The sequence below is a fragment of the Hordeum vulgare genome, chromosome 6H (genome assembly GCF_904849725.1).
Source record: "Hordeum vulgare subsp. vulgare chromosome 6H, MorexV3_pseudomolecules_assembly, whole genome shotgun sequence".
NCBI classification, from domain to species: Eukaryota; Viridiplantae; Streptophyta; class Magnoliopsida; order Poales; family Poaceae; genus Hordeum; species Hordeum vulgare.
Genome location: NC_058523.1, coordinates 559,944,354 through 560,015,978, shown reverse-complemented (window position 1 = coordinate 560,015,978; position 71,625 = coordinate 559,944,354). Strand labels below are relative to the sequence as shown.

Below are 71,625 nucleotides of genomic sequence, written 5' to 3'. Positions count from 1 at the left end.
CTGTGATGGAAGGGGTACGATCATAAGGTCCGATAGGAAGATTAGCATGACGTACCTTTGGGAGGGGCGACCGTTTGCGCTTTGGGGTGCTCTGTGGCTTAGGAATCGTCGGTGGAGTGTTCTTGGTGGCACGCTCCCGCTTTGTATCCGTGGCAGGCTCAGGCTTTGTATCCGGAGCGGGCGGCGGTGGAGCGTTCTTGGTGGCACGCTCCCGCTTTGTATCCGTGGCAGGCTCAGGCTTTGTATCCGGAGCGGGCGACGGCGGAGCGTTCTTGGTGGCACGCTCCCGCTTTGTATCCGTGGCAGGCTCAGGCTTTGTATCCGGAGTGGGCGGCGGCGGAGCGTTCTTGGTGGCACGCTCCCGCTTGGTATCTGTGGCAGGCTCAGGCTTTGTATCCGGAGCGGGCGGCCGCGGAGCGTTCTTGGTGGCACGCTCCCGCTTTGTATCCGTGGCAGGCTCAGGCTTTGTATCCGGAGCGGGCGGCGGCGGAGCGTTCTTGGTGGCACGCTCCCGCTTTGTATCCGTGGCAGGCTCAGGCTTTGTATCCGGAGCGGGCGGCGGCGGAGACGGACGACCCAAGTCCGGCGGCGGTGATCGAGTTGGACTCGTGTTGTGCTGGCCGACGTCATGTGGAGGGCTTGGAGGTAATGGAGGTGTAGGTGACCTGCGACGACTCGGAGGCGGTGTTGTCCTTGGGGCCGAGCCTGGAAGCTTGATGTAGTTCTTGTCCCATATGATGACTCCACCCAATACTTTTCCGAGTGTCCTCTCATCTTCGGGTCAAGCTATGTCGAGCTCCATATCACTAAACCCCGTCATGATTTCATCCACCCCGACTTTAGCAAAGCCAGCTGGAATCTCACGGCCATGCCAGCGTGCATCAGGGCCAGAAGGTAAAGCTTGTCCGACGGCCACCTTCATGGATATGTTCTTGAATTTCTGATGGAGTTCACATGATGTTGACTCCTTGATTCCATCCACGGGGTAGCCGGGACCGCCCTCTATCATTCTTCGTTCATCGTCGGGCGGGGCCTCAGATTCAGCCACGCTGCTTTTCCGCTTAGATGGGGCGCCGGTAATATCAAGTGCAGGATCTTCCTGGCGCGGTACTCCTCTAAGCTCATCAATCTGCTTCTGTTGCTCATTAATCCTGGCAAGCAACTGGTTGAACTTGTCATTCTCCTCATCCTGCTGCCGCTTCTTTGCTCTCTCTCGGCTTCTGTAAGTGTCTTGGTCTCTGGCAAACCCAAGCCACCACAGGTAAGATGGACCGAAGCCTCGCGTTCGTCCTCCATGTTCGTCATTGCCGAGGACCAGTGTGAGCAAATCTTTATCTCTATCTGCAGTGAACTTTCTTTGTCCCTCCTTAATTTCTTTCACTATCCTTTTCCAATTCTCCCTGGGTATCCTAAGTTTGTCATTGCAGATGAGGTCCCCTGTTGTTTCGTCGTACGACCCACCATGCGCAAGGAACCAATTTCTTGCTCTCAATTCCCACTCATCACAGAGTGGTTCAGGTACGATGCCTTTATCTATCAGATCTTGCTCTTTCTTTTCCCACTTTGGGATGGCAGTCTCATAGCCCCCTGGCCCCAGCTTGTGGTGATATTTCTTCTTGTCGGCATTGATCTTGTTCTTTTTTGATAATGCCTGGGCATCTTCTGACTCCTTGTACTCTTGAAATTCCTTCCAGTGATTCGCCTGCTTGGCTAGATACCCCTCGAATACTGGCACTTTCTTTGTCTCCAGATAGTTTTTCCATAGCTTCTTCTTCCAGCTACGGAACAGTTTGGCCATCTTCTTTAGAGTCCACTGCTTGACTTTGGTCCTCAGTATGTCTGCGGCGTCTTCATTCTCACATTCTGGCAGGTTGAAATGTGACATGAGATCATTCCAAAGATTATCTTTGTACCTTTCGGCGACATAGTCACTATCGGTTGCCCCTTTGCGCTTGTTCCACTCCCGAACGCTGATAGGGAAGTGATCCCTAACGAGAACTCCGCATTGCTTCTTGAATGTGTCAGCAGCATTCTTAGGAAGCTTGGGTTCGCCCGTAGGCATTATCACCTCAAAGGTGTAATGTGTCCATGCATCCAACTTTCTAGTCGGGCCTTGTTTCGTAGATTTGCTCGATGTGGAGGCCTAAGAGGGAGAAACATTCGTCAAATGAATGTATATGTATACAATATAGAGCTATCTCCAATATTTTTCACATATTACAAGTGATTGTCGAACTTCATATGTATACCTCGCCGGACTTTATTATTTCTTCACCGGCTTCTCCACCGGCTTCTCCATCCGTGGAGCTATCACCTTCTCCGTCATTGGACCTATCTCCTGCCCCATCGGCTTCATCTTCGTGTCGCTCGACCTCCATTCCATATCCGGAGTCGTTTAGATATGACGTCGGAGATTCGGCTGGTTTAACGTCGGGGCCGTCTTTGATTATATCTTCGAGAAGTTCTTCCTCTTCGAGGTTCCTGATATGTGGATCCATAGTTCTGCAAAAAACGGACATTTGATTAACAAACTAGCCGGACGGAAACTTCGAAGGCTCGTTTTATATAGGAGGACATTTAGTCCCGGGTCTTGGCTAGAACCTAAACTCTAAAATACCAGCCGGGCGGAGCCCAGTCCCGGACACTTAAGCATATACAATAGCAAAATTAAACTAGTTCTATTAATTTTCTTGCTCAAAATAAACTATTAACACTTAAGCATATACAATAGAAAAATTAAACTATTAACACTTAAGCATATACAATAGCAATAATCTAAGAAACACTATTAATACTTAAGCATATACACTATACAATAGCAAAATTAAATGACAAAAAAAATATTTCTTCTTCTTGTAACCCTAAACTAATTTTTTGTCTTCTTCTATTTCTCCTCTTCTTCTACTTCTTCTTCTACTTCTACTTCTCCTCTTCTTCTACTACTTCTCCTCTCCTCTTCTTCTATTTTTCCTCTTCTTCTCCTCTCCTCCTCTTCTTATTCTCCTTTTTCTTCTTTTCTTCTCCTCCTCTTCTTATTCTCCTTTTTCTTCCTTTCTTCTCCTTTTTCTTCCTTTCTTCTCCTTTTTTCTTCCTTTATTCTCCTTTTTATTCCTTTCTTCTCCTTTTTCTTCTTTGCTTGTGCTGGCCGGAGTGTTGGGGAGGAGGGGGCGTGGGGCTTACCGACCGGAGGTGTCGACGGCGCGCGGCGAGGAGGACGGCGGCGCGCGGCGAGGAGGACGGCGACGCACGGCGAGGAGGGCGGCGCCCGGCGAGGAGGGCGGCGCATGGCGAGGAGGACGGCGGCGGCGAGCAGGACAACGGCGACGGCGAGGAGGATGGCAGCGGCGGTGAGCAGGACGGTGGGCAACCTGACGGCGTCGTCGAGTTCGTCGCTTGCCGCGCCGGGCAGGAGAACGAGAGGAAGAAGAAGAGAAAAATGGACGATTTGGGTTCGAAATTTTCTAACTCCCGCTTATACTGGTGGATCTTTAGTCCCGGTTCGGGGCTCGATCCGGGACTAAAGGGGTCTTTAGTCCCGAGTGGAGCCACGAACCGGGACTAAAGGCCCTTTTTCGGGCAGACCAGAAGGCGGGAAACACGGGCCTTTAGTCCCGGGGCGTGGCTCCAACCGGGACTAAAGGGGCTCTTTAGTCCCGGGTGGCGCCATGACCCGGGACTAAAGGCCCTTTTTTGGCAGACAAGAAGGCGGGAAGCAGGGGCCTTTAGTCTATATAAACCCTCGCCCCTGCCCGCCATATCCCCTATTTTTTGATTGTTGAAGTGTGACCATGCCATGCTCTTGCCACTCTAGTTCATGCACATGACGTGTTCGATGAAATGCCCGAGCCACTCTACTTAAGCTTTCTCCTCTCCAAGCTCGACCTCCAAGCTCCATTTTCCTTAATATTTGTCTAGGTTTGGCCGTGCACCAACTGCGAGCACCACCATGGTGAGCCTCTTGTTCTTATCTTATTTTTAAAATCAAAAAAATCTTACTTGTATGATTTTGATACATACTTGTATAAATTACTCACTTTCATTATTTTTTGTTATTATATAGTGCGATGGTTTTGGTATCCGCCTCCGTCGGCCCTCGTCCTGTCTATGATTCAGATGTGGTATATATTATCTTTTATAACTATTTGTTTTATTTAGTGTTTATGACAATTATGACGACCAATGTGACATATATTTTTTTAATCTAGGAGGTATGTGAACCGGAAATTCCAACCCACATAAAAATTCTTGTCGAGAAGTTAAATTTGGTTGAAAAAGAAAACAAATACTTGAAGAAAAAATTGAAAATAATTGAGGATAAGAATATGGAACTGGAGTTGCATGTCGCCGATGTCATCGATGACCGCAAGATGAAGATCGATACGATGCGGTTGAAGATGGATGCAATGCGCTTGAAGATGGATGAAATGCGTTTGAAGATTAGGAATATTAGAAAATATGCCATTGATAAAGAGGCTTGGTATCATTATGCTGTTGGGTCAATTGTTACCTTAGTTGCGATTTTGATCGCGTTTGTTGTTGCATTTAAATGTTTTACATAGTTGTATGTTGTTTTATGAGAGAACTTTATGTATTTATTTTTTGCAATAATAACATTTGATCACTACTGTACTTTGACTTTAATGTGATGATGAACTTGTATTAATTTGGTCATATGTTCTACAATGGTTTTTTGAACTTATTTGAACTCCATACTTTTTGTGTGTTCAAAATGCACCATTCAAAGGCACATCACAAAATTTCAACAATTTCTGACTTCATTTGGTATATTTCGTGCATTTACTTTTTTTTTTTGAGCTAGTTGACCCTGAAATTGAAAAGCACTACAAATGAACTCTGAAAATGTTGAAAGTTGGCATGCTATCATCATTTCACCCACATAGCATGTGTTCAAAATGCACCATTCAAAGGCACATCTCTTTTTCCTTTTTTTCTATAGATAGACGGATGGATGTGAGATGGATGGATGCACTTCGTGTACAAAACAGACAATCTCTCTTGAAGTATCAGGGTTTCGAACGAGAACTCATCTCTTACAAAGGGATTTCATTTTTTTGAACTTATTTGAACTCCATACTTTTTGTGTGTTCAAAATGCACCATTCAAAGGAACATCACAAAATTTCAACAATTTCTGACTTCATTTGGTATATTTCGTGCATTTACTTATTATTTTTGAGCTAGTTGACCCTGAAATTGAAAAGCAATACAAATGAACTCTGAAAATGTTGAAAGTTGGCATGCTATCATCATTTCACCCACATAGCATGTGTTAAAAAGTTGAGAGGGCTACGACAAAAACTGGATGCACTTCGTGTACAAAACGGACAATCTCTCTCGAAGTATCAGGGTTTCGAACGAGAACTCATCTCTTACAAAGGGATTTCATTTTTTTGAACTTATTTGAACTCCATACTTTTTGTGTGTTCAAAATGCACCATTCAAAGGCACATCACAAAATTTCAACAATTTCTGACTTCATCTGGTATATTTCGTGCATTTACTTATTTTCTTTTGAGCTAGTTGACCCTGAAATTGAAAAGCACTACAAATGAACTCTGAAAATGTAGAAAGTTGGCATGCTATCATCATTTCACCCACATAGCATGTGTTAAAAAGTTGAGAGGGCTACGACAAAAACTGGATGCACTTCTTGTACAAAACGGACAATCTCTCTCGAAGTATAAGGGTTTCGAACAAGAACTCATCTCTTACATGGATGCTATGAAAATGAAAAGTGTTTGAAATTTAGTACATTCCATACATGCATTACATAAAAGGTTTAATACATTATTACATTATTGCACCAATATTCCTATCTATTATTTTTGTTTTCTTCTGGGTCGTAGCCATGGAGAATCTTCATCATTCAGTAGGATGCTTGGGTCAGTTTTCACTTTGAAGGGCGGAATTTCATGAAACTTATTATAATCTTCTGACATGTCTGTCTTGTCATCTACTCCCACGATGTTTCTTTTCCCTGAAAGAACTATGTGGCGTTTTGGCTCATCGGACGATATCTTCTTTTGCTGATTTCTTTTTCTCGTGAATGTAGACATGTCCTTCACATAGAAAACCTGAGCGACATCATTGGCTAGGACAAATGGTTCGTCCATGTACGCAAGATTGTTGAGATCCACTGTTGTCATGCCGTACTTTTGGTCTACAACTACCCCGCCTCCTATCAGCTTCACCCATTTGCACCGAAATAAAGGGATCTTAAAAGTAGGTCCATAGTCAAGTTGCCATATCTCCTCTATGTATCCGTAATATGTTTCCAAACAGTGCCCATTCTCGTCTGTTGCATCAAAGCGGACACCACTATTTTGGTTGGTGCTCTTTTTATCGTGGGCAACCGTGTAAAATGTATTCCCATTTATCTCATACCCTTGGAAAGTACATATAGTCGAAGATGGTGGCCTGGCCAAACAGTACAGCTCATCTTCAACGATGTCGTCATTCATGAGATGTGTCTGCAACCAACTGCCGAAAGTCTTCTCGTGTTCCCCTTTAATCCAAGAGTCAGCCTTCCCTGGGTTTTCAGAGCGTAGAATATTCTTGTGTCTCACGATATACGGAGCCACCACGGTGGAATTGTGTAGAACTGTGTAGTGTGCTTGAGAGAAAGAATGCCCGTCCATACATACTTTTGATTTCCTTCCTAGTGTGCCTTTTACTGTCAGCCTACCCTCATACCGAGATTCAGGAACACCAATCGGCTTAAGGTCAGGAAGAAAGTCCACACAAAACTCAATGACCTCCTCTGTTCCATAGCCCTTGGAGATGCTTCCTTCTGGCCTAGCACGGTTACGAACATATTTCTTTAAGACTCCCATGAACCTCTCGAAGGGGAACATATTGTGTAGAAACACAGGCCGAGAATTCTAATCTCTTCGACTAGGTGAACTAGGAGGTGTGTCATTGTATTGAAGAAGGATGGCGGGAACAACAACTCAAAGCTGACCAGACATTGGACCACATCAATCTGTAACCCTGATAGACTTTCTCGATCGATTACCTTCTGAGAAATTGCATTGAGGAATGCACATACCTTCACAATTGCGAGGCGAACATTTTCCGGTAGAATTCCCCTCAATGCAACCGGAAGCAATTGCGTCATAAGCACGTGGCAGTCATGAGACTTTAGGTTTTGGAATTTTTTATCTTTCATATTTACGATTCCCTTTATATTCGACGAGAAGCCAGTCGGGACCTTGATACTGAACAGGACTTCAAAGAAGATTTCCTTCTCTTCCTTAGTAAGAGCGTAGCTGGCACGCCCTTGAAACTGCCCTGGATGCATGCCATCTCTTCCTTTATGACGTTCTTGGTCCTCCCGTGCTTCCGGTGTATCTTTTGACTTCCCATACAAGCCCAAGAAGCCTAGAATATTCACGCAGAGATTCTTCGTCAGGTGCATCATGTTGATTGCCGAGCGGACCTCATGGACTTCCCAGTAGGGTAGCTCCCAAAATATAGATTTGTTCTTCCACATGGGTATGCGCTTATCAGGGCCGTTAGGAACATGTTGGCTGCCAGGACCCTTTCCAAAGATTACTTTTAAATCTTTGACCATATCAAATACTTCAGCACCAGTACGGATGACAGGCTTCCCCCGGGGTTCTGCCTTGCCATTGAAATGCTTGCCTTTTTTCTTTAAGGGATGCTTGGGCGGAAGAAAACGACGATTGTACGGATACACATTCTTCCTACAGTTGTCGAGATATATACTTTCTGTCTGATCCAAATAGTGCGTGCATGCATTGTATCCCTTGTTTGACTGTCCTGAAATGTTACTAAGAGCAGGCCAATCATTGATGGTTATGAAAAGCAACGCTCGAAGGTCAAATTCCTCTTGTTTGTGCTCGTCCCACACACGTACACCTGGTTCGTCCCACAGCTGTAAAAGTTCATCAACTAATGGCCTTTGGTACACATCAATATCGTTGCCGGGTTGCTTTGGACCTTGTATAAGCACTGGCATCATAATGAACTTCCGCTTCATGCACAACCAAGGAGGAAGGTTGTAGATACATAGAGTAACGGGCCAGGTGATGTGACTGCAACTCTGCTCCCCAAAAGGATTCATGCCATCTGTACTCAGACCTAATCATAAGTTCCTTGCGTCAGCTGCAAATCTCGGGAACTCTCTCTCGATTTTTCTCCACTGCCGACCATCAGCGGTGTGCCTCAACCTATCGTCTTTCATACGATCTTCCATGTGCCATCACAACAACTTCGCATGATCTTTATTTCTGAACAGACGTTTCAACCGTGGTATTATAGGAGCATACCACATCACCTTGGCAGGAACCCTCTTCCTGGGTGGCTCGCCCTCAATATCACCAGAGTCATCTTTTCTGATCTTATACCGCAATGCAGTGCATACCGGGCATTTATCCATATTCTCGTACTTCTCATCGCGGTAGAGGATGCAGTCATTAGGGCATGCATGTATCTTCTGCACGTCTAATCCTAGAGGGCAGACAAGCTTCTTTGCTTCGTACGTGCTGGCGGGCAATTCGTTCTTTCTTGGAAGCATCTTCTTCATCAGTACCAGCAACTTTTCGAATGATGAGTCAGTCACACCGGTCTCTGCCTTCCACTTCAGCAATTCCAGTGTGCTACCCAACTTCTTCTGGTCATCTTCACAAGTTGGGTACAACAATTTGTTGTGGTCCTGTAACATCTGCTCGAACTGCAACCTCTCCTTTTCTGTGTCGCAACCTCGCCGTGCATCAGAAATGACCCGGCCAAGATCATCAGCGGGCTCATCTGGTTCCCGTTCTTCATCCTGATCTTCTTCTTCATTGTCTTCCATTGCGGTATCAGCATACTCTGGGAACATAGATCGGTAGTTGTCATCATCGTTCTCTTCTTCTTCATCGTCGTCTTCCATCATAACCCCTCTTTCTCCGTGCTTGGTCCAAACATTATAGCCCAACATAAAACCGGACCAAAGCAGGTGGCTCTGAATGACTCTTGAGGAAGTGTAATCCTTCTCATTCCGACATTCAACACATGGACAAAACATATAGCCACCACCATGCTTGTTCGCATCGGCTGCATCTCGAAAAGAATGCACACCTTCTCTGTAAGCGGTTGTGCGTCGATCACCGTACATCCATGGATGGCTCATCTCTGCGTTATACGACAGTATATCAAATACAATCACGATCCTAAAAATTAGTACCGCACGGTCTAAACGAGGAAATATAGTTGCTAACCTTTTAGAATAAGTAGAAATAAAGAGGAAGAGGTTTAAGCGTGGCTCGGGCATCTCATACCGTAGTTGTGTTCGATGAACTGAAGCGGCATCGCTCTAACACACATTTCAACAAACACCTCTAGTGCATCAAAAAAAGTGGAGATCAAGCACCCACCCACAATCCTCCATCCAAGAAAAATGCAACGAAGTGGGGAGAGGGGGGCTGTGCTATATATAGGCAGAGGACTTTAGTCCCGGTTTGAGACACAAACTAGGACTAAAGGTGGCGCACATGCGGGCTGCCCACCGCGTAGCCCTTTAGTCCCGGTTTGGGACATGAACCGGGACTAAAGGTTCCTTACAGGCCGGGACTAAAGCCTCGAGGGAGGCATAGGGAATTGGGGCGACGTGGCCGGGCCTTTAGTCCCGGCCCAGAGGCAGGCCGGGACTAAAGGGTCTCGGCCAAAGGCCCGTTTTCTACTAGTGTTTGTGCTTAACAACCATCCCATTGTGACATGTAGATAAATTAGTAGTGTTATTGCCTACATTCAATTTCAAACTACAACTTAACAACTACCAAGCTTCCTATATCTTGCCCCTTGCAACCCAATAACTTCACTATGTGTGCATCACTTATTTTATTTGTCAAATGCATCCAAGTATGACATATGTTCCGTTTTCACCAATTATAGCTATAAGCACGTGCATTTTTTGTTTCATTCCCTCCCTGTCAGCCCCCATTTGCACTCTTCCTCCACGACCAAATTTAACAAACGGAATGAAAATTGACACATGCATAGGGGTACCCTTCTATGATCATACTGGAAACAGTCATTTCTATGTCAAATATTCAGTAAATTGGTGTTGGATGATCCCATTAGATGGATTTCAGGCATCCTGATTATTTTTGCATTTGGTCAAAATCTTTTCGTCGACATATTATTGTGACAACTACATCAGTCGGTAGTTAAGTCTTCTCGACTGACAAAGAAAAACTAAACTCAAAACTCATGACCGGATTGTTTATACAGAGCATTACACATTTTTTTCATTTTCAGTCTGCGTTGTCTGCTTGTGCCTATAGTTCTACAGCCGGTGCATACATAGAGCATATCCACCATGGTTGCTGACCTGGTAGTCAACAAAGTTTTAAGTCAGTAAGCATTTTCTGCTGATTGCAAGCATGGCAATGACCGTATGGCCAAGCAAACATGTTCAGGTTCCTTTGGCATAGGGAGTGGCATCCCAGCTAGAAATAGGTAGAGACAAAACAGACAACGACACTACCACAAGTGCAAAGCTGAAAGAAATTGCAAAAAATAGAAGAACTTAAAACAAACATTTTTGTTATATAATATATAATCCAAGTGATCTAGCAAAAAGAATGCAAACAAACTCTTTGCCTGTTCTTCCACTGAATAGATTATAGTTATCTGTTCTGAATTTATGATAGTATAAGCTGCCTCTTGGGTATTCGTGATACAAAGGAAAACAAACGGAATTGAAAAACACAAGTAGTAACTGTTGGCTTCGAATCGGTGAATCAAATCATCCGGGAGCTACACACGCGCACAAAGCTGGCTATGCAAACAAGCAAGCAAGCAGCCACCCAGGTTGATGGATCGACCGTAGCCACACAGCGTATAATACGCGTCTTGCCGGAGCTACTCTAGTTGATTTCGATCAACTCTAGGTAGCAGAACAAGAAACTTTGCACCGAATCGATTTATAGCCAAAGGCTCTTGAGGTGCCTTGTTTTATTGCTTTGCTCTTTTTTCTTGGTTTCTGGTACAAAGTTTACACGGGGGTGCAAGTATATATATACTACTCAGCTGGACATAACCCAAACCGAGTAGGAATAGATATCCTAGATGGATACCCACAGACACACGGACACGGGATTAACTCAGATTCACCCCCTAATCACGATGTCCTTAATTCCGACCTGGGTCCCAAACCCGACTGCTGCTTCTCATAACTGTCATCATCGGCATTGCCTTTGCCGTCCCTCGCAACATTTTATGGGCCGTCTTTACTATCGTCGGCTCGTCCGTAGCTTGATGACAACACTCCTTTTTGGTCGTGTCTTCAATCTTCACCTCTTCTTTGGTGCTTTGTAGACTGTCCTTCGGATCATCAAGGGCACATCTTTTGAAGCTGAGCGTGACCATACTTTGGTCTAACTTTGAATTCCAAGCTCTTGGCGCTTGCATCAGCCCGTAAAGTGCCTTCTTGAGCTTGTCAACTTTCGCTTGTTCGTCTTTCTTCTCGCAGCTGAGGGGTTGTTCTACGTACACTTCTTCTGGGAGATCACCGTTGAGGAAAGCGGATTTAACATCCATATGATGAACCTTCCAATCCTCTTGTGCTGCCAAAGCTAGGAGCACTCTCACCGTCTCGAGTCGAGCAACCGGTGCAAACACCTCATCATAGTCAACTCCTTGACGTTGTACGTAGCCCTTTGCAACGAGTCTTGCCTTGTACTTCACAATGGCACCCTCCGTGTCCTTCTTTAATTTGTAAACCCACTTCAAACCTATCGTCTTTTGGTTTGGAGGTCGGGTTACCAAAGTCCACGTGCCATTGCTCTCAATCGCCTTCATCTCCTCATCCATGGCGTGCGTCCAACTAGGACTTTTGCTCGCCTCTACGAAGTTCGCCGGCTCCTCAACTCCGAACAGACATAGTCCGGAGTACTCGAGTGTAACTGGCTTGGTGTACTTGTAGACTTTCTTGAGCATCTTGTAGCGACGAGGCCCTGAGGAGTCCGTTGTAGCTTGCGAAGGAGGTGACACAAATTGTGTCGATGTTGATGCACTTGAGGAAGATGGCTGAGTCTCGGGCGTGTCATCGACATCCGCGTCGTCGGCGTAGTCGTCGTGATCATGATCATCATCTTGATTGTCATCGTCACCATGCGCCTCGTTGTCGATGTTGTCATCGAGATCTCCACCCGTGCCGTGTGCTTCGTTGTCGCTATCTCCTTGCGACCTATGCACGTCGTCGTCGGTGTCGGCACCATGATGATCACTACCATTGTGGTCACCTTGGTTGGGCGTCTTGCCAACCACCTGGACATCCTCCCCTGCATCATCATCAGTTGGAAATTCAACTGTGAATATGTTACCGTTTGGAGCACCATCGGCTGCTGCACTCCAATTCCACGCTTTGTTTTGTTCAAACACGACGTCGCGTGAAATCCGTAGGCACTTGGTTTGTGGATCATAGAAGCGGTATGCCTTGGTGCCAGAACTTCTCTCGTATCCGATGAACACCATCTTGGTGCTACGATCGGCAAGCTTTGAGAGGTGCGGCTCCGCCGTCTTCACATGTGCCACGCACCCGAATGTCCGTAGATGAGACACATTCGGCTTACGTCCGTAAATTGCTTCATACGGAATGTTGGGGTATAGTTTATGCCTAAGTTATTTTGGTGATTGATGACAGTACCATAAAGGACTAAACGTGTGTGTTAAGGTTTCAAATAACACACGTCAACGGCACAAGACGACTCGTCTCCTCATTCATGGAACGGAAGCACGGCGCTCTCTACGATTCTCTTTATTTGAGTCATAGAAAAGCCGTACTATTAAGAGGGGATCCGTAGTGGAAAGGTTTGGGTGGAATCTATCTTTGCACGCGCACACTTCACATATTCTCCCTTACCTTCATCTTTGGAGCGGCCCCCGCCACTGTGTTTCTTTCCTCCTTGCAAAATTGGTCCCCAGCGGTAGTACCGCTGGAATGCTAGCGGTAGTAATGCTACAGCCAGCGGTAGTACCGCTGGCTGGCGGTAGTACCGCTCCAGGAGCTTAGTACCGCCAGCCTAGCGGTAGTTCATGGACGGACCTTTTTGCGAAGACTTTCTTGGCGGTGGTAGTGTTTTTGCACTACCAGGGGCCCAGCGGTAGTACCGCTGGGGCCAGCGGTAGTACCGCTAGGAGGCGGTAGTACCGCTAGGAGGCGGTAGTACCGCCCGTGGTCAGCGGTAGTACCGCTGGAGTGCCAGCGGTAGTACCGCTGGAGCTCGGGCAGAGAGTGGGAAAACGGTCTGATTTTTCCCCCACTATATAAAGGGTTCTCCTAGCTGTGGAACCCTATCTCTCACCTCTCTAAGCTCCATTGTTGCGCCCCAAGCTCAAAAGTGCCCGGTCTCTCTCCCTAGCCAATCAAACTTGTTGATTCTTTAGGGATTGGTTGAGAAGGCCTAGATCCACACTTCCACCAAGAGAAAAGTTGATTCCCCCACCAATCCCTTGCGGATCTTGTTACTCTTGGGTGTTTGAGCATCCTAGACGGTTGAGGTCACCTCGAAGCCATATTCCATTGTGGTGAAGCTTCGTGGTCTAGTTGGGAGCCTCCAAGCTTTGTGTGGAGTTGCCCCAACCTTGTTTGTAAAGGTTCGATCGCCGCCTTCAAGGGCACCTATAGTGGAATCACGATCCTTGCATCGTGCGAGGGCGTGAGGAGAATACGGTGGCCTTACTGGCTTTTTGGGGAGCATTGTGCCTCCACACCGCTCCAACGGAGACATACTTCCTGTCAAAGGGAAGGAACTTCGGTAACACATCCTCGTCTCCATCGGTTCCACTTGTGGTTATCTCTATCCTTTACTTTGTATTTGCTTATGCTTGTGACTATATCTTACTTGTCTTAATAGCTCTCGTTGCTATCTTCTTTAGGGTTCACCTCATTGTCGTATTATTTGTGAACCCGTATGTTGTTTACCTTAACTTGCTAAGATTAATTAAAAAGTGGTCGTTGTCTATTCACCCCCCTCTAGCCAACCATATCGATCCTTTCAATTGGTATCAGAGCCACGTCTCTTTATTAAGGGTTTAACCACCCGAAGAGTATGGAAGGCGGAGAGGGAATTAACCATGGGCAACCCGAGGCCATGGACTTGACTTCGGTCACAAGGGACGACTTGAATACGGCTATGGCCGCCCTCAAGACGTCCTTGACGAACGAAGTCAAGACCATGCTTAAAGAGTTAATTGAGGGACTTAAAAGTTCACCCGAACCGGCTATAGTGGTTAAACCCACCATCACCGATTCGGAGGCCAACTCCTCTAAGGAAGCGGCTAAAGGTATGCAACCTGCCTCATCTCACGAAAAGGATGGGACTGGAACATATGCCTCAGTTCCAACCCCCATGGTCTATGGAGGATCCGTTCCCGCACCTCGTCTTAATCCTGTTGGTCCTCCTCCTAAGCTTGTGAAAGGTGACTTTGCTAACTGGGTATTTTCTATTAAGTCTCATTTGAATCACAGCTCAACAAACTTGTGGAGAATCATCGAGCAAGGATATTATCCCCATGACCCAAGCAACCTCACTCCAAGAGAAGATGCAGACAATCAATACAATCACTCTGCATTGTTTATTCTCTAGTCTGCAGTGCCACCTGAAGATCTTCCCCACTTGCGTCCCTTCACGTTGGCCAAGGATTGTTGGGAGCATATTATGGTGTTGTACAAGGGAAGCTCAAGCATTCAACGATCCAACTATGAAGTGATACTTGATAAGGCCGATGAGTTTGTGATGAAGGAAGACGAGGACCCTCGTGATCTCTATCGAAGGGTGACTGCTATTACTGTGGCGCTCAAGGATCATGGGAGCAAGGATGTGGATGATGCATGGGTCAAGCGCAAGTTCCTCAAAGCCATCATGCCTTTCAACAAAGCCATGTCATCTGTCATTCGTCAGCGGCCAGACTTCCACTCCTTGTCTTCCAGTGAGGTGTTGGATGAGTTCATTGCAATGTCAATCATGAACGAAACAGCCGACAATGCACTTTCTCGTGTTCGATCAAAGACAACTTCACCCAACCTTGCGTTGAAAGCAAAAGTAATGCTTGAAGAAGAAGAAGAAGATGAGGAAGAGGAGAGCGGCCCTGAAGACACAAAGTATGCCTATCATGAGCACATGGCTCTTGCATCAAGGCAATTCCGGGGCAACAAGAGGAACTCAAGACCCACCTTCACCAAGAACAACTCGAGTGGATTCAAACCCAAACAACGAGTAAGGACATGTTATAATTGTGATAACGTGAGTCACTTCGTGGCCGAATGTACCTATGAGAAAAGGGAAGACAACGGAGGCAAGCTCATTCGCAAAGACAAAACCAAATCATTTCCAATCAAGAACAACTTTGTGAAGAAACCTCACCCAAAAGGGATGGTGGCCCTGGAAGAGTATCCTTCCGATGATGATGGTGATGATGATGATACAGTGGCAACGGCAACTGTTGCTATTGCCACTACCTCTTCCCAGAAGGTGTCTCTCTTCAACGCCCCCAACGAGAACCACATCACCAAGTGCCTCATGGCAAAAGGTATCAATCAGGTAACTCCCATCATTAAAACCAACATTGCTTCTGCTCCTTCATTGTTAAATTGTGTTGAAGATAGTGATGTTGGGGAACTTAATGAGCATGATCTAGATAAGTTTCTGTGCACTATTAAGGGAGAGCCCAAGAAGCACTTTGTTGCTCTCTTGGAACAACTGGGTGAGGCCACTGACCTCATTGAGTCTCATGAGGAGACCATCTCCGAGCTTCAGGGACATAGTCGTGACTATGCCGATGAAATTGCCGAATTATCTAGTGCTCTAGAAGAGGAGCACACTCTTCGTTTGGCTCTTGAGGAGTCATATAACGATGACTGCACTAAAATGCAAAAGAAACTAGATCATGATGTTGTTCTTACTCGTATGCTTAAATCTGAAAAGTATGCTCTTGGGGTTGGCCATGACAGACTCAAAGAGGAGTTTGACATACTTGACAAGGCTCACAAAGCCTTGAAAGGTGCTCATTTCTCTCTGAAAGAGTCTCATGATCAACTCCAAGCAAAGCTTACCAAGGAGATCTCTACTTGTCCTCCCTTTGTGTTAATTGATAATGCTTGTGCAACTAACCCCTGTTGTGAGCATGTACATCTTGTGGAGGAAAATGCCAAGTTAAAGGAGAAACTTGAGAAGGGCCTTGTGGCATGCATACAAGGTGAGAAGAGTCTGAACGATCTCTTGAGCACTCAAAAGGGTGTTGTAGGAAAGGAAGGACTTGGACTTACCTCCAAGTCAAAAGGTAAAAGGAAGAACAAGAACAAACGATCTCTCACCCTCATGGACATCTTTGTCAAAGAGGGTGAGGGGGCTCAGAAGGTGAACAGGAACAAGGTGGACTATGGGAACCCCAAGAAGAGCAAAACCATTCCTACTAACACAGCCAGCAAACTCAATTCTTCTTATGTTTTTGTGTTGTGCTAGTGATGGGCATGTTTATGCCAGATTTGTTGGTTCCTACGATGAGGATATTGAATGGGCTATCTGGGTTCCTAAGACCCTTGTCTCTAACATGAAAGGACCCATTAAAAAATGGGTACCTAAAACCAAGCCTTGATCTATTGCAGGAGTTTGCTTCCGGTGGGGTGTCATGGTTGCTCGATAGTGGAGCAACAAATCATATGACCGGAAGCAAGGACTTAGTGGTGGATGTGCATCCTGTTGGAAATATGCCCTAGAGGCAATAATAAATTAGTTATTATTATATTTCTTTGTTCATGATAATCGTTTATTATCCATACTATAATTGTATTGATTGGAAACACAATACTTGTGTGGATACATAGACAAAACACTGTCCCTAGTAAGCCTCTAGTTGACTAGCTCGTTGATCAAAGATGACCAAGGTTTCCTGGCCATAGGCAAGTGTTGTTACTTGATAACGGGATCACATCATTAGGAGAATCATGTGATGGACTAGACCCAAACTAATAGACGTAGCATGTTGATCGTGTCATTTTGTTGCTACTGTTTTCTACGTGTCAAGTATTTGTTCCTATGACCATGAGATCATATAACTCACTGACACAGGAGGAATGCTTTGTGTGTATCAAACGTCGCAACGTAACTGGATGACTATAAAGATGCTCTACAGGTATCTCCGAAGGTGTTAGTTGAGTTAGTATGGATCGAGACTGGGATTTGTCACTCCGTGTGACGGAGAGGTATCTCGGGGCCCACTCGGTAATACAACATCACACACAAGCCTTGCAAGCAATGTGACTTAGTGTAAGTTACGGGATCTTGTATTACGGAACGAGTAAAGAGACTTGCCAGTAAACGAGATTGAAATAGGTATGCGGATACTTACGATCGAATCTCGGGCAAGTAACATACCGAAGGACAAAGGGAATGACATACGGGATTATATGAATCCTTGGCACTGAGGTTCAAACGATAAGATCTTCGTAGAATATGTAGGATCCAATATGGGCATCCAGGTCACGCTATTGGATATTGACCGAGGAGTCTCTCGGGTCATGTCTACATAGTTCTCGAACCCGCAGGGTCTGCACACTTAAGGTTCGACGTTGTTTTATGCGTATTTGAGTTATATGGTTGGTTACCGAATGTTGTTCGGAGTCCCGGATGAGATCATAGACGTCACGAGGGTTTCCGAAATGGTCCGGAAACGAAGATTGATATATAGGATGACCTCATTTGATTACCGGAAGGTTTTCGGAGTTACCGGGAATGTACCGGGAATGACGAATGGGTTCCGGGAGTTCACCGGGGGGGGGGGCAACCCACCCCGGGGAAGCCCATAGGCCTTGGGGGTGGCACACCAGCCCTTAGTGGGTTGGTGGGACAGCCCAAAAGAGTCCTATGCGCCATATGAAGAAAAATCAAAGAGAAAAAAAAAGAGGAGGTGGGAAAAGGGAGAAGGACTCCACCTTCCAAACCAAGTTGGACTCGGTTTGGGGGGGGGGGGTAGACCTTCCCCCCTTGGCTTGGCCGAAACCCTTAGGGGTCCTTGGACGCCAAGGCAAGGCTCCCCCTCTTCCCCCTATATATACGGAGGTTTTAGGGCTGATTTGAGACGACTTTGCCACGGCAGCCCGACCACATATCTCCACGGTTTTTCCTCTAGATCGCGTTTATGCGGAGCTCGGGCGGAGCCCTGCTGAGACGAGATCATCAGCAACCTCCGGAGCGCCGTCACGCTGCCGGAGAACTCTTCTACCTCTCTGTCTCTCTTGCTGGATCAAGAAGGCCGAGATCATCGTCGAGCTGTACGTGTGCTGAACGCGGAGGTGCTGTCCGTTCGTCACTAGATCGTGGGACTGATCGCGGGGCGGATCGAGGGACGTGAGGACGTTCCACTACATCAACCGCGTTCACTAACGCTTCTGCTGTACGGTCTACAAGGGTACGTAGATCACTCATCCCCTCTCGTAGATGGACATCACCATGATAGGTCTTTGTGCGCGTAGGAAAATTTTTGTTTCCCATGCGACGTTCCCCAACAGTGGCATCATGAGCTAGGTTCATGCGTAGATGTCTTCTCGAGTAGAACACAAAAGATTTTGTGGGCGGTGATGTGCGTTTTTCTGCCCTCCTTAGTCTTTTCTTGATTCCGCGGTATTGTTGGACCGAAGCGGCTCGGACCGACATTACTCGTACGCTTACGAGAGACTGGTTTCATCGCTACGAGTAACTCCGTTGCTCAAAGATGACCGGCGGGTGTCAGTTTCTCCAACTTTAGTTGAATCGGATTTGACCGAGGAGGTCCTTGGATGAAGTTAAATAGCAACTCATATATCTCCATTGTGGTGTTTGCGTAAGTAAGATGCGATCCTACTAGATACCCATGGTCACCACGTAAAACATGCAACAACAAAATTAGAGGATGTCTAACTTGTTTTTGCAGGGTATGCTTGTGATGTGATATGGCCAACGATGTGATGTGATATATTGGATGTATGAGATGATTATGTTGTAATAGATAATATCGACTTGCACGTCGATGGTACGGCAACCGACAGGAGCCATAGGGTTGTCTTTATACTAACGTTTGTGCTTGCAGATGCGTTTACTATTTTGCTAGGATGTAGCTTTAGTAGTAATAGTATGAGTAGCACGACAACCCCGATGGCGACACGTTGATGGAGATCATGGTGTGACGCCGGTGACAAGAAGATCGTGCCGGTGCTTTGGTGATGGAGATCAAGAAGCACAAGATGATGGCCATATCATGTCACTTATGAATTGCATGTGATGTTAATCCATTTATGCACCTTATTTTGCGTAGAACGACGGTAGCATTATGAGGTGACCTCTCACTAAAATTTCAAGACGAAATTGTGTTCTCCCCGACTGTGCACCGTTGCGACAGTTCTTCGTTTCGAGACACCACGTGATGATCGGGTATGATAGACTCAACGTTCAGATACAACGGGTGCAAAACAGTTGCACACGCAGAACACTCGGGTTAAGCTTGACGAGCCTAGCATGTGCAGACATGGCCTCGGAACACATGAGACCGAAAGGTCGAGCATGAATCGTATAGTTGATATGATTAGCATAGAGATGCTTACCACTGAAACTTGTTGGGGAACGTCGCATGGGAAACAAAAAATTTCCTACGCGCACGAAGACCTATCATGGTGATGTCCATCTACGAGAGGGGATGAGTGATCTACGTACCCTTGTAGATCGTACAGCAGAAGCGATGTGAGATCGCGGTTGATGTAGTGGAACGTCCTCACGTCCCTCGATCCGCCCCGCGAACAATCCCGCGATCAGTCCCACGATCTAGTACCGAACGGACGGCACCTCCGCGTTCAGCACACGTACAGCTCGACGATGATCTCGGCCTTCTTGAACCAGCAAGAGAGACGGAGAGGTAGAAGAGTTCTCCGGCAGCGTGACGGCGCTCCGGAGGTTGGTGATGATCTTGTCTCAGCAGGGCTCCGCCCGAGCTCCGCAGAAACACGATCTAGAGGAAAAACTATGGAGGTATGTGGTCGGGCAGCCGTGAGAAAGTCGTCTCAAATCTGCCCTAAAAGCCCCATATATATAGGAGGAGGGAGGGGGACCTTGCCTTGGAGTCCAAGGGACTCCAAGGGGGTCGGCCGAGCCAGGGGGGAGGACTCTCCCCCCCCCAAACCGAGTCCTACTTGGTTTGGTGGGAGGGAGTCCTTCCCCTTTCCCACTTCCTCTCTTTTTTTTTTCTTTCTTCCTTTGATTTTTGTTCCTTGGCGCATAGGACTTGGTGGGCTGTCCCACCAGCCCACTAAGGGCTGGTGTGACCCCCACAAATACCTATGGGCTTCCCCGGAGTGGGTTGCCCCCCTCCGGTGAACCCCCGGAACCCATTCGTCATTCCCGGTACATTCCCGGTAACTCCGAAAACCTTCCGGTAATCAAATGAGGTCATCCTATATATCAATCTTCGTTTCCGGACCATTCCGGAAACCCTCGTGACGTCCGTGATCTCATCCGGGACTCCGAACAACATTCGGTAACCAACCATATAACTCAAATACGCATAAAACAACGTCGAACCTTAAGTGTGCAGACCCTGCGGGTTCGAGAACTATGTAGACATGACCCGAGAGACTTCTCGGTCAATATCCAATAGCGGGACCTGGATGCCCATATTGGATCCTACATATTCTACGAAGATCTTATCGTTTGAACCTTAGTGCCAAGGATTCGTATAATCCCGTATGTCATTCCCTTTGTCCTTCGGTATGTTACTTGCCCGAGATTCGATCGTCAGCATCCGCATACCTATTTCAATCTCGTTTACCGGCAAGTCTCTTTACTCGTTCCGTAATACAAGATCCCGCAACTTACACTAAGTTACATTGCTTGCAAGGCTTGTGTGTGATGTTGTATTACCGAGTGGGCCCCGAGATACCTCTCCGTCACACGGAGTGACAAATCCCAGTCTTGATCCATACTAACTCAACTAACACCTTCGGAGATACCTGTAGAGCATCTTTATAGTCACCCAGTTACGTTGCGACGTTTGATACACACAAAGCATTCCTCCGGTGTCAGTGAGTTATATGATCTCATGGTCATAGGAATAAATACTTGACACGCAGAAAACAGTAGCAACAAAATGACACGATCAACATGCTACGTCTATTAGTTTGGGTCTAGTCCATCACGTGATTCTCCTAATGACGTGATGCAGTTATCAAGCAACAACACCTTGTTCATAATCAGAAGACACTGACTATCATCGATCAACTGCCTAGCCAACTAGAGGCATGCTAGGGACGGTGTTTTGTCTATGTATCCACACATGTAAATGAGTCTTCATTCAATACAATTATAGCATGGATAATAAACTATTATCTTGATACAGGAATTATAATAATAACTATACATTTATTATTGCCTCTAGGGCATAATTCCAACAGTCTCCCACTTGCACTAGAGTCAATAATCTAGCCCTCACATCACCATGTGAATTACATTGTAATAAATCTAACACCCATACAGTTCTGGTGTCGATCATGTTTTGGCCGTGGAAGAGGTTTAGTCAGCGGGTCTGCTACATTCGGAGGTTGTCGAAAATCGTCATCACTTCGTTCTCGATATTCACCTTGCATCCATTCTCGTCAAGCTTTCCGATGGAGATGATGTTGTTGCGAAGCCGTGGGATGTAGTACACTCCGGTGAGTATGCGATGTTCGCCTGTGAGACCCTCGAAGAGGACAGATCCTTGCCCACAAATCTCCACATTTGAACCATCTCCAAACTTGACCGAGCCTTCAACATCATACTCCAGCTCGAGAAATTTCTCCTTGCATCCCGTCATGTGGTTACTCGCACCCGTGTCGAGATACCACGACACGTTGTGATCCCCGGATAACTTAGGTGTCACATTCTTCTCATGAAGTAGCACCTTCCGGCTTGGTTCCACAACCACCGTTTCAGCGAGATCACAAACTTTGGCCATCAGAAGACCTGGACCTTCGTCTTCCTGCTTTGCCAAATTTGCCTTGATCTCCCGTTTGTCAGGTTCCAGACAATCTTTTGCAAAGTGACCCATCTCGTTGCAGTTATAGCACTTGACCTCGGACATATCCAAGTTCCGTTGCTTCCGCCTTTTAGATCGGTCTGCCTTACCACGACCTTGTGGCTGGCCTTTTCCTTTGCTTTCTCCGGTTTGTCCGCCGCGCGTTCCGTTGCTTGAGCCTTCGTTGCCATCACGCCTTCCTTTGCTACTTGGGGACTCCCAATCTACACGCGAGTACATGAGTTGGTCACTAACTCCTTCGTTGCCTTTTCGACGGCCACGAGCATTCTCTTCCCACGTCCGCATGCGTCCGATCGCCTCCGTTATGGTCATGTCGTCGATGTCGTAAAGCTGCTCGAGTGTGCCGATGATGTACGTGAATTTGTCAGTCACTGAACTAAAAAATTTCTCCACAATCTCGGTCTCCTCGAGCTTTGCACCAAGCGCGCGGATCTCTCCCACCAAAGTAGTAAGACGCATGGCATAGTCGTTCACCGATTCAGTTTCCTCCATCTGCAACTTGTGAAATTGGCGCTTCAGCACTTGTGCCCGAGCCTTGGTGACACGATCTTCTCCGATCCTCATCTCCTTGAGTGCGTTCCACGCCTCTCTTGCCGTCTCGAACTCCGCCAATGTCATTAGCACGGAATCCGGCACGGACTGGGCAATGGCGGCCATGGCACCTTCGTCGGACTCGTCATCGACGTCGTCGTCCGTGATTACCTGCCACACTTGAAGGGTTCGGAGAATAATCTTCATCTTCACCGCCCACATGCCATAGTTGGCGTCGGTGAGCATCGGGTACTGGATGAGGATGTTGCGATGCGCCTGGACGTTGGCGCCGCTCGTTCCTCCACCACTCGTTGCTGACTTTCCGCCCTTCTTCACCTTGTCGCCGTTCTTGTTCGTCTTCGGACCGCCTTTGCCGGACTTGACCGACTCAGCGTCGCTGTCCGTCATCGTAGATCGTCGAGGCTCTAGATACCAATTGTTGGCTTCGAATCGCTGAATCAAATCACCCGGAGCTACACACGCGCACAAAGCTGGCTATGCAAACAAGCAAGCAAGTAGCCACCCAGGTTGATGGATTGATCGTAGCCACACAGCGTATAATACGCGTCTTGCCGGAGCTACTCTAGTTGATTTCGATCAACTCTAGGTAGCAGAACAAGAAACTTTGCACCGAATCGATTTGTAGCCACACAGCGTATAATACGCGTCTTGCCGGAGCTACTCTAGTTGATTTCGATCAACTCTAGGTAGCAGAACAAGAAACTTTGCACCGAATCGATTTATAGCCAAAGGCTCTTGAGGTGCCTTATTTTATTGCTTTGCTCTTTTTTCTTGGTTTCTGGTACAAAGTTTACACGGGGGTGCAAGTATATATATACTACTCAGCTGGACATAACCCAAACCGAGTAGGAATAGATATCCTAGATGAATACCCACAGACACACGGACACGGGATTAACTTACAGTAACAAGAACAAAAAGGCAGGGTCATTACCGCTTGCTACCTAGCCTTGCTATGAGCCCGTGACCGTGAGATATGACCGTTCATGTGCCGCTCGTACCCAGCCGGCGTCCGGTTCCTTCATCCCATGCGGAAGCTATGTGTACGTCCACGCTAAGGACCCTAGAATCCCTATCGTCGATTGCCTCCTCTCCTAATTCCATCAATTGGCTACCCACTCTGTGGCTACTAATGTGTCCGGCATGGCATGTGTTGAAGCTTGAAATCCTTCTTGCACATGACGCCCGCACTGTCGGGAGCGAGTCGCTGGCTGTCGACGACCACCGGGCGGTCGGTGGGAGGGTATGCGTTGGCAAGGTGGAGACGTCGGTGCAACCGTGAAAAGCTCAGACGCAATGGAGCCGTCAGCGTACACGTACGGCGGCAGCAGCGGGAAGAACCTTGGCGACGGCAGTGCGCTGTTCAGCGTCAAGTCTAGTGGAGGAAGCAGTTGTACAAGTGCATGCCAAAGACGGCGATGACCTGGTAGAGCGGGGAGCAGCGGAGGCAGCCAATACTGATGATGTCCTTGTTGAGAGCGATGATGAAGCATGTCTTCTTCGGCTGCTCCTCTGGGGGATGTTGCGTTTGCCCCGTGTCGTCTGATTTCGATGGGGCGCCATAGTGGAGCGGGCCAAGATTCTCACGCGATGTGGCGAGAGGAGCCAACACCATCGCCCTCTGTCTCCGGCGAAAGGGGTGTGCCATGTGTGCCCCAGTGCTAGGGAGAGGATGGCGATGGGGAGGTGGTTGTGGGGGACTCCGTCCTTGGAGCATCAGACGACACCCTATTATCAACCTGACTGTAATCTTTTCCTGTCGGTAAGAATTGCACCAAAGCACCTTCTACTTCTAATAGGCCATGAATTATAGATAGAGAAGAATCATTCTGAGCGGGTACATAAGAACCGATCCACTTTTTTTCATCGGTTCCAGGGGAAGACCAAAGATCTTGCGCGGCTGGTCCGCTAGAAAAACTTAAAAGAGAAACAAGTCTCGTTAATCTCTTCATGCTCGTTCCAAGTTCGAAGTACCTTTTGGCCAAAGAAAAACCCGCTTCCTGACACGATTGCCTCTTTATCTTTATATAGATAGATTCTATGGGGTTATTACTTAGTAAGATCCAGTGACGACGATGTGGACGACACTGAGGGACGATGGTTAAGGGATCGTGAGGGAAAGAGAGAAGGAGAGATTTCGCGTGACGTGGGAAGCGCCGCATGGGGGACCGTGGGAGTTTGGTTCACCCAACTCTGTTTTTTAAGTCATAAAAAGACCCATATTTCCATCGTGGGAGGTTTTGACTGCGGCTATTTTCCTAGCGATGGCAGAGGCGAGGATGTTGGTCGAACCATCACGACGGCATATTCTCCTTTATTAATAGAGATATTGAGACGGAGCGGGTAGTACTCAACCATCACCTTCATTGAAAATATTAATCTCTAGCTGACTTACAAGCTTTCTAATCATTTGTTTCCTGTTATAGCTACACATTTTTTCAATTTTATTTACTTATTTCTAAGCGATGAGTTTTGTTGCATACAGCATAGCTATTGAATTTGTATGAAGTTAGTTACAACCTTTAACTAGAACAAATTGAATAATATAGAGATAGATGGAGGACGATAGTTCTTGGTAATAAACCAATCAAAAATACTTGGTGAATTCCTGGTGCGCCTGTGGCAGCAGGTGGCTGTCGTCCCATTCGTCCCGGTAGCTCCCTGGGCGATTCACCACATTCTTCCTCGCCGCAATGTACATCGCTTTCCTCCACCCGCCTATGCCCTCTTGCCCGCATTGCTCCGCTAGCCAATCATCGTACTCATACTAAATGCACAAAGCAAAATAAGAATACATTAGTTGGCCATCAACCATGGTCTATTTATCATCTCAGAGTATATATGTATTGAAAGACTGAACGAGGGCATGTACATGCATATATGTATATATATATATATATACACATACATACCGTAGTGCCTCCTCCAAGGTCATGAGTGTATCTTTTAGGGCATCCACGAGCTTCCAACTCCGAGTAAGCTATAGCCACATCATGCATCATCTCCTCTTGTGATGGCAGCTTGATCCTTCCCGACAGAACTCCGGCAACCCAGTTGCTTTGGAGTTGGAACATAGGGAAAAGGATACCCTAGAGAAAGATCTCGATACAAATCAATGGAATTGTCTTTTGCATATCTGTAAAAGCGCGTGCTACATAGCGGTGTCATCTGTTGACCTTGAAGGGCAATCCGATGAATGAGATGTGAGGAGCCAAGAGCGGTGGGAAAACATGCTTGTATAGCGGGCCCACGCGATTGTCGTCGACAGAGATAACACAGTCATTGTCAGTCAGGAATGGGTAGTTGTACTTGTATCTAGAACAGCAAACCAACATAGTTACGATTTAAGACAACTAGAGGCGGCAACTTAATTCACATGAGATGCTTCAACAAGCACCTTAACAATTATTTGAAAAGATGTATGTAGCCATGTACATACCCTGTGCAGTGGATGATGACATCCGCCTTCACCCGAGTGCCGTCCTGGAACACCACACCGCCATCTTCCTCGGCACCCTGGATCTGCAAACATTTTATGCATTTCAATTTTCAAGCATCAATCGGTTATGGTAATTTGCTCCTTTGCAATTATGTATATATTATGGGTGTGGGCGTGTGGTTAGAGCATCTACGGTCAGAACTTGCAAATCGTTCCCTCAAACGTCCACGGACACGCCCGGTCCGTGCAGCCACACTTTTCATTTTATTTTTCATATGTCCGGTCACTTTGCACGTGATTAGTGGAGAGGAAGAGAGAGAAAGAAAATAATGAATAAAGAAAATATAAAGGTTGTTCGGGGTGGGGTCGCGTCCTACATATGTGACGGACTGATCAGGCGTGCCCTGGCTCGTACGCGAGCCCTCATATCCTCCCCATATTTAAGATGGATATGAGGGTTCGCGGACAGCTCAGGCATATAGGGACGATATGGGGGTCTGGTTGGGTCACTTTTTCTTTTTCTTTTCTCTCCTGTTCGATCATTGACCGGGCGCGTCCGCGGATGTATGAGGGGTCATTTGAGAGATCCAACTGTAAATACTCTTAGATCTTAGCTGAGTGAGGTGTAACAGTGGCATCACCCTATGACATTCATTTTTTTTCTTCCTTGACTTTTTTATACTTACTGGTTCTTTTCCTGTTTGTCTCAAAATGAAAACTATGAAAAAAAAACATAAGAAAACAAAAGGGGGATCTGCATGAATGTGAGCGTAAAGTAATACTTCATCCGTCCTTAAATATAAGTCTTTTTAAAGATTTTATTAAAGGACTACATATGGATGTATGTAGACGTACTTTAGAGTGTATATTCATTCATTTTGTTTTGTATGTAGTCATCTAGTGAAATCTCTTAAAAGACTTATATTTAGTAACGGATGGAGTAATATAGTAAAAACTTATGTCCAGTAATATTTAGTTAATTCTCATCCGAGTGAGAGTTAGCAAAACCAATATATGATTGGCTGCAAATTAGGATCAATTAATGTGTGCAAAGGCCAGAGTGCTTTACCACTGGATGAAACCACAGGTTGTGACAGCGGGCAGTGTCACACGGGAAATCAGTTGAAGGTAGCGAGCGATCGGCAACATGAACCTCTGTGGCGACGCCAGCAATTTCCCTCGAAATGTCAAATCCGCTGCTGCGGTATCCTCCTACCACTACAACCTAATTAATCAAGTCACCAATATATCAATATTAATAGACGATAAGAACTGAAGGTGGTCGATGAGATGACAATGGTTCACCTCACCTGCCCGTGAAATGGGTCTGGGACACGATAGCTGTGGCTGTGCATCTGCTTCCCGGGCCAGCCCTCTGCCTGCAACAAGTGTGATATATCCTTGAGCTTGAGCTCAGCTCACTCCATCCATAACCATTTCAAATAACTACACCCTTTGCTCCTAAAAATAAAGTCATTTTTTTCTTTAAACCGGGCATGACCCCTTTCATTACTTTTATAATGGAAATACAATGCATGCATCGATTGATGCAGAGGCCGGAGATGACCCTCCTTGTCTAAAAAAACTATCCGACTAAACTTGAAGGAGACTACAAAGGGAAAAGCAAGTTTAGAAAAACCCACTGCAAGTGCCCGTCGTCGAAATACTCACTATGAGTAGAAAACATGACACAAAAGGCAACATCCCAGCATTACTTTTATACTCAAGCCATAGCTTATATATATATATATATATATATATATATATATATATATATATATATATATAAAGGAAAATATAGCATCAGCGCGATCGACATTTAACTAGTCTTGTTAAATAAAGACGTTTTGGCAGTTCAATTGGATGGTTAAATACCGGGGATGTCGGCGAGGCGGCGCTCGGCGAAGTGGCCGTTGCAGACGACCACAGCGTCGAACACCTCCTCCTCCACCTCGTTGCCGACGCCGGCGAGCTTTTTCGAGCGGTAGGAGACACTCCATCCGGCCGCGGCAACAGCCCTGCGGCGGACGCTGACCACCTCCGTCTGGAGCCGGACCAGCCCATGGAGATCGAACCGCGCCGCGAACGCTTCGAGGTACCGGAGCACCTCCCTGTGCCCCGGGTACCTGCGCGGGTCGCCCTCGGTGCCGGCGACGAAGGGGAAGTCGAGGAAGCCCATGCACTCGCGGGGGCTGTTGACGCGGAGGGAGGCGTAGACGCTCGAGTGCTCATCGTCGTAGGGCCAGGTGCCGCCGATGGCCGCCGCGCGCTCTAAGACGACGGGGGAATGGCCCTCGCGCCGCAGCTCACGCGCCGCCACCAGGCCGGACGCTCCGGCGCCGATCACGGCGACGCGGCGCGATGGCATCGGAGCAGAACGAGCTTGCTAGCAGAACCGATGAAAGTCTCCAAAAGCTAGTTTATCGTCGTTGCGTTGCGTTGCGTGTGTTGTTTTCTTCCTTTCCTGTGGTCTTTAGTTTCTTTTGTGCTCGTCGCTGTCGGAACGTAGCCGCCTCAGATGACGATAATCAGAGCGTCAAAAAATATCGTCCCATCACGTGCTTAATAATCAGGTCGTCTATAGTACTAATCCTGCTAGTCATACCTTATTATTTTTACTAATTAGCCTCCCTCCAATGCAAAGGTGCTAAGTGAGGTGCTAAAAACATTAAATATGTTAAGCAATCATAATCTTCAATGCATTGATGCTTAGCTTGTTGTTGCTAAGGTTGTCTCATTTAATTATTTAGCAAATAAAGTCTTGCATGCATAGCCTAGTTTCCTTCATTTTTAATGTTTTTGCATAGATTCCCGTGAGTAGCACCGTTTCCTTCCGAGGACACCAAACTTCTCTCTCTCTTCTTAATTAGATTGTCACATAGGATATTTTTTTACCTTGTTGGCATACTTAGCACCTATTCAAAGTGGAGCATTGAGAGCAGCCTTAGTATGCTTGTTAATACTAATAAGCTGGCCATTTTATATTGTTGCTTCGGCGGCGCACGGCCATGCTAGAAGCAATGCCGAGAGGCGAGAGAGCGGCTCCTGCGAGGACAAATTCCTGATTTATCGAACAATATTTGGTCGATGTAGATATTTTTCATATTTTTATGTGCCAACTTTGTTGAGTTTCAATATGTTTCTTGATCGATCAGTGGTTGAAATTTGACTTGCAAAATTGCAGCATAATAGGTTATGTCATGTCCATGCACATGCACGCCTCACAAAATATCAAGAAAAATTCAAAATACTCCCTCCGTTTCAATATAAGTTATCAATGGTTTCAGTTTAAATTTGAACTAGAATCATTGTTCACTTATTTTGAAACTGAGGCGGTATTTGGATTTGGTAGCCATTTATGCACCGTATGTTTCAATCTGGATAACATTTGGTGTAGCTAGGTTTAGAGTCGTTGTTCCTTGCTAGATTTACATCTAGTAAGTACACCAGAAACCTACGTGGACACGGATTCTGATTTTGCACCCTAAAAGGTGACGAAGGGCGGGGTGTGTTGTAGTTAAACACGTATACGACATAACTAGCAACCGGTCAACTAGTACTATTAGTAGAACGCCCGTGCGTTGTCACGGGCTTTTAAAACAAATTAAAAGTTGATAATGGATTCTACGCTTGTGTGTGGCTACGGGCTTTTGAAAAGAAATTAAGATGCTAATGACATAGCTAGCTAAAATAATCGAAAACAGTGTCATCTCAGCTAACACAACAATTAGCTAACACACTGGCATAAGTATTCTACTGGCTCATATTAAATGTGTCAAACAAAAAATATAGTACCCTCATGGATGACATACATCACTATTTTTAATAAAAGGATTTGGAATTTTGTTCATCACTAATTGTCTCTTCTCCCTTCACAAGTCTCGAATCTATGTTCCATCTTTGAACATAAATCATTGCTAGCATCTCTGGTCAGGTTTCTCATGTTTTTCAAAGCAACATATGAGATGCAAATAACAAGAAATATTATGGATCAATGTAGCTTCACATCGATGACTAGATCACAGTGGTATTGAAGAACACCAACGTTCAAAATTTTAGATAATTACGGGCCAGGCACCAGTCGTAGCCTTGTACATATGTACTTCAACTGATGGTTATGCTGCAGCCATCACCATATAAATAGTCTCAGTGCTCGACAATGAACCAAAATTGTCAGTATTAGAAGTTCGAGATACAGAATTGCTAGTATTAGAAATCAAGTGCTTGATCGTCTAATCATCATATCCGTCTCTAGAATATGGAAAAAAAATACGTCTAAAACATGAAAATGGCATATATATGAGTAGCTAAATGTAAGAATATCACGACCCAATTCACAAAAAGATATTTGTGAGCTGCATTTTGTTGGTACCTCTGAGATCATAGGAGGAGTCTATCAGTGATGACAGTTTTATTTTCATGGTTGAAGATTGCAGCATTGCGTCACTTCGAGAGGTTATGGGAGAAAATCCGTAGAATCCTAGAAGCAATACCCAAGCTCTTGTTAATGATGCAGTAGATCAATAAATGATCCCAAGAAATGAATAACAAGATCGAGCATGTAATAGAAAAATATTCCAAAAGAACAAAACTCATGAAAAAAATCTTGTTTGCTCACACTGATAGATAAACCAATGTTTGAGTGTTGTTACTCTCTAGGTTGACAATTATAGAGTCATGAATAACAATGCCACAAAGATTAGCAAGTGCGGTCTTAATTTATAGAAGGACAACTATAAGTCTTGTATATAGAATTCATTCAATGACGTAACTACATAGTTGCGCCAGCAACTATCAGGACGACAATAATCCTAGTTTAGGATTATTTGAGGAGAGCCCCGTGCCAATTGGATGAGGCGATGCGCAATTGAGGGGATAGTTGTTCCCCAGTCGATCTTTTTCTTTTTCTTTTTTTATGCTACTTGTTTACTAGTGGGGTTTGATTAATGTTGTTGTAAGAACCATATCATTGTAAACGAATCACATGAATACCTTGATTCTAAAAGGTACTTTAATTTTCTAAACATGACTAGATTTTGAAATTAGACAAGAGTTTATTAAGTTTAAATACATATAAACCTGAAGAAAAATATTCCATTGATGGATAACTTCCTTCAACAAGCATAGTGATCTCGAGGACAACATCGATGGGAGTGCACGTTACGACCTTTACGTTTTCATCTCTTGTATCTTCTCGGGAATGTCATGGTCTCAACGCGAGGACAATTTATTCTCGAAGCTTCATGTGCAATCATGCCATGGGATGTGGTGACAACATTTTATTCTCAGGGCTTCACGTGCAATCATGCCATGGGATGTGGTGACAACAACTTAATCTCAGAGCTTCACATTCTTTGTTGGAATTATGCGCTAGAGGCAATAATAAATATAGTTATTATTATAATTCCTGTATCAAGATAATCGTTTATTATCCATGCTATAATTGTATTGAATGAAGACTTATATACATGTGTGGATACATAGACAAAACACTGTCCCTAGCAAGCCTTTAGTTGGCTAGCCAGTTGATCAAAGATAGTCAGTGTCTTCTGATTATGAACAAATGTGTTGTTGCTTGATAACTGGATCACGTCATTAGGAGAATCACGTGATGGACTAGACCCAAACTAATAGACGTAGCATGTTGATCGTGTCATTTTGTTGCTACTGTTTTCTGCGTGTCAAGTATTTGTTCCTATGACCATGAGATCATATAACTCACTCACACCGGAGGAATACTTTGTGTGTATCAAACGTCGCAACATAACAGGTATCTCCGAAGGTGTTCGTTGAGTTAGTATGGATCGAGACTCGGATTTGTCACTCCGTGTGACGGAGAGGTATCTCGGGGCCCACTCGGTAATACAACATCACACACAAGCCTTGCAAGCAATGTGACTTAGTGTAAGTTGCGGGATCTTGTATTACGGAACGAGTAAAGAGACTTGCCGATAAACGAGATTGAAATAGGTATACGGATACTGACGATCGAATCTCGGGCAAGTAACATACCGAAGGACAAAGGGAATGACATACGAGATTATATGAATCCTTGGCACTGAGGTTCAAACGATAAGATCTTCGTAGAATATGTAGGATCCAATATGGGCATCCAGGTCCCGCTATTGGATATTGACCGAGGAGTCTCTCGGGTCATGTCTACATAGTTCTCGAACCCGCAGGGTCTGCACACTTAAGGTTCGATGTTGTTTTATGCGTATTTGAGTTATATGGTTGGTTACCGAATGTTGTTCGGAGTCCCAGATGAGATCACGGACGTCACGAGGGTTTTCGGAATGGTCCGGAAACGAAGATTGATATATAGGATGACCTCATTTGATTACCGGAAGGTTTTCGGAGTTACCGGGAATGTACCGGGAATGACGAATGGGTTCCGGGTGTTCACCGGGGGGGGGGGGGCAACCGACCCCGGGGAAGCCCATAGGCCTTGGGGGTGGCGCACCAGCCCTTAGTGGGCTGGTGGGACATCCCAAGAAGGCCCTATGCGCCATAGAAAGAAAATCAAAGAGAAAAGAAAAAAAAGAGGAGGTGGGAAAAGGGGGAAGGACTCCTCCTTCCAAACCTAGTTGGACTCGGTTTGGAAGGGGAGGGTTGCCCCCCTTGGCTCGGCCGACCCCCTTGGGCGTCCTTGGACCCCAAAGCAAGGCTCCCCCTCCTCCCCCTATATATACGGAGGTTTTAGGGCTGATTTGAGACAACTTTGCCACGGCAGCCCGACCACATATCTCCACGGTTTTACCTCTAGATCGCGTTTCTGCGGAGCTCGGGCGGAGCCCTGCTGAGACGAGATCATCACCAACCTCCGGAGCGCCGTCACGCTGCCGGAGAACTCATCTACCTCTCCGTCTCTCTTGCTGGATCAAGAAGGCCGAGATCATCGTCGAGTTGTACGTGTGCTGAACGCGGAGGTGCCGTCCGTTCGACACTAGATCGTGGGACTGATCGCGGAACGGTTCGCGGGGCGGATAGAGGGACGTGAGGACGTTCCACTACATCAACCGCGTTCACTAACGCTTCTGCTGTACGGTCTACAGGGGTACGTAGATCGAATATCCCCTCTCGTAAATGGACATCACCATGATAGGTCTTCGTGCGCGTAGGAAATTTTTTGTTTCCCATGCGACGTTCCCCAACAGTGGCATCATGAGCTAGGTTCATGCGTAGATGTCTTCTCGAGTAGAACACAAAATTTTTTATGGGCGGTGATGTGCGTTTTGCTGCCCTTCTTAGTCTTTTCTTGATTCTGCGGTATTGTTGGATTGAAGCGGCTTGGACCGACATTACTCGTACGCTTACGAGAGACTGGTTTCATCGCTACGAGTAACCCCGTTGCTCAAAGATGACTGGCAAGTGTCAGTTTCTCCAACTTTAGTTGAATCGAAATTGACCGAGGAGGTCCTTGAATGAGGTTAAATAGCAACTCATATATCACCGTTGTGGTGTTTGCGTAAGTAAGATGCGATCCTACTAGATACCCATGGTCACCACGTAAAACATGCAACAACAAAATTAGAGGACGTCTAACTTGTTTTTGCAGGGTATGCTTGTGATGTGATATGGCCAACGATGTGATGTGATATATTGGATGTATGAGATGATCATGTTGTAATAGATAATATCGACTTGCACGTCGATGGTACAGCAACCGGCAGGAGCCATAGGGTTGTCTTTATACTAACGTTTGTGCTTGCAGATGCGTTTACTATTTTGCTAGGATGTAGCTTTAGTAGTAATAGCATGAGTAGCACGACAACCCCGATGGCGACACGTTGATGGAGATCATGGTGTGGCGCCGGTGACAAGAAGATCGTGTCGGTGCTTTGGTGATGGAGATCAAGGAGAACGCGATGATGGCCATATCATGTCACTTATGAATTGCATGTGATGTTAATCCTTTTATGCACCTTATTTTGCTTAGAACGACGGTAGCATTATGAGGTGATCTCTCACTAAAATTTCAAGACGAAATTGTGTTCTCCCCGACTGTGCACCGTTGCTACAGTTCGCCGTTTTGAGACACCACGTGATGATCGGGTGTGATAGACTCAAGGTTCACATACAACGGGTGCAAAACAGTTGCGCACGCGGAACACTCGGGTTAAGCTTGACGAGCCTAGCATGTGCAGACATGGCCTCGGAACACATGAGACCGAAAGGTCGATCATGAATCATATAGATGATATGATTAGCATAGGGATGCTTACCACTGAAACTATACTCAACTCACGTGATGATCGGACTTGAGCTAGTGTAAGTGGATCATGAACCACTCAAATGACTAGAGAGATGTACTTTTTGAGTGGGAGTTTAGCGAGTAATTTGATTAAGTTAAACTCTAATTATCTTGAACATAGTCTAAGTCCACTTTGAATATATTTGTGTTGTAGATCATGGCTCACGCGACAGTCACCCTGAATTTTAATACGTTCCTAGAGAAAGCTAAGTTGAAAGATGATGGAAGCAACTTTCTAGACTGGGCTCGTAATCTTAAGCTAATCTTACAAGCTGGGAAGAAGGATTATGTCATTAATGCTGCGCTAGGAGATGAACCACCCGCTACGGCTGACCAGGATGTTAAGAACGCTTGGTTAGCACGTAAGTAGGACTACTCAGTAGTTCAATGTGCAGTCTTGTATGGCTTAGAACCGGGACTTCAACGTCGCTTTGAGCGTCATGGAGCATTTGAGATGTTCCAGGAGTTGAAGTTTATCTTTCAGAAGAATGCCCGGATCGAGAGTATGAGACCTCCGATAAATTCTATGCTTGCAAGATGGAGGAGAACTCGTCTGCCAGTGAACATGTGCTCAAAATGTCTAGGTACTCAAACCATCTAGCTGAGCTCGGGATTGAACTCCCGCAAGAAGCTATCACTGACAGAATCCTTCAATCACCGCCGCCAAGCTATAAAGGCTTTGTGTTGAACTACAACATGCAAGGGATGAACAAGTCTCCGGGCGAGTTGTTTGCGATGCTGAAAGTCGCAGAGTCTGAACTACGTAAAGAGCATCAAGTGTTGATGGTGAATAAGACCACTAGTTTCAAGAGAAATGGCAAAGGCAAGAAGGGTAATTCAAAGAAGAGAGGCAAGCCTGTTGCCAATCCGACGAAGAAACCCAAAGCTGGACCTAAGCCTGAAACAGAGTGTTACTATTGCAAGGGTATGGGTCACTGGAAGCGCAATTGCCCCAAGTATCTGGCTGATAAGAAGGCGGCCAAAGAAAAATCAGGTATATTTGATATACATGTTATTGATGTGTACTTAACCGGCTCTCGTAGTAGTGCCTGGGTATTCGATACCGGTTCTGTTGCTCATATTTGCAACTCGAAACAGGAACTGCGGAATAGACGAAGGCTGGCGAAAGATGAAGTGACGATGCGCGTAGGAAATGGTTCCAAGGTTGATGCAATCGCCGTCGGCACAGTTTCACTTCAGTTACCATCAGGATTAGTTATGAACTTGAATCATTGTTATTTAGTGCCTGCGTTGAGCATGAACATTATATCTGGATCTTGTTTATTGCGAGACGGTTACTCTTTTAAGTCAGAGAATAATGGTTGTTCTATTTCTATGAGTAACGTCTTTTATGGTCATGCACCCAATGTGAGAGGATTGTTCATATTGAATCTTGATAGCGATACACACATACATAACATTGAGACCAAAAGAGTTAGAGTTAACAATGATAGCGCCATATTTTTATGGCACTGCCGCTTAGGTCATATTGGTGTAAAGCGCATGAAGAAACTCCATGCCGATGGACTTTTGGAGTCACTTGACTTTGATTCACTTGACATGCGCGAACCATGCCTCATGGGCAAGATGACTAAAACTCCGTTCTCCGGAACAATGGAGCGTGCAAGTGACTTGTTGGAAATCATACATACCGATGTGTGTGGTCCGATGAGCGTAGAGGCACGCGGCGGATATCGTTATTTTCTCACCTTCACTGACGATTTGAGTAGATATGGTTATGTCTACTTAATGAAGCACAAGTCTGAAACATTTGAAAAGTTCAAGCAATTTCAGAGTGAAGTTGAAAATCATTGTAACAAGAAGATCAAGTTCCTACGGTCTGATCGTGGGGGTGAATATCTGAGTTTCGAGTTTGGTGCTCACTTAAGACAATGTGGAATTGTTTCACAGTTGACACCACCTGGAACACCACAGCGTAATGGTGTGCCCGAACGTCGAAATCGTACTTTATTAGAGATGGTGCGATCTATGATGTCTCTTACCGATTTGCCGTTATCGTTTTGGGGTTATGCATTAGAAACAGCTGCATTCACTTTAAATAGGGCACCATCAAAATCCGTTGAGACGACACCATACGAACTGTGGTATGGCAAAAGGCCAAAGTTGTCATTTCTTAAAGTTTGGGGATGTGATGCTTATGTCAAAAAGCTTCAGCCTGAAAAGCTGGAACCCAAAGCGGAAAAGTGCATCTTCATAGGTTACCCAAAAGAGATAGTTGGGTACACCTTCTATCTCAAATCCGAGGGCAAAGTGTTTGTTGCTAAAAACGGAGCTTTTCTCGAGAAGGAGTTTCTCTCGAGAGAATTGAGTGGGAGGAAGATAGAACTTGATGAGGTTGTCGAACCTCTCATCCCTCTAGATGGTGGCGCAGGGCAAGGGGAGACCTCTGTCGTTGAGACGCCGGTTGAGGAGGAAGTTAATGATGATGATCATGAAACTACGGTTCAAGTTTCTGTCGAACCACGCAGGTCGACGAGACCATGTGTTGCTCCAGAGTGGTACGGTAATCCCGTCTTGTCAATCATGTTGTTAGACAACAATGAACCTGTAAATTATGAAGAAGCAATGGTGGGCCCAGATTCCAACAAATGGCTAGAAGCCATGAAGTCCGAGATAGGATCCATGTATGAGAACAAAGTGTGGACTTTGGAAGTACTACCTGAGGGCCGCAAGGCTATTCAGAACAAATGGATCTTTAAGAGGAAGACGGACGCTGACGGCAATGTGGCCGTTTATAAAGCTCGACTTGTGGCAAAGGGTTTTTCACAAGTTCAAGGAGTTGACTACGATGAGACTTTCTCACCCGTAGCGATGCTTAAGTTCGTCAGAATCTTGTTAGCAATAGCTGCATTTTTCGATTATGAAAATCTGGCAGATGGATGTCAAAACGGCGTTCCTTAACGGTTTCCTTAAGGAAGAGTTGTATATGATGCAACCCGAAGGTTTTGTCGATCCTAAGAATGCTAACAAGGTGTGCAAGCTCCAGCGATCCATTTATGGACTGGTGCAAGCATCTCGGAGTTGGAACAAACGCTTTGATGAGGTGATCAAAGCATTTGGGTTTATACAAGTGGTTGGAGAATCTTGTATTTATAAGAAAGTGAGTGGGAGCTCTGTGGCGTTTCTAATATTATATGTGGATGACATATTGCTGATTGGAAACAACGTAGAGTTTTTGGAGAGCATAAAGGATTACTTGAATAAAAGTTTCTCTATGAAGGACCTAGGAGAAGCTGCTTACATTCTAGACATTAAGATCTACAGGGATAGATCAAAACGCCTGATAGGACTTTCACAAAGCACATACCTTGATAAAGTTTTGAAGAGGTTCAAAATGGAACGGTCCAAGAAAGGGTTCTTGCCAGTTTTACAAGGTACGAGATTGAGTAAGACTCAGTGCCCAGCAACTGATGAGGATAGAGAGCATATGAGCACCGTCCCCTATGCTTCAGCCATAGGTTTTATCATGTATGCAATGCTTTGCACTAGACCGGGCGTTAGCCTGGCCATAAGTATGGCAGGTAGGTTCCAGAGTAATCCAGGAGTGGATCACTGGACGGCGGTCAAGAATATCCTGAAGTACCTGAAAAGGACTAAGGAGATGTTTCTCGTGTATGGAGGTGACGAAGAGCTCACCGTAAAAGGTTACGTCGATGCAAGCTTTGACACAGATCCGGACGACTCTAAGTCGCAAACCGGATACGTATTTATTCTTAATGGGGGTGCGGTAAGCTGGTGCAGTTCCAAGCTGAGCGTCGTAGCAGATTCTACATGTGAATCGGAGTACATGGCTGCCTCGGAGGCGGCTAAGGAAGGTGTCTGGATGAAGCAGTTCATGACGGATCTTGGATTGGTGCCAAGCGCACTGAATCCAATAACCTTGTTCTGTGACAACACGGGTGCCATTGCCCTAGCAAAGGAACCACGGTTTCACAAGAAGTCCAGACACATCAAACGACGCTTCAACCTAATCCGCGACTACGTCGAAGGGGAGGACGTGAACATATGCAAAGTGCACACGGATCTGAATGTAGCAGACCCGCTGACTAAACCTCTTCCACGGGCAAAGCATGATCAACACCAGAACTGTATGGGTGTTAGATTTATTACAATGTAATTCGCATGATGATGTGAGGGCTAGATTATTGACTCTAGTACAAGTGGGAGACTGTTGGAATTATGCCCTAGAGGCAATAATAAATATAGTTATTATTATAATTCCTGTATCAAGATAATCGTTTATTATCCATGCTATAATTGTATTGAATGAAGACTTATATACATGTGTGGATACATAGACAAAACACTGTCCCTAGCAAGCCTTTAGTTGGCTAGCCAGTTGATCAAAGATAGTCAGTGTCTTCTGATTATGAACAAATGTGTTGTTGCTTGATAACTGGATCACGTCATTAGGATAATCACGTGATGGACTAGACCCAAACTAATAGACGTAGCATGTTGATCGTGTCATTTCGTTGCTACTGTTTTCTGCGTGTCAAGTATTTGTTCCTATGACCATGAGATCATATAACTCACTGACACCGGAGGAATACTTTGTGTGTATCAAACGTCGCAACGTAACTGGGTGACTATAAGGATGCTCTACAGGTATCTCCGAAGGTGTTCGTTGAGTTAGTATGGATCGAGACTGGGATTTATCACTCCGTGTAACGGAGAGGTATCTCGGGGCCCACCCGGTAATACAACATCACACACAAGCCTTGCAAGCAATGTGACTTAGTGTAAGTTGCGGGATCTTGTATTACGAAACGAGTAAAGAGACTTGCCGGTAAACGAGATTGAAATAGGTATACGGATACTGACGATTGAACCTCGGGCAAGTAACATACCGAAGGACAAAGGAAATGACATACGGGATTATATGAATCCTTGGCACTGAGGTTCGAACGATAAGATCTTCGTAGAATATGTAGGATCCAATATGGGCATCCAGGTCCCGCTATTGGATATTGACCGAGGAGTCTCTCGGGTCATGTCTACATAGTTCTCGAACCCGCAGGGTCTGCACACTTAAGGTTCGACGTTGTTTTATGCGTATTTGAGTTATATGGTTGGTTACCGAATGTTGTTCGGAGTCCCGTATGAGATCACGGACGTCACGAGGGTTTTCGGAATGGTCCGGAAACGAAGATTGATATATAGGATGACCTCATTTGATTACCGGAAGGTTTTCGGAGTTACCGGGAATGTACCGGGAATGACGAATGGGTTCCGGGTGTTCACCGGGGGGGGGGGGAACCCACCCCGGGGAAGCCCATAGGCCTTGGGGTGGCGCACCAGCCCTTAGTGGGCTGGTGGGACAGTCCAAGAAGGCCCTATGCGCCATAGAAAGAAATCAAAGAGAAAAGAAAAAAAAAGAGGAGGTGGGAAAAGGGGGAAGGACTCCTCCTTCCAAACCTAGTTGGACTCGGTTTGGAAGGGGAGGGTTGCCCCCCTTGGCTCGGTCGACCCCCTTGGGGGTCCTTGGACCCCAAAGCAAGGCTCCCCCTCCTCCCCCTATATATACGGAGGTTTTAGGGCTGATTTGAGACAACTTTGCCACGGCAGCCCGACCACATATCTCCACGGTTTTACCTGTAGATCGCGTTTTTGCGGAGCTCGGGCGGAGCCCTGCTGAGACGAGATCATCACCAACCTCCGGAGCGCCGTCACGCTGCCGGAGAACTCATCCACCTCTCCGTCTCTCTTGCTGGATCAAGAAGGCCGAGATCATCGTCGAGCTGTACGTGTGCTGAACGCGGAGGCGTCGTCCGTTCGGCACTAGATCGTGGGACTGATCGCGGGACGGTTCGCGGGGCCGATCGAGGGACGTTAGGACGTTCCACTACATCAACGGCGTTCACTAACGCTTCTGCTATACGGTCTACAAGGGTACGTAGATCGAATATCCCCTCTCGTAGATGGACATCACCATGATAGGTCTTCGTGCGCGTAGGAAATTTTTTATTTCCCATGCGACGTTCCCCAACATTCTTTGCAGATCAAACTGGGTTGGGTTGCGACTCGGAGAATAACAATGCAAGCATGTGCTAATGCTTCTGACTAAGCTGTGAATTTTACAATATTTTAGATGTTTTTTTACGTAACATTGTAGATATGTATATTTTCCTCCGCAAGCTTTGGTTGAAATTTATGACATTTGTGGATATGTGGTTTCAATTTGGACTTGCAAAATTGCAGCATGATCGGTTATGTCACGTACGTCCATGTACTTTCCAACTTACATTGGTAGAGTCATTGATTGATTTACCATAAACCTGCGTACTACGTGTGGATTCTGCTTGCCTCCCGATGTCGGTATACATACGTGCCCAGGTTGGTAACTAAGCATGGAAGTATATATATATGGATCGAGTATTAGATTAGGTAGCAACCGATCGAGTAGTATTGTTTTAGGTGTCTAGCTAGCTAGCAGCTCGTGGTATATATATATCGAAATTGCTTCACGTACGATGTTTCACGTCCGATAACTGTACGATCCTTCCATCGTATCGTGGTACTTACACCTTCCCGCCTTCCTGTGACTCATGGTCCAGCCCAAACCCAAAGCCCGTATTACTCCGCCCTAAATCCATGAAAACTTGTCCACGATTCCACCTCTTCCCTCTGTAACTTTTCACGTCTCCTCCTCTTTCCATGATGGCTCATCTTCCTTATCATCTCTTCTCTGCCAATCTGCAAACCCGCCTCATCCACATGTGATCTGCACCAGTACAAAGAAGTTCAATCAGAAGGGCAAACAATCAGGTCCAGCCAACAGTACGAGGTGAGTATCTTTTACATTGTTGAAATCAAATCTTTTACATGCCTTCTTCTTCACCAGTTCTTCCCTGCTGATCTATAAATCTATCTCATTCCGATGTAATCTGCAGCGGTACAAAGAGGGCAAACAATCAGGACTAGCAACAAATCAGAGGTGTGTATCTTTTGTATTGTTTAGATCTAATTTGTTCTAGATTATTTCTTCTTACGGCGCTATGGCGGGTGTATGATCACCATTGATCTGTTCTTGTTGTTGGCAACTTTACATAGATGATGGAGCCAAATTTAACTTCAGATGAAGTGGCGGAACAGAACATGATATTTGACGGGGATGATGAAGATGTTTTCTTTGTGGAGGAGATTGGTGACCATTTGGAGGACCAACAAGTAGAACCAATCATGATGTTGGAACCTAAGAAGGGGCTCATGTTTGATAGCCAGGATGCTGCTGTTAGGTTCTACAAAGGCTATGCAAAAAAGAAGGGGTTTGGTGTAGTAAGAAGAACTACCAGATACGATGAAGACAACAAGCTTACTTATTTTACTCTTGCTTGTAGCAGACAAGGCAAGGCTCAATACTCATCAAAGAACTCATTTAAACCTAACCCATCGACAAGGATGCAGTGTCCAGCTAAGACTAATTTCTCTCGACGTGGAGATAAGTTTTGCATTAATTCTGTGACAGTTGACCACAATCATCCAATAAGTCCAAGCAAAGCCAGATTTCTGAGGTGTCATAAGAAACTTGGCCTGCTAGCTCCATCCCTGGGAAGAAACCATGAATTGGTCGCAGCTCAATCGTTAGGGTTGCTGGCCTGATGTCGCTAGGATCTCACTCTAGTGAAATATTTGTACGGATTGGTATCAAATCGAGCAATGGAAGAACTAACAACTACTAGAAGACTCCCTCCAGTCCAGCACAAGCGAAGGGGATAAGGCAGCTTGCTTTCTAAAGAAAATTGCATTTTACTGTTTAGAAGGTGGGGGCGTAGAAAAACAAAGGAGACCGTCTGATCCAGCCCGGGCCCACACCCGAACCCGGACCATGTGCGCAACAATTCAGCTTCTGTTTCCCGCGTGTGCCAACTGCTGCCACGTAGTATCGGACGAAAATTGTACGCACTTTGTCGTATGTATAGCACGGCCGTATATATATATATACGTATATGCGTGCGTAATACCTGGCCTATATATAAATTCTACCGTGGATTTAATTTATGAAGCAAAATACAACGTCGATCGTGCCACGCGGCCTATGAATCTCGGCGTAAATTACATCCACGGGATTACAGTGGCAAGGAGCAGAACCAAAATGCAGCTTCCTGCTTCATCCATCGTCGCCGGAAAGTACTTGACGTCCGGGCTCGGCCTAGACACCACGTCGCGGGCAAAAATGCTAGATCTATGGATTTTTTTTACAGGAGGTTACGGACTGATACGTTTTCCCTCTCACTAATCTCCCCTGATTCTCAGGGTGGGACCGGCCTCATCTAAGGATCAACCAAAACAATCCACTTCAGCTTTGCCTGTAAGAATACTGTAAAACGTCCGTACTTGTAGCAAAGCTCCGTCGCGGGTGTCACCAACACCATAAAAATTCAGCGAGAGACGGCAGCGGCGGCTTTGCCTAATGAAATCCTCACGGAGGTCTTCTCCTACCTGCCGGCCAAGTCGATCGGCCGCCTCCGCATGCTGTCACGTTCATGGTGCGCCACGCTCTCGTCGGCGTCCTTCCGAGATCTCCACCGCCGCCGAGCCAACGCCCCAGGCCAGCTCAAGGTCTTCTTCAGCTCCAACAACAACGACAAGATATCGAAAGTCGATGGATCATTATGCTTCTACGCCTGGCAGCCAGGCGGTGCGCCGCCCACAAAGCTCCCTGCATGCCCCACAAGTTCCACCGGCCGACACCTCTCACCAGGCCCCTTCACGGCCTCGTCCTCGTCAGCTGCCCCAACACCGGGTACCATGTCTGCAACCCTTCAACCGGTGAATCCCTAGCTCTCCCCGACACAACCCTGCCGGCCAAGATGGCCAGCTGCCTACCGTTGTACGTCCGGTGCGTGCGTGGCATACGACATGGGCTACTGCTCGTTGAACGACGAGTACAAGGCGGTGCGCCTATTCAGCACCGATTACACCCGTCTATCCAAAGTGACTCTGCAACTTCTGTCCCTTGACATTGTTTTGGCTCTACAAGTTGCATACGACCTTGGATTAAGACATTTCTTATATCAAAATCGACCATTTTGACGAGAGGAAGATTTTTCGTGTTGATAGCATTTAATTGTGTTTTGTGCCCCTAAGCACTCTTCGGCCTCGAGAAAACCGAAGAGTGCTCTTCAGCCAATTTCTGCAACTCTTCGGCCTAAAATACATCAAAGAGTTGTCTTCGGCCTAAGCTAGACCAAAGAGTTTCTTTTCGGCCTAAGGAAGGCGATGGGGTCATAGTTTTGATTTTTTGAATTTGTTAAAAAAACAACACTAAAAAAATTAAAATACTTTCATCATACATAAATATAAGACGTTTTAGATGAATTAACTAGTAACCTAAAACGTCTTATATTTGTGTCGAAATATATTATCCGTCTCCCTTCATCAGTCTGAACTATGAAGAGAGGCGGGTAATATATTCTAACACGCCTCCTCACGTTTAGGTTATTTTAGTCCTTAGACGTGGAATCAATATAGGATGACTTTTGAATGAATTGACTAGGTCTTGAGGTTAATATGAGATTCGAACCAAGATGTTTTGAGTTCAAGACACTGTGAGTGTAATATTAAATAAAACGATTATGCATGCTATATCGATCCATGATAGGAAAGTGTTGAAATATATTGTCCTACTCTCTTCATGATTTTGACTAATGGATAAACTGGTTAGGTGCATAAATTTGTAACTAAAAAGTTTAAAGTTCAAAACCCAGTAAAACACAATAAATAAATACCGCCTGCCCTCGCTTTTGCTGCCCATGTCATAAGCTCCAAAGAAGCATATAGGTGAGGAAGAGTGTTGGAGTTTATTAATATAATATTCGACCCTCTTCTATAGTTTTGATTTTTAAATGTGTTGATTGGAGCATGAATTCAATAGTTTGTTTACATAGAAAGTAATAGAATCAAGCTAGCTGCTCACCTTATGCTTGAGCTAATAATTTTGCCTTTGCCAGCTAAAAGAAGAAAAGCAAAAAAAAAAAAAAAAAAGGAGGAAGGTGGCGTAGTGCGGCAGTGTGTGGTGCGCGACGACGTCTCCGATTGGTCACAAGCCGAAATTCCACTCCGGATTCCCACCCCCGACCAACTCCATGGCCGCCGCCGGCGACGACGCGCCCGCCGGGATCTTCTCCGGCGTCTGGTCGCGCCTCCACGCCGCGGCCTGCGCCTGGCGCCGCCCGGGCCTGGCCTCCCGCGGCGTGGACAGCGGAAGCAAGGAGGGTGAGGGGGAGGAGGAGGAGGAGGCGACGGTGCGGTCGCGCCTGGCGAGGCGGGCGGCGGCGGCGCGGCGGGTCGGACGGAAGCTCGCCTTCGTCTCCTTCAACCTCGAGGTGAGCTAGCTCGTCTCTCTCCCAAGAGAGATCGGTTGAGGTGGGAGGGGGGCGCTGCAGGTGGTTGCTTGTATGCGCAAGCGAAATCAAGCAGTCAGCCAGCTCGTCTTTGCTCCTACTCACGATCACGGATGACTTCTTACTTCTTACTATGCCCACCAGTATCTACCGCTCAAATTTGCTCCAGCAATTCGCCCCCACTTCTTCCCACAAACCAAACTAGAAACCAGCAGAGTTATTCGGTGATCATTCATTCAGCATTCCTGGCAAAACCGGCATCTAGTGATGACGAGCACGCACAGATGGACTGCACAATCAGTTCTGTTCTTGCTGGTTTCAACTAGAATGGACAATCTGTTCTGTTCTTGTCATTTCACAAACAATTCATGCCTGCTCGTGACAGTGATAGCAGGCTGCAGGATGTTAAATGTTCTCTGTTTCGGCGCAGGGGTTCGTACGGATTGTTCATTCGTCTTTTGCATTGAGCAGGTGCTGGTGTTCATCTACGCGTTCTGGAGGGCGAGGAGACGGAGTCTGACCTGGAGGCAGCCCATCCAGGTGCTGCCTGTGCTTGCGGTCCCTGCTCTTGCCACCATCATCTACGCCGCCTTCGTCCGCTTCACCAGAATGCGTAATAATTTCCGCTTCACATTTCATATCTGGATTCCGACATTCGTTCGTGCACGCACCCAAAACATATCAATGATGCTGCTAGTTCGAGTAGCGAAATCTTCCCAAACCTCTAAAATTGTACAGTATATTCTGATAATGCATTGGTGACAAGTATCTCCTGAGTGACCCCAGCTAATCTTGCTTCGCAGTTGACCGCAAGGACAAGAGAACACTTGAAAGACTTCAAGAGGACAAGCCGCAAACTGAGTGTCAACCAAGGGAGTCAGTTGACCTCAAGGACAAGGAAACGCTTGAAAGACTTCAAGAGGACAAGCAGCAAACTCAGTGTCAACCAAGGGAGTTTGACCAGAACAACCAAAACAATGTCCAGGTCTGTCTGTTTGTTTCAACCTAATGTTCTGCGGATATAGTTTTAATACACCAGTGCCTTTTAGTCCTATTCTTCTGACATCGTCCTTCTAGTTAACATAATTGGTGTTTTTTTGCTGGTGCAGAACTTTGATGATGTGGACGATGCTAGTAATAATCCTCTGGTTGGTACTGATTCAGCGGCACAAACTGCTAAGCTTATGAAACATCGCCAGTCGAGCATTAAGCATAGAGATGATGGTGGAGCAGATATGGCTTGGGGTCATAGCAAGGATTTCCAATCAGCGCCCTCAGGTGGACTAAGGATGAGAAGATTGTCAAGTGCAAAGACATACATGACCAGCAGCAGTTTTATAGAAAAAAATGTGGAAAAGACACAGAAAACACCATCTGTCTCTGCACATTCAGATCAGCATGTCCATGTCGATGACTGCCGTGATTCAGAATCTGCTACACTCAGCATGCATGCTCAACCTGCAGATACCCCTCAAGAATTGTCTGAACGAGATGGTGACGAAGAAGGGTTTGATGAATTATGGGACATTGTGGAAACTCGTTCCAGTTCCAGCAAGGAAAATCCCATATCTCCAGTTGGTTCTCATAATAATTTTTATGACGGGAACGATTCACGCTCCCCTGCATCTCCACCAGACGACTTTGTTGTTCATAATAGCTTAAATGACTTCACCCCTGACCTGTCTGGTCTGGTAATAGCTGCATCAGAAACCTTGAAAATGTTGCCTCCAGAAAGTCTCAGGGAGGAAGCATTGCTTGATCCGCACAACTCAGAAGTATTGCATATGTATTCTTTGACTCCAAAGGAGAGCCCTATTCCATATGCAGTCAATGACAAGGAACTTCCAATCACTCCTGACATGGGGACCTATTCAGAGTTGCTTGGTGAGAGAGTCGAGGAGACAGAATCGTCCATGTTCCATATACCAGAGGAAAGTACGATACCCTTCATCTCAGAGGAGGTTTTACCATGCCCACCTGCAGCCAATAATATTGAGCATTGTTTGGGGACTCCAGAGTTCTCTTTGTGCGGTCAAGAGAATAAAAAAATGGAAGTTGTTGGAAGTGTCAGCTTTACTAATGACAGTCCTGAGTTAAGCTTCTTATCCTCTCCAGAGTTAGTTGTGGAGAGTGCTGAGGATGCCATTGAGAAGGAATTATGTGAATTAAACACAAAGGAGGAGAATGTTATGCTCATCAGTATGGAGGAGGAACCTTTCCAAGATCCACTTATAGTCAGTACTATTACTAGTGAACAATGCCTGGAAAGTTCAGATGTCTCTTCACGCATTCAAGATGCCAAGGCAGAGGAAGTTTCTGAATTAATGTACAAAGCATCTCCAGAGTTACTTGCAGAAGGTGAGGACTTGAAGGAGGATAAAACGTCTGACTTGCACTTACTGGAGCAGAACGGCCTTCCTTTGAACTTTCAAAAGGAAACTATTCTGGATTCACTTGTAGTTTATACTGCCGAGGACGTCGAGATAGCAGAAGTTCATGATGTTGTCAAGGATGGTTTGTTTGAATCAGAAGGCGAGGAAACATTTAGTCATCAAAAGCTTGTTGTCGCTTCTTCAAATGATGATAGTAACACTCAAAATTTGATAAGTGACTCCATGCATGTTCAGTTTATTCCAAACACTGACATAAATGAAGCTCTTGAAGATGGCCGGGAAGCATTTTCTGAGCCTGCACACCAAGGCACTCACCATTCTGAAGGAATGTTCTTATCTTCATGGGTGGTCAATAATGACGAAGTTTATTCTGTGACTTCAATGGAGAGCCCTACTTCGCATGCAGTCAATGACAAGGAACTGCCAATCACTCCTGATTTAGAGAGCTATCCAAAGTTCTTTGGCGAGGGAGTCGAAGAGATAGTATCGTCCAAGTTCCATATGCCAGAGGAGAGTATGACACCCTTCAACTTGGAGGTTTTACAGTGCTCGCTTGCAGTCAGTAATGTACAGCATTGCTCCAGGGCTCCAGAGCTCTCTGTATTCAGTCAAGAGACTGAGAAAATGGAAGTTGCTGGAAGTGTCAGCTTTATCAATGCCAGTTCTGAGTTGAGCTTCTTGTCCACTCCAGAGTTAGTTGTGGAGGATTCTGAAGATGCGAGTGAGAAAGAATTATGTGAATTAAACTTAAAGGAGGACAATGCTGTACTCATCAATATGGAGGTGGAAGCTTTGCAAGTTCCACATATAGTCAGTACTAGTAGTGATGAACAATGCTTGGAAACTTCTGATGTCTCTTTATGCATTCAAGATGCCAAGGCAAGGGAAGTTCCTGGCATTATAAACTTTGTTACGGCCAGTTCTGAGATAATGAACCCAGCATCTCCAGAGTTACTTGCAGAAGGTGATGAGGACTCCAAGGAGGATAAAACATCCGAATTTCACTTACCAGAGCAGAACATCCTACCTTCTAATGTTGAAAAGGAACCCTTTCCGGATTCACCTGTAGCTGATACTGCCGAGGACGACAAGATAACACAGGTTTATGATGTTGTCAAGGAAGGTTTTTCCGACTCAGAAGGCTTGGAAGCATTTAACCACCAAAAGCTCGTTGGCACCTCCACAGATGATGATAATAATACTCAAAATTCGATAACTAATTCAATGGCTGTGCAGTTCATGTCAAACACAGACATAAATGAAGCTCTTGAAGGTGGCCAGGAAGCATTTTCTGAGCCACTACTACACCAAAGCACTCGCCATTCTGAGGGAACGTTCCTATCTTCGGCGGAGATTAATAATGGGGAAGTTTATTCAAGCAACTCAAATTCATATGCCAATATGCTGGAAGATGAAGTACCTTTTGCTGGTCAGGAAGGGTTTTCTAAGTTTGAAGATGAAATGTCTATTGCTTCTCTAGATACTCCCATCTGTCTGGATGAGGTTAAAAGTGCAGCTGTTATTAAGGAGAATGAACTGAGCCTTCAACCAGAGCTGCATGGTGTGGGAGTCGAGGAGAATGAACTGTCCAAGTTCCATGTACCAGAGGAAATCAGAACACCCTTAAATTTGGAGGAAGTTTTGCTATCCCCAGTTGCAATCAATAATAGTGAATGCTGTGCGGGGACTCCAGAGTTCTCTTTATACAATCAAGAGAGTGAGGAAATGGAAGTTGTTGAAAGTGTCAGCTATATTAAGGTCAGCCCTGAGTCTCCAAAGTTCTATGCAGAGTTTGTTGGGAAGGGTGGTGAGGATGTCAGGGAGAAAGAAACACGTGAATTGAAGAAAAATGAGGAGAATGAGACACTCATCAATTCGGAGGAGGAACCTTTGCAAGGTGCAGTTGTGGTCAGTACTGTTGATCAATGCTTGGAAACTTCAGAGTTTTCTTTATCTAGTGAAGTTGCCAAGATGACGGATGTTCCAGAGATTGTTAGCTTTGTTACAGTCAGTCCTGAATTAAACTACTCTGCATCTCTAGAGTTACTTTCAGAGGATGAAATGTCTGACTTGCACTTACATGAGCAGAAGGCCCTACCTTTTAATTTGGAGGAGCCTTCTCGGGATCCACTTATAGTTGATACTGCTGAAGATGCATTAGTTACATCGAAACTTTTGATATGCAGTGAAGAGGTCAAGACGACCGAAGTTCATGGAGTTGTCGAGGAAGTTTTCTCCGAATCAGAAGACGAGGTAACATTTGACCATCGAAACCTTGTTCTCGCCTCTCCAGATGATGATAGCACGGCTCAAAAATTGATAAGTAATTCAATATCTGCCCAGGTCATTCCAGACACCAGTGTAACGGAAGCTTCTCAAGCTGGTCAGGAAGCATTGCCTGAGCCACTACATGAAAGCATTTGCCATTCTGAAGGAACATTCCTAACTTTAGGTGAGGTCAATCACGATGAAGTGGAAGTCGAAACACCAATTGTTGGACAGGAAGGACTTTCTAAGTCTGAAGATGAAATAGCTTTGACTTCTCTAGGGACTTCCATCTTGCTTGATGAGGTTAGAACTGCAGAAAATTTGTCAGCCAACTCTGAACCTTCTCAGTCTGTTCCAGACAGCAATGGATTTCAATCTTTTCACGACCAGCAACAAGCTCCATCTGAAACACCAGAAGACATTAATTTTCTGATTGAGGGAAGTCACACATCTTCAGATGAGGGCTTAAACTCTGAAATATTTTCGCTCTATTCCAGGTCATCTTCATGTGTTTCAGAGATTAACATGCTGGAAACTCTCAGAAGTGGAACATCTTCTGAACCAGAAAATGAACGTGGTTTAAGTTTTGATGAGCGGAACCGTGTGATATTTCACAACATGGACAGTGCGGAAAATTACACAAACAACCCGGTGACTGCTGAATCTATCCTGGAGATCAACATGATTGAAACTCTTAATGTTAATGAAACAACTGTTGGTTCACTGCATGAAGTTTCTTCAAACTTTCAGGACTCTTTTGTAGCTCCAGATGTAATCAATGGCATGACACAGTCGGATCAACACTTGGATTTATCGTCCCCTTCATTTGCTCCAGTGATTGACGCATTTGAATCATTGCAAACTGGTCAGGGTTTTTCTGAGGTGCAATGTGAAAATGATTTTGCTTTTCAGGAGACTCAAATATCTCCTAAGGAGGTCAACAGTGCTGAAAATTATTTTATCAATACAATTGATGACCCTCAAGTTAGCGAGAGAACATCAACTGTAGCTTTGCAAGATGAAGATGATTTAACTCTTCCCAGGACTTACATGTCTCCTGAAAATATTAATGTTGTTGAAAATTCTTTGTCTGGTCTTCCTTGCACGCCGGACTTACATGCTTCAGATCTTCCTCACACGTCAGAAAACCATTGCTTCAGCGAAGAAGTATCACCTGAATCTCAGGACCCCTTAAGTTCTGAGGAGATTTTTGTTCATCCAGAGGAGGGTTTGAAAGCTGAAAATGATTTAGACGGTGCAAAGTCATCCTTGTATTCTACAGAGGTCAACTTGGCTGAACCTTGCGGCATTGCTCAGGAAGGAACTCAGCAACAAAATGAAACCATGTTGGGTTTTGAGGATGATTATCACCAGGAAGCCAATTCTGAAAATTACTATAACAATTCAGGGTCCGTAGATATTCCAGATGGTACTGTAGCAGAGAGTCCTCAAGAGGCAGAGAGATTATCTTCTGAGATACTTTACGATGGCATGTTCAGTTTCGAGGGGACGTTAATATCTCTAGATGGTGACGACAATGCTGATGATTTTCCTAACGATTCAGGTTCTGTGCATACCGCACAGACTGACACAACAAGTCTCCTTGGTCTTCAAGAAGGGTCTTTCAAGCCAGAAGATGAAAAGGCAATTAATTCTATCTCTCCATATGAGGTTGATACTGAAGAAACAAGTATCTCAAATCATGGTAATTCCAGCTCTGCTTCATCTCGTCATGACATCAGCTTCATGGAGGCTCCTCAGCCCCAGGAACTGCCTATAGACGCTGGAAGGGAAAAAGGTAAATGCCCGTGAAAATAACTTTCTGAAAATAGGTTCCTTTTATTGCTGTTATTTGATATGCTGCCTTGCTTAGAAAATATTTAGATCTGAAGTGAGTGGTTCTGCATAGAACAATTTGCACTCACTCATAGTGCACTTATTAAATAAGGTGGCTAAGATAGTGTCCTATATGTTTACAAAATCTAAAATCAGAAATAGAAAGAGTGCTATGAAAATAGCGACAATGCTATTCAAAGTGAAAACAAGGGAAAAAAGTTCAATAACCTTGCTTTATCGATTATTAGATAGTACAGCTATATATATGTTCATCGAATCTGTACTGTCGCTTCATTGGAGAAAATGAAATAGATCTTTATTAACTGATGCCTCTTATTCTTCAGTTTTCCTCAAGGATAAGGAACCAAAAGACGGTGAATCTGAGGACACGAAAGAGACTGTCAAAGATTTGGATTCCGGCCATGAGGTGAGTAGCACTCCCTCAGATGATGCTTTGAACTTGTATCTTCTTTATTGAGGTGAGTTGTATGATTTTTTCTTTTTTGAATTATGGTTGAACGAGGTAACTGAACCCTGCTTACTGGCTTGATATGATTTCTGCAGAGGAAACCAGTAGTCAGTGGGAGCAGTAATGTGTCTGAGCTAGCTGCCTTGCAGTACACCGAGTCGGTTGATGATGATACTGAAACTCTTAGTGCTCCTCTACCTTCATCTGTTGCTACAGATATTTGAAGCAGATCGAATGATAAAGCTGCACATGTTTCAGTAGAATGGTCAACTGCTGAATAACCTCACAAGAGTATCTAAAAGCTTGCAACTGGAGCTGCTTCTGTTGTGTTTTTTTGTAAAGCTTCTAATACTGGAGAAGTGCAGATTGGAGATTGTTGTTAGTTTTGTGTGCTCAGAGGACGACGGAAAGAAGTCCAGTACATGGAGTTTTTGTACAAAGTAAATGAGAGTTCTACAAAATCATCATCTGGAGGTGAAAAATTGGAATCGCCTCTGGATTGAGTTGCTTGCGCTTGGAGTGGAAATGTCCTAGTTCTTGCCTTTTGCCATCAAGAACCTAGGATTTGTTGAAAGATAAGGCTATCTTTCATAGTTTTCTCTCTCTTCGTTCTTCAATTTGGATTGACGTTGTATAGTTTTGTATATCTGGGTAAATATACTGCCATCAGTGGCCCATGTATAGTTTGTTACGGTGTCTGATATTCTTTTAGGTAGTGATACTTTGCGTGAGTGCCTCATTTGGTGTCCTTTTTTTGTATGAGTTTTGAAGGGTATTAAAGCTTTGCGTTCTTTACAACAGAAGTTTCCATTTTGATTTTGGTATTGAGTACCAAAAGAGAGATTCTGCTATTGCACTTCAAGTTGGTACATATAAAACTTGTCAAATATTTTTCCTAGTTTTGTCATACACTCATATGCATTATAATTTTCCTTTTCTTTTATTTTTTCTCTGCAATACTTGTTACTATTAGCTGCGACAAGTAATATGGATCGGAGGGAGTACTATTTTTTGTGGCTTGTGAATTACCTAGGCTTTCATCATACATTTGTCCTGCAGCTATTGTACATAACTATTGTGGTGCAGTTCTTTACCAGTCAAACAACGGATTTCTCTGTGAAGACCCTTCCATCCATGGCGTGTGACAACCCCATAAGAGAGAGAGATGCTACATCTGGTAACTGAAATTGTTACATCTTATGTTACAAGAGTGTGATGCTATTTTATCTCTGATATAGTCCCGTACAAGTTCATATTAGTCTCCTATCACTTTCGTCTTGCTGTTGTACGGTCATCTACTTGTCATACACATGAAATTTGGTTGCATTTCTGTGATTTGTGTGATAGGATATCCCGGAAAGTGTCATTCTGTCACCACTCACCCTAGATGGACCATGTTTAATGATGCTTGTCTGATTTGTCAGTGCTTGTCTGATACAATGTACTTTGATTGATTAACCTCTCAGCTGTGCAGCATTGCATTCATGCCGCCAGCTGTCAATGAACTGTTAGTCTTTGGTCGGCGGATCATGGTAGATGCTTCAGATCACAGTGACATGGTTGACTTGCATAGAGTATCGATCCCGAACTTATAAAAATATTGTCAATCTCACGTAATGCCGTGGTTAACCGTGTGTCAACCTATTAATTTTTTTAGATGATAATGCTTGATGTGAACAGCCTGAAATGAGGGACCTCATGTGCTCCATGATGCCATCTGGCTGTTGGAAGATGTGTCTTGTTATGCAGGCAGTGTAGTCTGAATCAATACATTTTTCTATTGCAAACCCACAATAGGTGCCCTCGTAGTTGAAGGACTCTAATAGTAAGCAATGTGCCGCAAACTCGGTATATTGCATCAGTTTTCCTGTAGATTATTGCTTTCAGGTCCTAAATTTGTACCATCTTCATTTCAGCCCTGTAGTTCTTATGTTTACCAGAAGCAACAGCTGAATTGCGTTTCTCTCGAGTTGACCTGATTGCTTCTGATCTTTGATGTTTACGCAGGAGCAGCGGCTCGTGCATGAACAGCTAACGCTGGGACGCTTCTGAATATGAGCCAGTAGAATACCTCAGAAAGAAAGAAAAGTTGTGCAGCTCCCGAGATCGATGAGCAGTACCAATCCCCCTTCCGCGACCAGCCATGTTGCCATCACACGCCATCCGCTGGAGCATGGATGCGGGCACTCTGAATGGCTGTCCAGATGCAGAGGAACTGACTCCAGGAGTTTTAAATAAAGGGGCTTCTTCAGGTCAGACATCATGTTTCAGAATCTCTGGGCTCTTATATCTTTGGTTTGCCCCGCGAATTATTGCACGCTTCTGCCAGTTCAATATTGGAGCAGGGTCAGGGTGGGGGCAGTAGTTGCCGCGCACAAAAACTAATGATCCGAAAGATGCTCTATTTCTTAATTATATGCTGAAATATGCACAGTTCGTGCGTGATCAAAATCATTATTCTGTGGCGCTCCAGAGTTTGTTACTAATCGCGACGTGGATGGTTTAGTGCACCTGCTGTTGGGTGGGCAACATAGGCTGTGGCCGGGGTAGATATATGACGCATGAACCTTTTCTTAAAGGTTCTTTTGAACTCCGTCTCCGATTTCATCGCCGTACATTGCTTACCTTTAACCCTACCTTGTTTGGTCTGGAACCGTCGACAGGTTCAGTGTTTGGGGCATAGTTTTTGTTGGCCGAAACGAGAGACAGTGCACCTAGCAAAGTTGCCCGACTCCTTGAGTTATATCCAAATTAGGCAACCAACTAACGCGATGCAAAAACAAATCATGAGTGAAGCAAGCAAGCGTGCCCATTGTCTAGAGATGAGGCTACCAAATCAGTATACTAGTCAGGATCTGGATCTTGTTTAGGTTTGAGCATGACAAAACCAAACGATAACCGGTGAGTCATCGGGAACGGAGCGGAGCGGATGAGATCGACCGATGTTGTTTAATTAGCCCTCCCCTAATGTTGATCACCCACACCTGTGTGTTTGACTTGCCTGATGCATGCCTGGCATTTTTAATCAGATGAGGGTGCTCATCATCAGCACCATTATCGTCTTGCCATGCTCAATTGCGGCATGTGCAACATGTACTAGTATAATCTGGGGACCGGGAATCGAATTACAAAATTTAGGGATTATTTGATTGATTTGGATATAGGTATTCTGTTCTGCTTCGCGGTGGCCACCGGCTCTCCAGATTTGGTTAGATCTCATCCCTTTCTTTTCCTTTCTGTACTTTATACTTGGCCTCCTTTTTCTGTGTTCTGTTATATATATATATACTCCGTGGGACGGCCCCTTGCTAACCACCCCCTGTATGTATATATAAAACCGCTGCTTCATGTTGCCACTTTGCCCAGCTAAGCCATTTTACTTCAACCAAATCAACAGGCATCAATCAGCTTCATCCTCTTGTGCTGTTGCTGGCCAATGTCGATGTCGACGACGGTGCAGGAGCCGCCGCACGTCCTGGCCGTGGACGACAGCCTCGTCGACCGCGTCGTCATCTCCAGGCTCCTCCGCAGCTCCAAGTACAGAGGTACCGTTCCGTTCCATGACTGAATCCGAACTGAGAACCCAGCCTTGAATGGAACTGAACTGAAAATCTGAAACTCTTGTGTATGTTTGTGCAGTGACGACGGTGGACAGCGGGAAGAAGGCGCTGGAGGTGCTGAGCCTGGGGCACCAGAGCGTGCAGCTGATCATCACGGACTACTGCATGCCGGAGATGACCGGCTACGACCTGCTGAAGCGGGTGAAGGAGTCGGCGGAGCTGCGCGGCATCCCGGTGGTGATCATGTCATCCGAGAACTCCCCCGCCAGGATCCGCCGGTGCCTCGACGAGGGCGCGGAGGAGTTCCTCATCAAGCCCGTCCGCCCCTCCGACGTCTCCCGCCTCTGCACCCGGGTCGCCGCCGCCATGCCCATGCGGTAGCGGCGATCGGCGTGCACTGTGCTGCTGACCCGCCGCTAGTCTGCTTGCTAGCTTGCTAATCCAGTCCTCCTCTGTTGAGTACTCACTGACGAGATAATCCCATGCTGGTTGCATGGTGGAAGTGGAACCAAAACTACGGAATGAGTTCCATGGCAACCTACGGAATTGTATTCCTACTTGCCAATGTGTGAAATTCACAACAAATGGCGAAGCAGTAAAGCGACGCAAAAGACCCCATTATATCTAGCAAAAAAAAAAGAAGAAGAAGAAGGAAACATTCGAAAACATCTGATTTGGGCAATTGACGAAACTTGGTTTATGAAATTTTAAATTTGTTCCAAGCGCAAGTAAAATAAAATCACACATAGCATTTCGATATTATTATCCTCTACATCTACTCTTTGTGTGTGTGTGTGTGGGTATCCTCTAAAACTACTTCTATTCAATTCAGGAACTAATAAATAATAGGTTGATAGTTAGGAGGATCTTTCAGGGAGAAGGTCATTAAGGAAGGCCCTTGGAAGGAAGGAGGTGATGCAAACTTGATGTGGACGAGTATGGCGATCTTCTTGCGAAAGGTCGCTCTAGAGGAGTTTGGGGTGATCAAGGGAAGTAGAAGGGAAGCTAAGGACCCCTGGTGGTGGAACGATGAGGTCCAGAAGGTTATTAGGGAAAAGAAGGACTCTTTTAGATGCCTATATCTGGACAGGAGTGCAGCTAACATGGAGAAGTATAAGGCGGCGAAGAAGGCCGCAAAGCGGGCGGTGAGTGAAGCGAGAGGTCGGGCGTATGAGGACCTCTACCAACGTTTAAACACTAAGGAAGGCGAAAGGGACATCTATAAGATGGCCAAGATTAGGGAGAGGAATACGAGGGATGTCGGCGAAGTCAAATGCATCAAGGACGGAGATGATCAGCTTCTTGTGAAGGATGAGGCGATCAAGCGTAGATGGCGGGAGTACTTTGATAACCTTTACAATGGAGAGGTTTACAACTCTACCATTGAGCTAGACGACTCCTTTGATGATACCAGCATCTTTGTGCGACGTATCCATGAGTGTGAGGTTAAGGAGGCATTAAAAAGGATGAAAGTAAGCAAGGCGATGGGTCCTGATGGTATCCCCATCGAGGTGTGGAGAGGCCTTGGAGACATAGCGATAGTATGGCTAACTAAGCTTTTCAACCTCATTTTTCGGTCAAACAAGATGCCCGAAGAATGGAGGCGGAGTATTTTAGTACCAATCTTTAAGAACAAGGGGGATGTTCAAAGTTGTACTAATTACCGCAGCAGAATCAAGCTGATGAGCCATACTATGAAACTATGGGAGAGAGTGATTGAACACCGCTTAAGAAGGTTGACAAGCGTGACCAAAAACTAATTTGGTTTCATGCCTGGGAGGTCTACCATGGAAGCCATCTTCTTGGTACGACAGCTGATGAAGAGATACATGGAGCAAAAGAAGGACCTTCATATGGTGTTCATTGATTTGGAGAAGGCCTATGATAAGATACCTTGGAATGTCATGTGGTGGGCCTTGGAGAAACACAAAGTCCCAATAAAGTGCATTACCCTCATCAAGGATATGTATGATAATGTTGTGACAAATGTTCGAACAAGTGATGGCGACACCGATGACTTTCCGATTAGAATAGGGCTACACCAAGGGTCAGCTTTGAGCCCTTATCTTTTTGATTTGGTGATGGATGAGGTCACAAGGGATATACAAGGAGATATCCCATGGTGTATGCTCTTGCGGATGATGTGGTGCTAGTCGATGATAGCCGAATGAGGGTTAATAGAAAGTTAGAGTTATGGAGGCGGACTCTAGAATCGAAAGGTTTTAGGCTTAGTAGAACTAAAACTGAATACATGAGGTGCAGTTTTAGTGCTACTAGGCACGAGGATGGAGAGGTTAGCCTTGGTGGGCAGGTGGTACCGGGGAGAGACACGTTTTGATATTTGGGGTCCATGTTGCAGAAGGATGGCGATATCGATGAAGACGTGGGCCACCGAATCAAGGCTGGGTGGATGAAGTAGCACCAAGCTTCTGGCATACTCTGCGACAAGAGAGTGCCACAAAAGCTAAAAGGCAGGTTTTATAGGATATCTATCCGACCTGCGATGTTGTATGGCGCGGAGTGTTGGCCAACCAAGAGACGACATATCCAACAGTTAGGTGTAGCAGAGATGCGCATGTTGAGATGGATATGTGGCCACACAAGGGAGGATCGGGTACGGAATGACGATATACGAGAGAGACTTGGGATAGCACCGATTGAAGAGAAGCTGGTCCAGCATCGTCTCAGATGGTTTGGACATATTCAACGGAGGCCACCGGAAGCGCCGGTGCATAGCGGACGAATAAAGCGCGCTGAGAATGTTAAGATGGTTCGTGGTAGACCAAACTTGACATGGGAGGAGTCCGTTAAGAGAGACCTGAAGGTTTGGAATATCGACAAAGACTTAGCCATGGACAGGGATGCGTGGAAGTTAGCTATCCACGTTCCAGAGCCATGACTTGGCTTCAAGATCTTATGGGTTTCAACTCTAGCCTACCCCAACTTGTTTGGGACTGAAAGGCTTGGTTGTTGTTGTTGTTGTTGATCGTTAGGAGGAATGAATGTATCCAGGTCTAATCTACAAGGGATGAAGCCCTAGTAAGTAGGTTTGATACCCCAGGTTTTGTCTATCAAGCCCTTGTGGTGACTTTGTCAATCTTGAAGTGTTTGTGCCTCCAAAATTCAATATATATGTACTCTCTCCATTCCATAGTGTAGTGTAGATTTTTGTTTTTGAAAAAAGTCAAAACCTCACCAACTTTGACCAAATTTGTGAAGAAAAACGTTTACATCTAAAATGTCAAACTACTTGGTCAAAGGTTTCAAAAAATTGACTAAAAATAATTGTGTGGACTACATTATGAAACGAAGGGAGTATGTAATTGTCCGCCGAGTGAAAAACAAGTGTGTTTCTTTACAAGCTTTTGTCTCGAGTGCAAGCTGTATTTACAAGTGGATGGAGCTACAAATATTTCTTATTGTTAATTAAACTTTCCTTTCTTTTTGGAAAACTCTTACCTTTCACCGGCTTATCCGCGCGATCTATCCGTCGTCCGCTCGTCCGTTGATCTTGCCTCGATATGACGGACGAGATCATGTCCGCGCACAACGACCTAGCCTTGACCGTTTCCTGAAACTGGAGCATTGTTTTAGGAAAACGGTCTTGAAGCTGGGGCTCCTCACCTCCGTCCTGCTCTCATCCGCCCGTTCCCGACGAGCCCCCGTCGCCACGAGCCGTGAAGGAGCTCATCCGCCGTCGGCCGGTGCCCCACGCCTCCTCGTGCCGTCGGATCCGCTTCGTCCCCCTGTCTTCCGCCCGTTCCCGGCAAGTCCCCGTCGCACGAGCCGTGAAGTAGCTCAGCCACCGCCGAATCCGCTCCGTCCCGCTCTCATCCGCCCGTTCCCGACGAGCCCTCGTCGCCACGAGCCGTGAAGGAGCTCATCCGCCGTCGGCCGGTGCCCCGCGCCTCCTCGTCCGCCGGATCCGCTTCGTCCCCCTGTCTTCCGCCCGTTCCCGGTGAGTCCTCGTCGCCACGAGCCGTGAAGGAGCTCAGCCACCACCGGATCCGCCCCGTCCCGCTCTCATCCGCCCGTTCCCGACGAGCCCCCGTCGCAACGAGCCGTGAAGGAGCTCATCCGCCGTCGGCCGGTGCCCCGCGCCTCCTCGTCCCGTCGGATCCGCTTCGTCCCCCTGTCTTCCGCCCATTCCCGGCGAGTCCCCGTCGCCATGAGCCGTGAAGGAGCTCAGCCACCGACGGATCCGCTCCGTCCTGTTGGAAATATGCCCTAGAGGCAATAATAAATTAGTTATTATTATATTTCTTAGTTCAAGATAATCGTTTATTATCCATGCTATAATTGTATTGATTGGAAACACAATACTTGTGTGGATACATAGACAAAACACTGTCCCTAGTAAGCCTCTAGTTGACTAGCTCGTTGATCAAAGATGGTCAAGGTTTCCTGGCCATAGGCAAGTGTTGTCACGTGATAACGGGATCACATCATTAGGAGAATCATGTGATGGACTAGACCCAAACTAATAGACGTAGCATGTTGATCGTGTCATTTTGTTGCTACTGTTTTCTGCGTGTCAAGTATTTGTTCCTATGACCATGAGATCATATAACTCACGGACACCGGAGAATTGCTTTGTGTGTATCAAACGTCGCAACGTAACTGGGTGACTATAAAGATGCTCTACAGGTATCTCCGAAGGTGTTCGTTGAGTTAGTATGGATCGAGACTGGGATTTGTCACTCCGTGTGACGGAGAGGTATCTCGGGGCCCACTCGGTAATACAACATCACACACAAGCCTTGCAAGCAATGTAACTTAGTGTAAGTTGCGGGATCTTGTATTACGGAACGAGTAAAGAGACTTGCCGGTAAACGAGATTGAAATAGGTATGCGGATACTAACGATCGAATCTCGGGCAAGTAACATACCGAAGGACAAAGGGAATGACATACGGGATTATACGAATCCTTGGCACCGAGGTTCAAACGATAAGATCTTCGTAGAATATGTAGGATCCATTATGGGCATCCAGGTCCCGCTATTGGATATTGACCGAGGAGTCTCTCGGGTCATGTCTACATAGTTCTCGAACCCGCAGGGTCTGCACACTTAAGGTTCGACGTTGTTTTATGCGTATATGAGTTATATGGTTGGTTACCGAATGTTGTTCGGAGTCCCGGATGAGATCACGGACGTCACGAGGGTTTCCGGAATGGTCCGGAAACGAATATTGATATATAGGATGACCTCATTTGATTACCGGAAGGTTTTCGGAGTTACCGGGAATGTACCGGGAATGACGAATGGGTTCCGGGAGTTCACCGGGGGGGGGGGGCAACCCACCCCGGGGAAGCCCATAGGCCTTTGGGGAGACACACCAGCCCTTAGCGGGCTGGTGGGACAGCCCACAAGTGCCCTATGCGCCAAGGAGAAGAAAATCAAAAGAGAAAGAAAAAAAAGGAGGAGGTGTGAAGGGAGGGGGACTCCCTCCCACCAAACCTAGTCCAACTCGGTTTGGGAGGGGAGAGTCCTCCCCCTTGGACTCGGCCGACCCCCTTGGGGCTCCTTGAGCCCCAAGGCAAGCCCCCCTCCCTCCCACCTATATATACGGAGGTTTTAGGGCTGATTTGAGACGACTTTTCCACGGCAGCCCGACCACATACCTCCACGGTTTTTCCTCTAGATCGCATTTCTGCGGAGCTCGGGCGGAGCCCTGCTGAGACAAGATCATCACCAACCTCCGGAGCGCCGTCACGCTGCCGGAGAACTCTTCTACCTCTTCGTCTCTCTTGCTGGATCAAGAAGGCCGAGATCATCGTCGAGCTGTACGTGTGCTGAACCCCGATGGCAACACGTTGATGGATGATCATGGTGTGGCGCCGGTGACAAGAAGATCGTGCCGGTGCTTTGGTGATGGAGATCAAGAAGCACGTGATGATGGCCATATCATGTCACTTATGAATTGCATGAGATGTTAATCCTTTTATGCACCTTATTTTGCTTAGAACGACGGTAGCATTATGAGGTGATCTCTCACTAAAATTTCAAGATGAAATTGTGTTCTCCCCGACTGTGCACCGTTGCTACAGTTCGTCGTTTCGAGACACCACGTGATGATCGGGTGTGATAGACTCAACGTTCACATACAATGGGTGCAAAACAGTTGCACACGCGGAACACTCGGCTTAAGCTTGACGAGCCTAGCATGTGCAGACATGGCCTCAGAACACATGAGACCGAAAGGTCGAGCATGAATCGTATAGTTGATATGATTAGCATAGAGATGCTTACCACTGAAACTATTCTCGACTCACGTGATGATCGGACTTGAGATAGTGGATTTGGATCATGTTCCACTCAAATGACTAGAGAGATGTACTTTTTGAGTGGGAGTTCTTAAGTAATATGATTAATTGAACTAATTGTCATGAACATAGTCTAATGGTCTTTGCGAATTACGATGTAGCTTGCGCTATAGCTCTACTGTTTTTTATATGTGCCTAGAGAAAATTTAGTTGAAAGTTGATAGTAGCAAACTTTGCAGACTAAGTCTGTAAAACCGAGGATTGTCCTCGTTGCTGCGCAGAAAGCTTATGTCCTTAATGCACCACTCGGTGTGCTGCACCTCGAGCGTCGTCTGTGGATGCTGTGAACATCCGACATACACGTTTCTGATGACTACACGATAGTTCAGTGCAAAATACTTAAATGGCTTAGAAGCAAGGCGCCGAAGACGTTTTGAAACGTCGCGGAACATAAGTGATGTTCTAAAGAGATGAAATTGTGATTTCATGCTTGTGCCCTTGTTAAGAGGTACAAGACCTCCGACAAGATTCTTTGTCCACAAAGTAAATGAGAAAAGCTCAATCGTTGAGCGTGTGCTCAGATTGACTGAGTACGACAATCGCTTGAATCAAGTGGGAGTTAATCTTCCAGATGAGATAGTGATGGTTCTCCAAAGTCACTGCCACCAAGCTGTGAGAGCTTCGTGATGAACTATAACATATCAAGGATAGATACAATGATCCTTGAGCGATTCGCGATGTTTGACACTGCGAAAGTAGAAATCAAGAAGGAGCATCAATGGTTGATGGTTTTTAAAACCACTAAGTTTCAAGAAAGGCAAGGGCTAGAAGGGATACTTCGTGAAACGGCAAAACAGTTGCTGCACTAATGAAGAGACCCAAGATAAAACCCAAACCCGAGACTAAGTGCTTCTGTAATGAGGGGAACAGTCACTGAGGCGGAGCAACTCTAGATACTTGGTAGATAAGAAGGCTGGCAAAAGTCGAGAGAAGTGTATTTGATATACATGATGTTGATGTGTACTTTACTAGTACTCCTAGTAGCATGAGGGTATTGGATACCGGTTCGGTTGCTAAGTGATTAGTAACACGAAATGAAAGCTACGGCATAAACGTAGACTAGCTAAAGGCGAGGTGACGATACGTGTTGGAAGTGTTTCCAAGGTTGATATGATCAAACGTCGCATGCTCCCTCTACCATCGGGATTGGTGTTAAACATAAATAATTGTTATTTGGTGCTTGCGTTAGGCATGAACATGACTGGATCGTGTTTATTGCAATACGATTATTCATTTAAAGAGAATAATGGTTACTCTATTTTCTTGAATAATCACCTTCAATGATTTATTGAATCTCGATCGTAGTGTTACACATGTTCATGATATTGGTGCCAAAAGATACGAGTTAATGATGATAGTACCACTTACTTGTGGCACTGCCGCTTGAGTCATGTTAGTATAAATTGCATGAAGAGGCTCCATGCTGATGGATCTTTGTACTCACCTGATTTCGAATCACTAGTGACATGCAAACCATGCCACATGAGCAAGGCCTTGTTTTCATTGAGATGAAACAAGATATTAACTTGTTGGAAGTGATACATTTTGATGTTTGCAGTCCAATGGGTGCTGAGGCACGCAGTGGATATCATTATGTTCTTACTTCACTGACGATTTGAGTAGATACAGGAGTATTTACTTAATGAATCACAAGTCTGAAATATTGAAAAGTTCAATTCCGTTTCAGAGTGAAGTTCGTCGTAACAAGAGGATGAACTGTCTACGATATGATCATAGAAATGAATATCTGAGTTGCGAGTTTTGGTACGCAGTTAAGACAATGTGGAAATTGTTTCGCAGTTCATGCCACCTAGAACATCATAGTGTGATGATGTGTCTGAACATCATAGCCACGCACTATTTGGTATGGTGCATACTATGATGTCTCTTATCGAATTACCACTATCGTTTATGGGTTATGCATTAGAGACAACCGCACTCACTTTAAATAGGGCACCGCGTATTTCCGTTGAGATGACACAGTATAGACTGAGGTTTAGAGAAATCTAAACTATCGTTTCTTGAAAGTTTGGGGCTTCGACACTTATGTGAAAAAGTTTCAGTCTGATAAGCTCGAACCCAAAGCGGATAAATGCATCTTCATAGGATATCCAAAACAGTTGGGTACATCTCCTATCTCAGATCCGAAAGCAAAGTGTTTGTTTCTAGAAATGGATCCTTTCTCGAGGAAAGTTTTCTCTCGAAAGAATTGAGTGGGAGGGTGGTAAAACTTGATGAGGTTACTGAACCATCACTTCAACCAGTGTGTAGCAGGGCGCAGGAAGTTGTTCCTGTGGCGCCTACACCAATTGAAGTGGAAGCTGATGATGGTGATCATCAAGCATCGGATCAAGTTACTACAAGCCATGTAGGTTGACTAGGTCGCGTACTACTACAGAGTGGTACGGTAACCCTGTCTTGGTGGTCATGTTGTTGAGCAACAGTGAACCTACGAGTTATGGAGAAAGCGTTGGTGGGCCCAGATTCCAACAAATGGCTGGAAGCCATGAAATCCGAGAGAGGATCCATGTATGAAAACAAAGTGTAGACTTTGGAAAGAACTACTTGATGGTCATAAGACTATTGAGTAAAAATGGATCTTTAAAAGAAGACAGACAATGATGGTGATAAGTCACTATTAAGAAAAGCTCGACTTGTCGTAAAGATGTTTTCGACAAGTTCAAACAGTTGACTATGATGAGACTTTCTCACTCGTAGCGATGCTAAAGGTCTGTTGGAATTATGTTAGTTGTTGCTGCATTATTTATGAAATATTGCACGTAGGATGTCAAAACATTGTTTCCTCGACGGTTTCCTTGAGTAAACATTGTATGAGATACAACCATGAGGTTTTGTCGATCATAAGGATACTAACAAGTATGCAAACTCCAGCGATCCTTCAATGGACTGGTGCAAGCATCTCGGAGTTGGAATAAGCACTTTGATGAGATGATCAAAGATTTTGGGTGTGTACAAGGTTTATGAGAAACTTGTATTTCCAAATAAGTGAGTGGGAGCACTATAGAAGTTCTGATAAGTATATGTGGTTGACATATTTTGGATCAGAAGTAATGTAGAATTTCTGTAAAGCATACAAGGTTGTTTGAAAGGAGTTTTTAAAGGAATACCTGGATTGCGCTACTTGAACGTTGAGCATCAAAGATCTATGGAGATAGATCGAAAGCGCTTAATAGAAGTTTCAACAAGATGCATGCCTTGACAAGTTTTTGAAGGAGTTCAAAATAGATCAGTAAAGAAGGAGTTCTTGGTTGCGTTGTAAGGTGTGAATTTGAGTAAGACTCAAAACCCGACCACGGCAGAATAAAGAGAATAGACGAAGGTCGTCTTCTATGCCTTAGCCATAGAATCTAAAGTATGCCATGCTGTGTACCGCACCTGATGTGTGCCTTGACTCAAAGTCTGTTGAGAGGTACAGAGAGTGATCCATGATTGAATCACTAGCAGCGGTCAAAATTTATCCTTAGTAACAAATGGACTAAGGAATTTTTCTCGATTATGAAGGTGGTTAAAGAGTTCGTCGTAAAGGGTTACGTCGATGCAAGCTTTGACACTAATCCGAATAACTATGAGTAGTGAAACGGATTCATATAGTAGAGTAGATATTTGGAGCATTTCCGAATAGCACGTAGTAGCAGCATCTATAAGATGACATAAAGATTTGTAAAGAACGCACGGATCTGAAAGTTTCAGAACCGTTGACTAAAACCTCTCTCACGAGCAAGACGTGATCAGACCCCATAACTATATGGGTGTTGGATTCGTTGGAATCACATGGTGATGTGAACTAGATTATTGACTCTAGTGCAAGTGGGAGACTGTTGGAAATATGCCCTAGAGGCAATAATAAATTAGTTATTATTATATTTCTTAGTTCATGATAATCGTTTATTATCCATGCTATAATTGTATTGATTGGAAACACGATACTTGTGTGGATACATAGACAAAACACTGTCCCTAGTAAGCCTCTAGTTGACTAGCTCGTTGATCAAAGATGGTCAAGGTTTCCTGGCCATAGGCAAGTGTTGTCACGTGATAACGGGATCACATCATTAGGAGAATCATGTGATGGACTAGACCCAAACTAATAGACGTAGCATGTTGATCGTGTCATTTTGTTGCTACTGTTTTCTGCGTGTCAAGTATTTGTTCCTATGACCATGAGATCATATAACTCACGGACACCGGAGGAATGCTTTGTGTGTATCAAACGTCGCAACGTAACTGGGTGACTATAAAGATGCTCTACAGGTATCTCCGAAGGTGTTTGTTGAGTTAGTATGGATCGAGACTGGGATTTGTCACTCCGTGTGACGGAGAGGTATCTCGGGGCCCACTCGGTAATACAACATCACACACAAGCCTTGCAAGCAATGTAACTTAGTGTAAGTTGCGGGATCTTGTATTACGGAACGAGTAAAGAGACTTGCCAGTAAACGAGATTGAAATAGGTATGCGGATACTGACGATCGAATCTCGGGCAAGTAACATACCGAAGGACAAAGGGAATGACATACGGGATTATACGAATCCTTGGCACTGAGGTTCAAACGATAAGATCTTCGTAGAATATGTAGGATCCATTATGGGCATCCAGGTCCCGCTATTGGATATTGACCGAGGAGTCTCTCGGGTCATGTCTACATAGTTCTCGAACCCGCACGGTCTGCACACTTAAGGTTCGACGTTGTTTTATGCGTATATGAGTTATATGGTTGGTTACCGAATGTTGTTTGGAGTCCCGGATGAGATCACGGACGTCACGAGGGTTTTCGGAATGGTCCGGAAACGAAGATTGATATATAGGATGACCTCATTTGATTACCGGAAGGTTTTCGGAGTTACCGGGAATGTACCGGGAATGACGAATGGGTTCCGGGAGTTCACCGGGGGGGGGGGGGGGAACCCACCCCGGGGAAGCCCATAGGCCTTTGGGGAGACACACCAGCCCTTAGTGGGCTGGTGGGACAGCCCACAAGTGCCCTATGCGCCAAGGAGAAGAAAATCAAAAGAGAAAGAAAAAAAAAGGAGGAGGTGGGAAGGGAGGGGGACTCCCTCCCACCAAACCTAGTCCAACTCGGTTTGGGAGGGGAGAGTCCTCCCCCTTGGACTCGGTCGACCCCCTTGGGGATCCTTGAGCCCCAAGGCAAGGCCCCCTCCCTCCCACCTATATATACAGAGGTTTTAGGGCTGATTTGAGACGACTTTTCCACGGCAGCCCGACCACATACCTCCACGGTTTTTCCTCTAGATCGCATTTCTGCGGAGCTCGGGCGGAGCCCTGCTGAGACAAGATCATCACCAACCTCCGGAGCGCCGTCACGCTGCCGGAGAACTCTTCTACCTCTCCGTCTCTCTTGCTGGATCAAGAAGGCCGAGATCATCGTCGAGCTGTACGTGTGCTGAACGCGGAGGTGCCGTCCGTTCGGCACTAGATCGTGGGACTGATCGCGGGATTGTTCGCGGGGCGGATCGAGGGACGTGAGGACGTTCCACTACATCAACCGCGTTCACTAACGCTTCTGCTGTATGGTCTACAAGGGTACGTAGATCACTCATCCCCTCTCGTAGATGGACATCACCATGATAGGTCTTCGTGCGCGTAGGAAATTTTTTGTTTCCCATGCGACGTTCCCCAACACGTCCCGCTCTCATCTGCCCATTCCCGACGAGCCCCCGTCGCCACGAGCCGTGAAGGAGCTCATCCGCCGTCGGTCGGTGCCCCGCACCTCCTGTGCCGCCGGATCCGCTTCGTCCCCCTGTCTTCCGCCCGTTCCCGGGGAGTCCCCGGCGCCACCAGCCGTGAATGAGCTCAGCCACCGCCGGATCCGCTCCGTCCCGCTCTCATCCGCCTGTTCCCAGCGAGCCCCCGTCGCCACGAGCCGTGAGGGAGCTCAACCGACGTCGGCCGGTGCCCCGCGCCTCCTCGTCCCGCCGGATCTGCTTCGTCCCCTTGTCTTCCGCCCATTCCCGGCGCCACGAGCCGTGAAGGAGCTTAGCCATCGCCGGATCCGCTCCGTCCTGCTCTTCTCCGCCCATTCCCCGCGAGTCCCCGGCGCCACGAGCCGTGAAGGAGCTCAGCCGCCGCCGGATCCGCTCCGTCCCGCTCTCCTCGCCCGTTCCCCGCGAGTCCTCGGCGCCAGGAGCCGTGAAGGAGCTCAGCCATCGCCGGATCCGCTCCGTCCCGCTGTCTTCCGCCCGTTCCCGGCGAGTCCCCGACGCCACGAGCCGTGAAGGAGCTCAGCCACCGCCGGATCCGCTCTGTCCTGCTCTCCCGGCCCGTTCCCGGCGAGTCCCTGGTGCCACAAGCCGTGAAGGAGCTCAGCCGCCGCCGCTCGGTGCCCCGCGCCGTCGGATCCACTCCGTCCCTGTGATGTATCCTACCTCGAGCAGAATCCGCAAACTAAGTTTCTGCAACATGACTTTTGTTGCAAAAATTTCTTTCGCAACAGTACTTATGATGTAGAAAGGCGAAGAAAAAAATTCTGCAACAAAGCAATTGTTTCTGCAACGCGCTTGTTGTTTCATGAATTAATGGGTGCAAAGCTTTTATGCAACAAAGTGATTATTTCCGCAATTCGACCATCGTTTCAGAAATTATTAGATGCGGGGGAGGCGACCAAACCGAGTAAATTGGACCGCTGCGCGTATGTCGGACGGTCGCCAAGGTGAATAAACATCCGTCGGTGGGGCGGACCAACCTTTTTTTTTTCTTTTTTTTTTCTTCAAAAACGTCGTGGAGTGGCGTGCGCCGTCCAAAAACCCAGAGAGGATTATCTGGTCCCCGTGGCGGCCCATCCAAATTCCAAAGCCCACGCGTGACCCGGGCGAGCGATGGGCCCAGCACGTCAGCGCCGCACCACCGTCGTGCTCCTCCTCGTCCTCTTCCTCGCGGCGGCCATGACTCCCACGCTCCTCACTTCCGCCTCCCACCTCCTCCTCCTCGCTCACTCCGCCCGCCGCCTCTCCCGGAACCCTAGCCCCCTCCCTGCCCGCATCCTCTCCCTCCTCCCCGCCTCCTCCCCGCTCCGCGCCTTCTGCCCCCTCCGCGCCCGCCCCTCCCGCGCCGCCATCTGCTCCGCCTACTCCACCGCCTCCGACGCCATGGCGGACGCTGACAACAGCAACAACCCGCTGCTCGCCGACTTCGACTTCCCGCCCTTCGACCGCGTCGAACCCTCCCACGTCCGCCCCGGGATCCGCGCGCTCCTCGCCCGCCTCGTACGCCCCTTCCTCTGCTCACCCTTCGCTCGTTCCTTCGTCGCCCGTCTGGATCTGACCCGCTCGTCGGTTGGGGTGTGTAACCGCAGGAGGGCGAGCTGGAGGAGCTCGAGAAGGGCGTGGAGCCGGCGTGGGAGCGCCTCGTCCACCCGCTCGAGCGCATCGTCGACAGGCTCGACGTCGTCTGGAACGTCGTCGACCACCTCAAGGCCGTCAAGGACTCGCCCGACCTCCGCTCCGCCGTCGAGGACGTCCAGGCACGTTCATTTCATCCAGCATCCCCCCCTCTCCCTCCCTCTTCTTCCGTGATCTGGACCGACGGAGCCATCGATTATTAGTTAGCGCATCGTCACATCTTATGTGCCTGTCTTTTGTGTTGCTCCACGAATTATTACCCACCAATAGCAGCGCATACAAATCTACCATAGAATAGATCCTGGGATTTTTGTGGGGATATGGTATCAGACCAGAGGGTAGAGGCTGATGATTACTTGCGCTGCCAACTGACTCGATCCATCTTCAATTTAAACAGCCCGAGAAAGTGAAATTCTACCTGAGACTGGGGCAGAGCAAGCCTATCTACGAGGCCTTCAACGCCATCAGGAATTCTTCAGACTGGGACAGCCTCAGCGACGCCCGCAAGCGTGTCGTCGAAGGTGACCTCCTCTATATCTTTTTCATTGCCACTATGACTCAATTGTGTTCCTGCCAATAAGAATCAAGCAATGTTGCTGTCTCTCAGTACTTAATAAGAGCCAGCTCGCGTCAGTTTGGTTGCTTTTATTTTCCTGCTTCACTGCACGTGTTGCATCCGCATTTTCCGTTTCTAATTTTGTTCATTCTTTTCCTCGCCAGGCCAAATAAAGGATGCTGTTCTTGGTGGAGTTGCGCTTGAGGATGAGCAGAGAGAGATATTTAATCAAATCCAACAGGTAGGTTCTTTGTTCTTATCAGATGTTCGCAGATCCTATTTGTTGTGCATATGCCAAGTGTTGCTGCCTGATTTTGTAAACATAACTGTATATATGTTGATAGTCTAGTAAGAACTTGTTGTGTCTGGGTTTGTGGATCTTAAAATAAATAAATTCATCTATGCTTTTATCCTTGAACCGTTGTTATGCCGATGACTGCCCATGCACATCTTTGTTGTCACTTTTTAGGGTGTGCATAGTTTGTTTTAGGCTTGTAGTTGATTGCATGCTGTTAGTGTTTCCAATGCCTGACATAGTACTGTGTTATTGATTATTTTTCATATTTCCGCTACTTGTTGATGTATGTTAGTTAATGTTTTTTTTTTCAGGAACTTGAAAAACTGTCAGAGAAATTCAGTGAAAATGTGTTGGATGCAACAAAGAAATTTGAGAAATTGGTTACTGACAAGAAAGAAATTGATGGTTTACCTGCCTCAGCTCTTGGCTTGGCAGCACAGACTGCTGTTTCAAAGGTGAGCACTATAAAGTGCAAACAAAAATATGTTAGCTTAGGAGTTTGCTCCCCCTGCATGATTTTTTTATGCTGACATTTTTTTTTTGGTTAGGGACATGAAAATGCTTCAGCTGAAAATGGACCTTGGATGATCACACTAGACGCACCAAGCTTCACGGCTGTCATGCAACATGCTAAGAACAGGGCTCTCCGTGAAGAAGTATATCGTGCTTATCTAACCCGTGCATCAAGCGGTGATCTTGATAACACTGATATCATAAGTCAGATTCTGAAGTTGAGGCTAGAGAAGGCTAAACTACTTGGCTACAAGAACTTCGCTGAGGTGCGCAAGCCATGTTTAAAACAGTGCCCAGTACTATTGTATTTTAGCTAACTGATGATGACAATCATGAAGGTAAGCATGGCTCGGAAAATGGCAACTGTTGACCGGGTGCAGGAGCTTCTTGAGAAAATCCGTGCTGCTTCCTGGGATCATGCTGTCCAAGGTAAAACCAGCCAAGTTATTCTCTTTGATATTCTTTACATCAGATTAATAAGATACTTGTTTCTAGCCAGAGTTCCAGATTCTTTTTGCGTATTTTATCAAGATGTTCTGGAGTTGTAGCAGCCGAAGATACATTTTGGAGTTTGGACTTCTCTTTTATCATTTATTTATGTTTGATGCCGTGCTTCTTATTTTTGAATTGCCACCTTGACTCTCTTGAGAGATCCCAAACAAAAGTAGTAGCAACTATCTGTCAGCATCATTATATCTCTCCGTCGTCAAATATTTTTCTCATCTATCTTTTTATGAAGGCCAAGGACTAGGTTGAAATACCACAAATATCTTAACTGCTGCTTTTCTTAACACAGATATGGAAGATCTAAAAGCCTTTGTGAAAGATTCTGGTTCTGCAGAAGCCAATGATCTAGCACACTGGGATCTTAACTTCTGGAGTGAACGACTGCGGGAATCTAAATATGACATCGATGAGGTTCTTTCTTTACAGAAGTATATTTCAATGTTTTTTTGCTGTGATTTGATAGGTTCCTCGTTGGTCTGCTTTCAGAGCTGTTTTGACTACATTTCTGCTGCTGAGACTTATCCAATATATATTTTCTGAATAAAATTGCTCTGCTTGAAACAAAGTACTGTTTTACTGCACATCATAATGATATGTGCCACTGAGCTGACTTGAGCATTGCCATTGCAGGAAGGACTGCGTCCTTACTTTGCACTGCCCAAGGTTATGGATGGCCTCTTCAGTCTTGCAAATAAGCTCTTTGGAATAACCGTTGAAGCTGCAGATGGGTTGGCTCCTGTAAGTATCCATTCACTTCTTGTAACATAAGTAAATATTCTGCAAATGTTGACCAGTGACCACTTTTCAGGTTTGGAACAGTGACGTTAAATTTTATTGTGTCAA

At 45.9% G+C, this 71,625-nt stretch overlaps 3 protein-coding genes and 1 pseudogene across 3 annotated transcripts in view; 3 read left to right on the top strand and 1 right to left on the bottom strand.

Moving 5' to 3' along the window:
* Positions 1-25,089: 25,089 nt before the first annotated feature.
* Positions 25,090-28,426, bottom strand: LOC123402943 (annotated as a pseudogene).
* Positions 28,427-44,421: 15,995 nt separating this feature from the next.
* LOC123405917 lies at positions 44,422-52,440 on the top strand. Its single transcript, XM_045099431.1, has 7 exons — positions 44,422-44,661; positions 45,151-45,292; positions 45,483-45,664; positions 45,789-49,325; positions 49,416-51,138; positions 51,521-51,603; positions 51,741-52,440. Exons 1-7 carry the CDS (start codon positions 44,422-44,424, stop codon positions 51,867-51,869), a joined length of 6,036 nt encoding a protein of 2,011 aa, XP_044955366.1. The 3' UTR covers positions 51,870-52,440.
* Positions 52,441-53,903: 1,463 nt separating this feature from the next.
* On the top strand, positions 53,904-55,887 carry LOC123406064 (two-component response regulator ORR3-like). Its single transcript, XM_045099559.1, has 3 exons — positions 53,904-54,853; positions 55,043-55,190; positions 55,285-55,887. The coding sequence occupies exons 2-3, from the start codon at positions 55,082-55,084 to the stop codon at positions 55,584-55,586; spliced, it is 411 nt and encodes a 136-aa protein (XP_044955494.1). The 5' UTR covers positions 53,904-54,853; positions 55,043-55,081; the 3' UTR covers positions 55,587-55,887.
* A 12,456-nt stretch (positions 55,888-68,343) lies between these two features.
* LOC123401137 (probable cytosolic oligopeptidase A) overlaps positions 68,344-71,625 on the top strand; it is a 5,298-nt gene continuing 2,016 nt past the window's right edge. Inside the window, exons 1-10 of the mRNA XM_045094866.1 lie at positions 68,344-68,773; positions 68,863-69,030; positions 69,306-69,429; positions 69,629-69,705; positions 70,074-70,217; positions 70,311-70,541; positions 70,614-70,704; positions 71,072-71,193; positions 71,413-71,520; positions 71,591-71,625. The exon at positions 71,591-71,625 is cut by the window's right edge and continues 211 nt beyond it. Of these exons, the coding sequence (XP_044950801.1) occupies positions 68,387-68,773; positions 68,863-69,030; positions 69,306-69,429; positions 69,629-69,705; positions 70,074-70,217; positions 70,311-70,541; positions 70,614-70,704; positions 71,072-71,193; positions 71,413-71,520; positions 71,591-71,625 (1,487 nt within the window). The 5' untranslated portion in view covers positions 68,344-68,386. The remainder of the gene's footprint in view (positions 68,774-68,862; positions 69,031-69,305; positions 69,430-69,628; positions 69,706-70,073; positions 70,218-70,310; positions 70,542-70,613; positions 70,705-71,071; positions 71,194-71,412; positions 71,521-71,590) is intronic.

What these genes read in the sequence shown, in the direction of transcription:
- LOC123406064 (XM_045099559.1), top strand. Translation starts at nt 55,082, where the DNA reads ATGTCGATGTCGACGACGGTGCAGGAGCCGCCGCACGTCCTGGCCGTG. An exon ending in CCGCAGCTCCAAGTACAGAG is followed by an intron (nt 55,191 to 55,284) that starts GTACCGTTCCGT and finishes ATGTTTGTGCAG; the next exon opens with TGACGACGGTGGACAGCGGG.
- LOC123405917 (XM_045099431.1), top strand. Translation starts at nt 44,422, where the DNA reads ATGGCCGCCGCCGGCGACGACGCGCCCGCCGGGATCTTCTCCGGCGTC. An exon ending in TCGTCTCCTTCAACCTCGAG is followed by an intron (nt 44,662 to 45,150) that starts GTGAGCTAGCTC and finishes TGCATTGAGCAG; the next exon opens with GTGCTGGTGTTCATCTACGC. An exon ending in ATTTGGATTCCGGCCATGAG is followed by an intron (nt 51,604 to 51,740) that starts GTGAGTAGCACT and finishes TGATTTCTGCAG; the next exon opens with AGGAAACCAGTAGTCAGTGG.